The sequence below is a fragment of the Aegilops tauschii genome, chromosome 1 (genome assembly GCF_002575655.3).
Source record: "Aegilops tauschii subsp. strangulata cultivar AL8/78 chromosome 1, Aet v6.0, whole genome shotgun sequence".
Taxonomy (NCBI): Eukaryota; Viridiplantae; Streptophyta; class Magnoliopsida; order Poales; family Poaceae; genus Aegilops; species Aegilops tauschii.
The window spans coordinates 297,512,059-297,584,147 of NC_053035.3; positions in this window are offsets into that span (position 1 = coordinate 297,512,059).

Genomic DNA, 72,089 nt, shown 5'->3' on the forward strand with positions numbered 1-72,089 from the left:
TTTATCTTCAGTGGGAGAGGTGCTTTGTGATGGGTTCAATCTTGCGGTGCTCTATATCCTAGTGATAGAAGGGCACAAGACACGTATTGTATTGTTGTCATTAAGGATAAAACGACAAGGTTCATTCATATTGATTGGGTTTACTTTGTCTACATCATGTCATCTTGCTTAAGGCGTTACTCCATTTTTTATGAACTTAATACCATATATGCATGTTGGATAGCGGTCAACTGGTGGAGTAATAGTAGTAGATGCAGGCAGGAGTCGATCTACTAGTCTCGGACGTGATGCCTATATACATGATCATTGCCGTGAATAAGTCATAACTATGCGATTTTCTATCAATTGGCCAACAACAATTTGTTCACCCACTGTATGCTGTGCGTTTGAGAGAGAAACCTCTAGTTAAAATTATGGCCACCAGGTCTACCTTTGTCATTATAAAATCCAAAATACCTTTGCTGCAATTTTATTACTTTTATTTTACTTTGCAATTTATCCATCTACCTATACGCTTGCAAGTAATGAGTTCAAGGGGATTGACAACCCTCTTGCATGCGTTGGGTGCAAGTATTTGCTTTTGTGTGTGCATGTGTTATTCACGAGGCTTTACGTGATTCTCATATTGGTTCGATAAACCTTGATTCTCACAGAGGGAAATATTTATCTCTACTGTACTGCATCTCCCCTCCTCTTCGGGGAAAATCTCAACGCAACCCACAAGTAGCAGCTACTACTACAATACTAAGTGATTATAAGTTGCGGCCTAATGTAAGTATATCGATTGTGCATCAGATGCTACTACAACAGAGGCGTCAAAAATGCCTGATGTCCTCTCTTTGGCAAACTCTTTGGGTTTTAATCGGGTGGAGGTGGAATCTGACTGGCAAATTGTGGTTGATTTTTTGCATCGGACAATCAAGATGGTGGGATGAGGCTTCGATGATTCTTGCAGATTGTGTGGATGTTGCTTCAATGATTGAGAAGGTCAACTATAAACATTGTCTTCGCATGTGCTAGCTAATTTCTCTTATTGCAATAAGACTTTGTCTAGTTGCTTTGAGGGGTCCCCTGACCAGATTGTCAGCGAGCTTGTGAACAAAGTACTCCTTATTTCTTAATAAAACTAGCCATGATGGCCTTTCCTAAAAAATGACCATTGACTATTAACTTCTCTAAAAAATCACGGAGTTAAAAAATCATAAATTCAAATAAAATATTTACGTGTTTTAATAAATGTTCACTGAATTTAAAATGTGTTTTTGAATTCAAAAATTATTTATTTCAAAAGGTTCACGAATTTCTAAAAAGTTCATGAGTTTTTAAAATGTTTATATATTAGAAAAAATGTTCACGATTTAGAAAAGAGTTCAAGGATTAAAAACATGTTCACACATTTGAGAAAATATCAGGGATTATCCAAAAGTGCATGGATTTTGTGTATATTAAAAAATATGGATTTGAAAATAAAATCGTGAGTTTGAAAAAAGGTTCACCAATTTTTAAAAATTCCACATATTTGAAAAATATTCATTATTTTTTTAAATACTGATTTGGAAATGTTCCTGGATTAAGAATGTTTAAAAAATAAAAATCATAAAAATGCAATAAACTAGAAAAAGTTAACCTAAAAGAAAAATTAAATTGAGAAAAGAGTAAAAAAGAACAAAAAATGATAAAAACCCCCAGCAGGTAAACATAGAAAAGAGCAAACTGAAAACTTGTAGCATTCCAAAACCGGAAGTAGTAGAAGATCACATGGACCTGCCCAGTAGGAGATGCACGTGAGTGCTACTTATACTAGAAACAAAGGAGCTCCTGTCCGGCGCCTAAAGCGTCCGAAGAGGGTGCAAGCGCCCTCGCAATGGAAATTTGGGCTGGCCCATTATACACGAGCGCTTCGTTCGATCGCTGGATTTTTTTTGTCGGATCACTGGATGAAAAAAGTGGTTAGTTGACCTTTGACCATGACCATGCACCACTGTCCAGGTTGTTGACTGTTGACTTTTAAATAAAAGTTAACCAAAACTCATAAAAAATCATCAAGAAATAAAAAAATCGAATTTGAAAAGAGTTCTTCAAATTTGAAAAAAGTTCATCAAATTTGAAAAAAATTCATCCAATATGAAAAAAGCTCACCAAAATTGAAAAAAGTTCATCTAATTTAGAACAAAAGTTCATCGAATTTGAAAAAAAATGTTCATCAAATTTAAGAAAAGTTCATCCAATTGAAAAACTTCATCTAATTTAAAAAAAAATGTTAATCAAATTTGAAAAGAACTCATCGAATTTAGAAAAGAAGTTCATCGAATTTAGAAAAAAAGTTCATCGAATTTGAAAAAGTTAATCAAAATGGAAAAAGTTCATCAATTTTGATTTGTAAGAAAAACTTCATGAATTTAAGAAAAGAAAAAAAGAAAAAAGAAAAACATAGAGGGGCATTGTGTGTATGTAGAAACGAAATAAAGCAGTTATACATAAGTGTGAAGATGCTGTAGTGGCTAGGGCAGTTGGGTCAAGTAAGGAGATTGCGGGTTCGAACCCTGTCACTCTCATTCCCGAACCATTTTCGAGTTTTTAGAACAGAAAAAAACGTAAAAATGGGCCGACACGGAACTGAGGTGTAGTGTGCGTCCGTTTGCAGGTTGAAATGCAACCGGCGCCTGAAGCGCCAAATAGAAATAAAAGAAACAACGCCAAAGGTGCCTTATAGGAAATGCCGGGAGATCCTACCTCCCTTGACATCACGCGCCAATTGGACCCACCCAGTTGGGTTGTTTCTCGCCGGTTTTTGGAAGGATCTAAAACCTTCCTACAACATTTTTCTTTGTCTTTCTATGTTTTTTTTTGTTATCTTTTTTTCATTTTCTTCTATGTTTGTAATTTCAAAAATATTTTTCGATTTTTAAAAAATTTTGGAACATTTTTTTGAATCTGTGAATATTTTTTCAAAATTGTGAGCATTTTTTGAATATGCCAACATTTTCTAAAAATCATTAATATTCTTTGAATCCATGAATATTCTTTCAAAATCGTGAACATTTTAAAATTTTGCCAACATTTTGTCAAATTTAAGATTTTTTTAATACACAAACATTTTTTTAAAAGTCACAAAGTTGTTAACCAGGTTCTATTTTAATTTATTGCTTGAATGAAGAAGTTCCCCGCAGACGCCACAACAAACATGTACTCACTATTATACGACTATTTTTGTGCCTACTATCTAGTTCGAGTCAAAGCATAAAGCTTGTGACTAAATATAGTGCTTGCTTGCAAAAAAGAAATACTGAAGAAAGATAATAGATTTGAATCAATATGGCACCCGTGGACCCTTTTATTTATTAAACGAAAGCACAGTATCAGGTAGAAGTTGATTTTGCTTGTGGAAAAGAAAGCGACTTCTCCAACACTAGTACTTGCTTGAATAAGTGCTTGCCATGAAACCGGCATAAGCAAATTGGGCTAATTCTTTTTAAATAATACATATTTTTTAATTAAATTTCAGAAATATTACGCCGTAATTATATTTTTAAAAAATAATACCGAGTCGGCCTACTGCTGGCCGATTGGATCCAGTCAGCCTTCTGCTGGCCGATTGGCCCCCAGTCGGCCCACTGCAGGCCGATTGGATCCAGTCGGCCCACTGCTGGCCGATAGGCCCCAGTCAGCCCACTGCTGGCCGATTGGCGCCCAGTCTGCTTCCTTTAGGCCGACAGGTGCATGCACCCATTTATCTTTGGAATGAGTATTTGAAAAATGTTGAAGAAGTATTTTAAAAAAATGTTGATCATGCATATAAAAATGTTAGTCAAGCATTTGAAAAAAATGTTGAACAAGTATTTGAAAAATGTTGAAAAAATATTTGAAAACTGTTGGATAGGTATTTTAAAAATGTTAAAGAAGTATTTAAAAAAATGTTGAACATGTATATAAAAATGTTAAACAAGTATTTTAAAAAATATTGATCATGTATATAAAAATGTTAAAGAAGTATTTATAAAAATGTTGATCATGTATATAAAAATGTTGAACAAGTATTTGAGAAAATGTTAATCAAGTATTTAAAATTTTTGAACAAGTATTTGAAAAAATGTTTAACATGTGAATAATATACATGATCAATATTTTTATATTGATCAACATTTTTATATACATGATCAACATTTTTACAAATACTTGTTCAACATTTTTATATACATAATCAATATTTTTTCAAATACTTGTTTAGCCTTTTTTCAAACAATTGTTTAATATTTTTTGCAAATGCTAGATTAACATTTTTTTATACATGACAACATTTTTTAAATACTTCTTCAACATTTTTCAAATACCTATTCAACAATTTCAAATATTTTTTCAACATTTTTCAAATACTTGTTCAATATTGTTTTTTCAAATGCTTGATTAACATTTTTATATTCATGATCAATAGTTTTTTAAATACTTCTTCAACATTTTTCAAATATTCATTCCAAAGATAAATGGGTGCATGCATCTGTCGGCCTAGAGGAAGCAGACTGGGTGCCTATTGGCCAGCAGTGGGCCGACTGGATCCAATCGGCCTACAGTGGGTCGACTGGGGTCCAATCGGCCAGCAGCAGCCGACTGGATTCAATCGGCCAGCAGTAGGCTAACTGGGTATTATTTTTGAAAAATATAATTACGGCGTAATATTTCTGAAATTTAATAAAAAATATATTATTTAAAAAAATTTAGCAGCAAATTGCATGTTTGCTTCCCTTGTTGGGTCCATTTCTTTGTAGATCCCTAGTTGGGTCCAGTTGAACCCTTAGACAACACCCAAGCTTCCATAAGAGTGCGAAGTAGAAGTACCTAACAAAAGAATCTTTTTAATACCCGAACATTTCATGATTTTTTTATTTTTTTTCAAAATCATGAACAGTTTTTGAATTTACACGATCTTTTTAAATTCACAAATATTTTTTGAATATGCGAACATTTATTTCGAAATCATGGAGATATTTCCACAGTGCGCGAGGGTGGAGGCTATGAGTTTGCACGCTATCTCCGGACCTACCGCGGGAGCTATATCTCGCTCATAGCAAGATGTATGCTCCCCTCACCCAAGGCGCTGCGCAATAGGGCTGCCCAGAACAGTAGCTGTTTTGTGTGCTTCTTTTCTCTGTGGTTTTTCTTTCTTCGGTCTTTCATTGTTTGGGTCCCATTTTTCCTGTGTCATTTTCTTTGTCCAATTTCACTATTTAAATCAGGTTTTCTTGTTTTTTGTTTCTTATTTCTTTTGTTTTCTCTGGTTTTTATTTTTATTTTTATTTTTCTCTTTGTTTATTTCGGTTTAACAGATTTTCTTTGGTTTTCTTTCATTTTCATTTCCCTTTTTTCTTTTAATATACATGCTGCATTTTATATCATAAACATTGTACATTTTTGTACGCATCAAGAACATTTTCTAAACTTTAACATTTTTCGTACACACCAGCCACCTCCCAACCATAGGTATAGGAGCCACACATGTGTCCCTCTAAGCCCAGGGGCCCTCTGCCGCCGCGGCGGCGGCAAGCACGACAGCTAGCACCGGTGACGTCACGCCCGCTCACGAGGGAGCCGACAAAGCTGTAGGCAACAAGACGCCCACAGGCGTGGGACGCATCGCCTGCCCAACAACGTTGTGGCGCGGCGGCGACCAGGTCCGGCGCGCAGTCGACCTTGCGCCATGCCCACAAGGCGCGAATGGGCGGTGTCGCCCGGTCATGAAGGAGCTGTGGGGGAAATGTAGTAGAAAACAAAAAAAATCGCCATAAGATCACCCAGGAACACTATGAAGATGCGATGAACGGTTTGGATCAGATCGTTACCGACTCCGAGTTGCAACGGAAAAAGACGAGTTAGTGTAGATCGTACTTGGAGTCCCTCGAACTTTACATGAATGATCCCGCGAACCGCCCACGCACAGTCCCTCGAACGGAAGACCGAAAGCACGACCGCTCTACGAGTTGCAAGCTTACAGTCTTCATGATCCAGCAGCGCTTCGCCGTCCAAAGCTAATCATAGCCTGAGAATTAGAGGGAGGAGAATATAACCACATTGGGTTTCTAATTATGAGGATTAGAGAATCTAGGCCGGTCTCTAATTGATCAACTAGGAGCAACTAGAACTAGAGAACTAGAGGAGGCTTCAAAACTTGTGTAGATAGAAGGTGCAAAAGCCTCTAGTATATATAGGTTGAGGGGGAAGGAGGGGCGCCACACAAGGGGAAGGACTCCCCTCCCCTTGCATCGGCCCTAGGGGGAGGAGGAGTCCTCCCTGATGGAAATATGCCCTAAAGGCAATAATAAAATGGTTATTATTATATTTTCTAAATCATGATAAAGGTTTATTATTCATGCTGGAATTGTATTGATCGGAAGCTTAAATACATGCGTGAATACATAAACAAATACCGTGTCCCTAGAAACCTCTACTGGACTAGCTCGTTGATCAAAGATGGTTAAGATTTCCTAACCATAGACATGTGTTGTCATTTGATAACGGGATCACATCATTAGGAGACTGATGTGATGGACAAGACCCATCCTTTAGCTTAGCATAATGATCGTTCAGTTTATTGCTATTGCTTTCTTCATGTCAAATACTTATTCCTTCGACTATGAGATTATGCAACTCCCGGATACCGGAGGAATACCTTGCGTGCTATCAAATGTCACAACGTAACTAGGTATCATAAAGATGCTCTACAGGTATCTCCGAAGGTGTTTGTTGAGTTGGCATAGATCGAGATTAGGATTTGTCACTCCGAGTATCAAAGAGGTATCTCTAGGCCCTCTCGGCAATACAGATCGTAAGCTTGCAAGCAAATGACTATGGAGTTAGTCACGAGGTGATGTATTACGGAACGAGTAAAGAGACTTACCGGTAACGAGATTGAACTAGGTATGAAGATACCGACGATCAAATCTTGGCAAGTAACATACCGATGGACAAAGGGAATTACGTATGTTGTCATAACGGTTCGACCGATAAAGATCTTCGTAGAATATGTAGGAGCCAATATGGGCTTCCAGGTTCCGCTATTGGTTATTGACCGGAGAAGTGTCTCGGTCATGTCTACATAGTTCTCGAACCCGTAGGGTCCGCACACTTAACGTTCGATGACGATATAGTATTATATGAGTTATGTGATTTGGTGACCGAATGTTGTTCGGAGTCCCGGATGAGATCCCGGACATGACAAGGATTCTCGAAATGGTCGAGAGGTAAATATTGATATATAGGGCGATGGTATTCGGACACAGGAAGTGTTTCGGGGGGTACCGGGTACTTATCGGGTCACCGAAAGGGGTTCCGGGCACCCCCGACAAAAGATGTCGGTGTGGAACGACACCTATGGGATCACAAGAATCCCTACTACGGTTGCCGGGGCGCGGCGTTGCGAGAAGAGCAGGATTAGTAGTCAGCACAAGGATCATTTAACCAGGTTCGGGCCGCGAAGATGCGTAAAACCCTAGTCCTGCTGTGGTGGGTGTATTTCAGAGAGTTCTTGAGCTCTCGAGCTAGCTATGGTGGGGTGCATGGTTCCAAAGAGCCGAATCCTTCTCCAGTACACCATGGCCCTCCTTTTATAGTCGAAAGGGGCTGCCATAGTGGCATACAGAAGGTGGAAAGGCGTACAGTATTGCGAGCTTATCGCTCGTATTACACGACAAGTCGCATTTAATGCGCCGCTGAGGTGTCCCCTAGCTTTATCGGGGACGGGGGTGAGGCCCGTCCCGTCCGTCGCCGCTCCTCCTTGCTTCGACACGCGCCCCGGCCAGTGACGCGTGCGGCGCCATGTAGGCAGGCAGGCAGCTGAGGTGGCGCGGTGGCAAAGCCTCTACGAAGATCTGCATGCCGCCATGCAAGTGCTTGCTGAGTTGGCCTGGAAGCTGCATGTTGCCACGCAGGTGCCTGCCCAGCTGGTTGGGCTGGCAACTGCATGTGAACGGTGGTGGAAACTTGGTTGGTGCGGGCCTGGCAGTGGCCCTGCTGGTGCCCTTGGCGAGGGCCTTGCCGGGTGGCCCGGCAAGGGTCTTGCCGTGGTGTGCTGTCGTCCCCGGCAAGGATCTTGCCGGGGGTCTGGTGGCCTTCCTCGGCAAGGATCTTGCCGAGGATCGTCGTCTTCTAATCCTCATCTGATCTTGAGTGTTCCTTGTCTTCACAAAGATCTGCATGCCACCACAGAGGTGCCTCCCGAGCCCTGGCCCAACATGGTTGATGGTGTTGGGGACGTGGGCTCAAGGGTGGCTCGCTCTGTTGGTGTTTGGGCGTGCTGCCCCGGCAATGGTCTTGCCGAGGCTGCTAAGGCCGTCCCCGGCAAGGGTCTTGCCGGGGGAAACTGCTCCGCCCCTCTTCTTCTTTGCGTCCTTGGTCTTGGCGTTGCTCTGGCTGTCTTGGGCTTCGGTTTTACCTCGGTTCACCTCCCTTGTTCTGCTTGGTGTGACCGTGGGTGCGGCTCCGACTGCCCGTGCACAGGTAAAGGGGTACAAAGGTGCGCCCCTTCTTTTGTACACCGACAGGAGCCCCCGGGCCTGGGCCACACATAAGCGCGACACGTTGTTGGGCCAGGCCCAAAACGATGCGCGGGCAGGCGGGGCGGTTTCTACCGCTGTAAAACTTTTCACGCGCTGCGCTTCCCACGACCCGCGCGCGGCGTGGCGCGGCGTGGAGGGGTGTGCGTGACGTGGGCGGCATGCATGGGGCGGTTCCCGTACGCATGCATCACATCGCAGTAAATGGGCAGCGCGACCTGCACCTTCCCCATAAAAAGGGATAACCGTGGGCGCACTGTTCCTTTTACCCTTCGCACAATCCCAATCTCGGAAGCCTTTGCTCGTCTTCCTCTTCTTCCCCAAGCTTCGCTCTTGCTCGCCGCCGTTGCGTTCCCGCCGCCCTTTGCTTTGCCCTTCTCCCCCAGCCGCCATGGCGCCGAAATCCGTCAAGGGCAAGGGAGTGGCCAAGGATGTCGGAGCGGCGGAGCCGCCGGAGAGTGCGTTGGTGGTGCAGCGGACGCAGTCCGCCTTCTTCCCCTCGACGGTTGACGTTTTCGAGCTCCGGGAAGCCTTCAAGCCCCTGTGCGGGGTGAAGACGGGGGGAGAGAAGTCGAGGCATCCAGACACGCGCGTCATCCCCGCCAACTGCGCCGAGGCTGCCCCAAATCGGTAACCCTTCTTTGTTGACTATTTTTCCTGCGGGCTTTGTCCTCCCTTCTCCGATTTCTTCAGTGACATCATGCACACCTTTGGCTTCCGCCTCTTGGATTTTACCCCGAATGCGGTGGCGTGCATGGCCCTTTTCGCGCACCTCTGCGAGGGTTTCGCCGGGGTGCACCCCAACACGGCGCTCTTCCGCCATTACTTCTTCCCTCGGATCCAGATGGGAGGCACCATTTCGGGTTGCATCGCCTGGATCCCAAGATCCAAGGGAGCGTACCCGGATGGCGCCATGAAGGAGAGGTGAGAAGAATGGCGGGGCCGGTGGTGTTGGATCGAAGAGAAGGACCCGCCGACGTTCTGCGAAGTTCGCCGGGCGCCGCCGGTCCGCAGAGGCGATTGGAGCGACATCGACACCGATGACGAGAAGCTCACGGTCGCCACCACCAGGATTCTTTGGCTCACCGAGGCCGGGCTCACCCTTGAGATGATCGGGGCGGACTTCATCCGCCGCCGGATCGCCCCACTGCACAACAAGGGGAGGCCAGCCTGGCTCTTCACGAACCCCGCCGACATCATGCGGCTTCGCCCCGGCCTCGACCACAACTTCACGGTGATGGGGCATGCACATTTCTGCCAGCGGCTCTTCCAGCTCGATGTGGGCCGCGACGGCGAGGTCGAGCGGACCGGCAAGGTCGCGAGGGCCGCCGTGAAGGCTGGCAAGGTCTTCAAGGGGCCTTTGTTCAAGCTGCCGGCGGGAGTGGTCCCGCTGTGCAATAATTCACGCCGGACCGAGATCATCGCCATGATGCCGGACTACAATGCGCATGGCCCTGACCCGAGCTGGAAGGAGCCGGAGGACGTCGAGGTGCAGCAGTTCTTTGACACTCTGCACGAGAGGTACATAACCGCCGACGCCGAGCGGCTGCTCGTCCAGGACACCACCCAGGCGGAACTGGACTACATCGCCACCGGGGCGAGGGAGGCGCAGCTTGTCGAGGAGGCTGGCAACGCTGGTGGTGTGGAGGACAAGGCTGCGATGGCCGCGGAGGAGGAGGAGCTCGCCCGGTGGGCGGCGGCCGCTGGGGAAGCCAGTAGCGCCGGCACCGAGGCTCCTCTGGTTGAGGATGCGGCCGACGAGTCGTCGTCGGAGGAGGCCGGGGCTGTTGACCCTCCGGCCACGGGGAGAAGGCGAGTCCTGCGGCGGGCCACTTCCGGTGAGCCGGTGCGGCCCGTCAAGGCCACGCGGCGGCCAAAATCCCCGGAGGAGTCCGCGCGTCAGACGAGGGCCGCGACGGCGAAGAAGGTGGTGAAGGCCGCGACAATGAGGAAGAAGGCATATGCTTCTTCTCCGCCCAAGCGCACGCAGACTCTGCCCTCGTCCCCTCCTCCGGCAGATGCCGACGCGGGGGTCACTTTCGACTTCGGATCCCTCAGCCCGAGGAGGAAGAGGAAAACAACAGAGGAGGAGGTGGACGACGAGTGAGCACCCTGCTTCTTTTCGCCATTCCTGTTTCCTCAACCTGTGTCACTTGTATTGACTTGTATTCGTCTTTGTAGGGACGTGGAGACGCTGGCCCAGAGAGTGAAGAGGGCCAAGGTCTCGGCGGGTGGCCAACCCCCGGCTGGTACTTTGAGGGCGCCACTGGTGGTGTTGAGCAGCCCGGACAGCAGCCCCCGACACAACCCCCAGCGTAAGTTGATCACTCTCCCCTCGTCGACATGTGATACGTCTCCAACGTATCTATAATTTATGAAGTATTCATGCTATTATATTATCCATCTTGGATGTTTAGTGGGCTTTACTATGCACTTTTATATTATTTTTGGGACTAACTTATTAACCCAGAGCCCAGTGCCAGTTTCCGTTTTTTCCCTTGTCTCAGTGTTTCGCAGAAAAGGAATATCAAACGGAGTCCAAACGGAATGAAACCTTCGGGAAAGTTATTTTTGGAACGGAAGCAATCCAGGGGACTTGGAGTGCACGTCAGGGAATCAACAAGGAAGGCACGAGGCAGGGGGCGCGCCCTCCACCCTCATGGGCCCCTCGTGGCTCCCCTGACGTATTTCTTCCTCCTATATATACCAATATACCCTAAAACCTTCGGGGAACAGAATAGATCGGGAGTTCCGCCACCGCAAGCCTCTGTAGCCACAAAAAACCAATCAGGACCCTGTTCCGGCACCCTGCCGGAGGGGGGATCCCTCACCGGTGGCCATCTTCATCATCCCGGCGCTCTCCATGACGAGGAGGGAGTAGTTCACCCTCGGGGCTGAGGGTATGTACCAGTAGCTATGTGTTTGATCTCTCTCTCTCTCTCTCTCTCGTGTTCTTGAGGTGGTACGATCTTGATGTATCGCGAGCTTTGCTATTATAGTTGGATCTTATGACGTTTCTCCCCCTCTACTCTCTTGTAATGGATTGAGTTTTCCCTTGGAAGTTATCTTATCTGATTGAGTCTTTAAGGATTTGAGAACACTTGATGTATGTCTTGCGTGGGATACCCGTGGTGACAATGGGGTATTCTATTGATTCGCTTGATGTATGTTTTGGTGATCAACTTGCGGGTTCCGCCCATGAACCTATGCATAGGGGTTGGCACACGTTTTCGTCTTGACTCTCCGGTAGAAACTTTGGGGCACTCTTTGAGGTTCTATGTGTTGGTTGAATAGATGAATCTGAGATTGTGCGATGCATATCGTATAATCATACCCACGGATACTTGAGGTGACATTGGAGTATCTAGGTGACATTAGGGTTTTGGTTGATGTGTGTCTTAAGGTGTTATTTTACTACGAACTCTAGGGCTGTTTGTGACACTTATAGGAATAGCCCAATGGATTGATTGGAAAGAATAACTTTGAGGTGGTTTCGTACCCTACAATAATCTCTTCGTTTGTTCACCGCTATTAGTGACTTTGGAGTGACTCTTTGTTGCATGTTGAGGGATTATTATATGATCCAATTATGTTATTATTGTTGAGAGAACTTGCACTAGTGAAAGTATGAACCCTAGGCCTTGTTTCCTAGCATTGCAATACCGTTTACGCTCACTTTTACCACTTGTTACCTTGCTGTTTTTATATTTTCAGATTACAAAAACCTATATCTACCATCCATATTGCACTTGTATCACCATCTTTTCGCCAAACTAGTGCACCTATACAATTTACCATTGTATTGGGTGTGTTGGGGACACAAGAGACTCTTTGTTATTTGGTTGCAGGGTTGTTTGAGAGAGACCATCTTCATCCTACGCCTCCCACGGATTGATAAACCTTAGGTCATCCACTTGAGGGAAATTTGCTGCTATCCTACGAACCTCTGCACTTGGAGGCCCAACAACGTCTACAAGAAGAAGGTTGCGTAGTAGACATCAACATGTGTCAGGGGCACGACACTTTGGTGCTGACCTCGCCGGGTATGTAGGAGGAGAGCAGCAGCAGGAGGAGCCACAGAGGGCTACTCCCAACACGCCCCCCCATCGACCACGCCGCCCCGAGGGGCGTCCCCGGCAAGGGCGCCAAACACCGAGCCCACACACACGAAGGAGGAGGAGAACTTGGGTGCTGGTGGCTTCGCCTCGGCGCCAGATGTTGGCGGGGAGGGGACTTCTGCTTCCCAGTCTGGCACTGGTAAGTCGTCCGCCCTTCGTCTCTGCTTTTTCTCTTCTTCTTGAATCTTTGGTCTTGGCTCTACCCCACCCTCTTCTTGATATCTAGATCCTCTCTCGGTGGACCGGGAGGACCTAGACACCGTCATCGAGGACGTGGCCAAAGACGCCGTGGCGGAGGCCGAGAAGATCGCCGCCAAGGAAAGCACCAGTGGTGCTGCTGAGGACGCCGCCAAGGGGCCTGCGGGGGGGGGGGGCAAGGCCGCCGCTGAGGAGACCGGCAAGGGGCCTGCCGGGGAGGCCGGCAGGGCCGCTGCCGAGGAGGAGGAGGAGGTGGCTGATGACCAGCCTTCCCCTTCTGTTGCTTCCGGCTCCGGCAAGTACCTGAGGGTGAGTGACGACTTGTTCGTCCACCTTCCAGGCGCGTCGAGCACCAGGACGCCCGTCGAGGGAGAGGTGTTCGACGACGAAGTGTTTGCCGCCGCCGGGCTTGAGGTCGTCGACGAGCCGAGTGTTGGTGGCGACGACTCCCAGGAGGAGCGGCCACTCCAGGCCATGGGTGCCAACTTCCGGAGGCTCCAGGCGCTCCACCGTGCCCGCCTGGACAAAGTTAGGTCCAGGACAGCGGTGGTGGAGAAAGCGGAGGTGGACCTCCAGAAGCGCGTCGCCGAGACGCAGGACTGGTTCCGCCAGGCTCACAAGGAGCTGAGGGCCGCCCAGGGCGAGCTGGCCAAGCGCGACGTGGAGCTCACCATGAAACTGGCCGACGTCGAGAAGCCCCAAGAGACGATGAAGAACTTGGCCGCCGCCGCCGAAGCCGCTCGGACCCAGCACGAGGCTGCACTGAACTCCCAGGAGGAGGACCTTGCCGCGCGCGAGGGGAAGCTTGCCGCCATGCTTCGCGGCAAGGATGAAGAGGTAGGGAAGCTTGTCTTGCAGCAGACCAGTGAGCTGGAGCAGAGGCACAAAGAGGCGCTCGATGCCCAGGCCCAGGTTCACGTCGACAAGGTGAAGGAGCTGGAGGTGGAGCGGGACGAGCTGAAGGAGCAGGCCCTGAAGCTGTCCCAGGAGAAGGACACGCTCAACAGCGCCCTGACAAAGGCGCAGGGTGCGGCCGTCAGCAGGGCCGGGGAGCTCTCTGAGGCCAACAAGTCCATCAAGGACCTCACACTGAAGCTGGAGGGCCTCGAGGGGATGCTCACAGAGGCCAAATCCCGGGAGGGGACCCTGTCCAAGGAGCTGGAGACCGAGAAGCAGCTGCAGAAGAACGAGGCCGCCGAGCATAAGGATTTCAAGGAGGGCGTGAACCGCTGGATCGGCCGCCTCGAGGACGTCGCCGGCAGGATCAGCGCGCAGCTGGCTACCATGGGGATGCCAAGCATGAGGTACACCCCAGAGCGCAGCGGGACCACCAACGCCAAGCTGACCTTATTCTTTGAGTGTGTTTTCGGGGCCCTGGAGCAGCTTCACGCCAACCGGGCGGCCTCGCTGGCTGACGAGGCCCGGAGGCTTTGCCAGGGCGCCATGACCAAGGTTCTCACCAAGGTGGCATACTGGTACCCCGACCTCGACTTCGACGCCGCGCTGGAGAGCTTGCCGGAGGGTACTGACCTCGCGCCGCTCAGAGAACGCATCAAGCCCATCATCAGCCGTGTCGGCGGAATTCCGAGGGTGGAGGGCCAGCGCCGGGATTAGGCACCCCGTTTCTTATCGCCGCTGTAGGTTCACAACGAAGACAATTGCTATCTTTAGTTAGAACCGCGACAACAATTTGATGTAATATGACTCTGCAACACTTTCAATATTATGCATGTTATTTTCTTGTTTGATTTTCCTTTGTATGTCCACCCTACGTTAACTGGGTAGGTTTGCCGGCGCGTAAACCCAGGGCGGCGTCTTGGGGACGGATCCCCATTGGCCTGCCAGGTGTGCTTGCTGCCGGGCGAACCACCTTACCGCCCTTAGCGTGGCCGCCCGAACTGTCGAGCTTGACTCGAGTCAGAATCGAGAGCGTTGCCAAGTGCGGAAGGCTACCTCGCCACTCTCGACACGGCGCGCTTGAGCTGTTGAGCGGACTCAAAACAGAACAAAGGCGTTGCCAATCGCGGGAGGGCCCCTTTGCGTGCAGGTTTTTCATACATAGGCAAAATCTCCGAGGATGATAACCTTATATAAAAAAGGAAATAACTCAAGGCTTTGAATAACTTAGCTTTTCTGTTGCCGCGCTGGCGTCCTTCGCGTTCGCAGGCGGCACCGTTTTTCTCTTGACCGTCTCTTTCTTCGGAGCCATGGCGATGAAGAACTGCTAGGCCAACCACTAGACCAGATTCTCACAACTGCACCCCCTACCTGGCGCGCCAAAGATGTCGGTGTGGAACGACACCTATGGGATCACAAGAATCCCTACTACGGTTGCCGGGGCACGGGGTTGCGAGAAGAGCAGGATTAGTAGTTAGCACAAGGATCGTTTACCCAGGTTCGGGCCACGAAGATGCGTAAAACCCTAGTCCTGCTTTGGTGGGTGTATTTCAGAGAGTTCTTGAGCTCTCGAGCTAGCTATGGTGGGGTGCGTGGTTTCAAAGAGCCGAATCCTTCTCCAGCACACCATGGGCCTCCTTTTATAGTCGAAAGGGGCTGCCACAGTGGCATACAGGAGGTGGAAAGGCGTACAGTACTGCGAGCTTATCGCTCATATTACAGGACAAGTCGCATTTAATGCGCCGTTGAGGTGTGCCCTAGCTTTATCGGGGACGGGGGTGAGGCCCGTCCCGTCCGTCGCCGCTCCTCCTTGCTTCGACACGCGCCCCAGCCAGTGATGCGTGCGGCGCCATGTAGGCAGGCAGGCAGCTGAGGTGGCGCGGTGGCAAAGCCTCTACGAAGATCTGCATGCCGCCACGCAGGCGCTTGCCGAGTTGGCCTGGAAGCTGCATGTTGCCACACAGGTGCCTGCCCAGCTGGTTTGGCTGGCAGCTGCATGCGAACGGCGGTGGAAACTTGGTTGGTGCGGGCCTGGCAGTGGCCCTGCTGGCGCCCTTGGCGAGGGCCTTGCCGGGTGTCCCGGCAAGGGTCTTGCCGTGGCGCGTTGTCGTCTCCGGCAAGGATCTTGCCGGGGGTCTGGTGGCCTTCCTCGGCAAGGATCTTGCCGAGGATCGTCGTCTTCTAATCCCCATCTGATCTTGAGTGTTCCTTGTCTTCACAAAGATCTGCATGCCACCACAGAGGTGCCTCCCGAGCCCTGGCCCAACGTGGTTGATGGTGTTGGGGACGTGGGCTCAAGGGTGGCTCGCTCTATTGGTGTTTGGGCGTGCTGCCCCGGCAAGGGTCTTGCCGGGGGAAACTGCTCCGCCCCTCTGCTTCTTTGCGGCCTTGGTCTTGGCGTTGCTCTGACTGTCTTGGGCTTCGGTTTTACCTCGGTTCACCTCCCTTGTTCTGCTTGGTGTGACCGTGGGCGCGGCTCCGACTGCCTGTGCACAGGTAAAGGGGTACAAAGTTGCGCCCCTTCTTTTGTACACCGACAAAAGATATGGGCCTTATGGGCCAAGAGGGGAAACACACCAGCCATAAGGGGCTGGTGCGCCCCCCATATGGGTCGGACTAGGAGGAGAAGGAAAGGGGAGAAGGGAAAGTAAAGAGTGGATTAGGATTCCCACTTCCTTCCCTCTCCCCCTCTTTCCTTCCCCCTCCGACAAACATGGCAGGGGGGCGCGGCCAAGGGCAGAAGCCCAAGTAGGATTTAGACCTACTTAGGGTGCCCCTTGGCCTCTCCCCTCTCCCTCCCACCTATATATATATATATATATATATATATATATATATATATATATATATATATATATATATATATATATATATATATATATATATATATATATATATATATATATATATGAGGAGGGGGAGCCTAGCACACCCCAGACAATTGCCTAGCCGTGTGTGGCGCCCCCCTCCATCGTTTACACCCCCGGTCATATTTTCGTAGTGCTTAGGCGAAGCCCTGTGGAGATCACTTCACCATCATCGTGACCATGCCGTCGTGCTGACGGAACTCATCTACTATCTCGACGTCTTGCTGGATCAAGAAGGCGAGGAATGTCACCGAGCTGAACGTGTGCAGAACGCGGAGGTGCCGTGCGTTCGGTACTTGATCGGTTGAAGTGCGAAGAAGTTCGACTACATCAACCGCGTTGTGAAATGCTTCTGCTTACGGTCTACGAGGGTATGTAGACACACTCTCCCCCTCGTTGCTATGCATCTCCATGGATAGATCATTGGGTGTGCGTAGAATTTTTTTGTTTTCCATGCAACAATTCCCAACAGTGGCATCATGAGCCAGGTCTATGCGTAGATGATATGCACGAGTAGAACACAAAGAGTTGTGGGTGGTGATTGTCATACTGCTTAACACCAACGCCTTATTTTGATTCGGCGGTATTGTGGGATGAAGCGGCCCAGACCAACCTTACATGTCCATGCACATGGGACCGGTTCCAGCGTCTGACATGCAACTAGTTTTGCATAAAGGTGGCTGGCGGGTGTCTGTTTGTCCTACTTTAGTTGAATCGGATTTGACTATGGCCGGTCCTTGAAGAAGGTTAAAACAACAAACTTGACGAATCACCGTTGTGGTTTTTGCCATAGGTAAGAACGGTTCTTGCTAGAAACCCGTAGCAGCCATGTAAAACTTGCAACAACAAAGTAGAGGATTTCTAACTTGTTTTCGCAGGGTATGTTGTGATGTGATATGGTCAAGACATGATGTGATATACGTTATTGTATGAGATGATCATGTTTTGTAAGATATCAGGCATCCGGCAGGAGCCTTATGGTTGTCTCTTTATTGTATGAAATGCAAACGCCATGTAATTGCTTTAGTTTATCACTATGAGTTAGCAATAGTTGTAGAAGCAATAGTTGGTGAGATGACCATGACGCAAAGATGGAGATCAAGGTGTCGAGCCGGTGACGATGGAGATCATGACGATGCTTTGGAGAATGAGATCATAAGCACAAGATGATGGCCATATCATGTCACATATTTTGATTGTATGTGATGTTTATATTATATGCATCTTATTTTGCTTAGAACAACGGTAGCATTATAAGATGATCCCTTCACTAAATTTCAAGGTAAAAGTGTTCTCCCTGAGTATGCACCATTTCTACAGTTCGTCGTTTCGATACACCACGTGATGATCGGGTCTGATAGACTCTACGTTCACATACAATGGGTGTAACACAGTTTTACACATGCAGAATACTTGGGTTAAACTTGACGAGGCTAGTGTCGGTGTCAAAACTGGCAGATCTCGGGTAGGGGGTCCCAAACTATGCGTCTAAGGATCAAGGATAACAGGAGACAGGGACACGATGTTTACCCAGGTTCGGGCCCTCTTGATGGAGGTAATACCCTACTTCTTGCTTGATTATCTTGGATGAATATGGGATTTACAAGAGTTGTCTGTCTTGTCTTGTCATGCTTCAGCCTCGTCGCCTTACACCTTAGCGGAGCTGCTCCAACGACAGAACCGTCCATCACAGCGGAGCAGTACCCTCGGCGCCATTTCCAGAGGCCTCGGATCTTCTTCCCCGCCTCCGACAGTCACACCAGCATCATCACCATCCTCCACGTCCAACCCAATGATGCTGAGGTCCACAAGGCTATGCCAAAGAGGTTGTACACTCGTCGCATCACTTTATTTCTCCATTCCTTTGTTCTTCCAATTCATGTGAGCCAAACACCCAGGTTGACTAAAATCCTATGTTTCCAAATGCTCTGTTTTGCACGTGATTCCTATCCTATTCCTGTGTTTTTTCCGTCCCTGCGTTTATAGAATCCTCCAATTCTAAGGAGCCCAGATTTACTTCATTTTCAGATAGGCGTCAAAGAAAACTCTGTGTATTATGTCCTGCTCCTGCCGTGCCGTCATCCACCCCACCTGAGGTGCACCATCGACAGAAGCGTTCACTGCAGCAGAGATCCCCCTGCAGACTTCCTTTCGCCGCCTCAGATCATCTTCCCCGTTGCCGGCAGCCACGCCAACTGCATTACCATCATCGACTGAGCAGATGAACCTGAGGACTACACAGTTCCGGAAGAGAGGTCGCAGTCTTTCATGTTTGCTTACGTTATACATCGGTTATTATTACCTGCTACTTTATCGTTCAATCTTGAGTTTTGAATTGCCCATGGGTCTCATATCGAGCCAGCAACGAATAGTATCTGTATACTATCTGGTTCATCTGGGGTCTTCTATGTGGTTCATGTTGGGTGGGCAACAAACAATAGATGATCCATTGTCTATCTTTTTAAACTGAAGCTATAATCTACCTGCTATCATTAGTTTTGGATCCATCCACTAGTTTGCTACCATCAGTCTTGATTTTTACATGCACCCCTTAGGCCTTACAAAATCTAACTATTTTTTTTATTATGCATGTCAGATATTGTACACAATCGTACTGAACATGTAGAGAAAAAGAGAAGACCATTGCGTGCGAATATAATGTCATGCAGACGCCGCTCCATGGTGGGCGAAGTGGCCCCCCCTCCCGCATTTCCAGATTGTATTCCAGAGGAAGATAACTGTTCAGATGGAGATTCAGAAGGAGCCGACCACGCCTGTTTACCACCTGAGGTGTTTGCTCTAACCTGGCATGCTGATGTTGGTCATATCATGCATATGGCGCCTTGCTTTGCTTATATTATACATCTTATATGTCATCAGCTTAGTTTAGATTTGCTTTGTGTGAATGTCACCTGTTTGGTTTCTATATCATACTCCCACCATTCCTAAATATTTGTCTTTTTAGAGATTTCAACAAGTGACTACATACGGAACAAAATGAGTGAATCTACACTCTAAAATATGTCTATATACATCCGTATGTGGTAGTCCATTTGAAATCTCTAAAAAGACAAATATTTAGGAACGGAGGGAGTATATGGGAATTATGCAATGCCATCTCCTTTAGCCAGGCATCATATACGTGAATCATGCAATGCCATCCTGTTTAGCCAGTCATCGTTTATGTGAATTGTATTGTGCCATATTTTTTTCCATAATGTATTCCATTTGTCAACAATGTTTATACATTCATCTACTCTTCCTGTGCATCAGCCATTTGAGTCGGTCATGGGAAAATCTGGAGTGAAAACAAGGTCTTCTGAGCAGTCAGTGCTACCTGTCGATGCAGATTTCTTGCTGGTTACAGATAGCTCCTCAGAGGAGGATTCAGAGAGAGATGACCAGTCGTATTCCCCCCCGAGGTGCATGCTCTAACTTGGCTGGGTTATATTGCTCATATCATGCATATGGTGTCTTGCATTGCCGTGCCATCTGCTTAGATTAGACATGCTTTGTGTGAATGCCTCCTGTTTGCTTTCTATATCAGATATGTGAATTATGCAATGCCATGTTTTTCAGCGAGTTATCATATATGTGAATTATGCACCGCCATGGAGCCAGGCATCATATATGTGAATTATCTCATGCCATCTTTTTTTTCATTACGTATTCCATTTGTCGACAATCTGTGTATATTGAACTACTCTTCATGTGTATCAGCCATTTGAGCCGGTTATGGAAAAATCTGGAGTGAAAACAAGGTCTTTAGAGCAGGCAATGGTACCTGTTGAAGCATATATCTCGATGGTTACAGGGAGCTCCTCAGAGGAGGATTCAGAGACAGATGACCAGTCCTATATCCCACCTGAGGTGTATGCTCTAAGTTGCAATGTTTATATTTCTCATATGATGCATATGGTGTCTTGCATTGCTTAGTTTAGACATCATATGCACAATATTGAATTATATCTGCTTAGTTTAGAGATCATACATGCGAGTGCCAGCCGCTTAGTATATGAATCAATTATGTCAATTATATCATGCCATCCTGTATACTTAGACAACATGTATGTGAATTATTTCATCCCAACCTATTTTAGAAAGACATCATATAGTTTTGTCATGTCATCCTGTTTAGGTACTCATCATATGTTGAATTATGCCATTATATCTTGTTAAGTTATCCATCATATATCTGAAACTGTGTCATGCTATCCTGTTTAGTTAGGCATCATATATGTGAAATTGTGTCATGCTGTCCTGTTTGGTTAGACAACATATATGTGAATTACCACATCTGTCTATCATACAATGTCTGTACGTTCAATTTATTTTCTTGTTTATCTGCCATTTGAATTGGAGGGGGTGATGGCAGTATCTAAGGGAGCAAAAACCCGTTCTTCACAAAAGACAGTGCTACCCGTCGATGTAGATAGAACCATGGTTGTACTGGCCCACAAACTAGCCCCACCACACATAATCGAGGCTCTTCCAGATTGCACACTTACACCGTTGGGCAGAGAACTAGCTACAACCTATCTAACCGCAACCCCAGCGGATAGTAACCCACTTATAGTTGACAAAGCACCATGTCCACCACAGAGTACCCCCACACGAGCAGTTTGTAAAGCTACTGCAGTGCCCAAAGCATGAAGACCACCACAGCTAACCCAAACTCCACGTTTAAAGCAAAGAGCAACTGTTCTCAGGTCAGATTCCGTAGCTATGGTCCATACTCCTTTGCTGTTGCATCACTGTATTTACTCATACCAACTACTTTCGAATTTGAAGGATCCAATTGAAACTCCAATGGCACAACAGGTATGTTTTAAACCTATTTCTTTAACTGGATTGCTGTTCTAACTTCTTGCTCTATGTTGATTTCAGTTTAAGTTGTATAAACAGTTATGTTCTCATGTGATGCACATTACAAGTGCTGCCAATGCTGTGTAGTTTCTCACACTTATATTCTGTCTATGCTGCTGTGTCTTAAAAATATATGAGTTGAACTGTGTCTCTATCTTGATTAGGGAACATAAACTAGAATGATATGGACAATACAGTGACCATAGTACATAGATATATGTTTGTTTCATGCTGTTATCCTGTCCACCTTACTACTGAACCGGTTTACCAAAATGAGTTTCGTATACTACAAGCTAAACCTGTGATGTGTCTGCTTGTTTCTCTTGTAGTATGCAAACAGAATATTGGAGAAGAGCACCCCACTATGCAATGGTAGAGAAAGTAATGCAGATAAGGTTCAAGATAGTGAGACAACCCTGTTGGTCTCCAAGAAAGGTGATAAAAACGATCTTGTAGATAGTGAGAAAACCCCACAGTCCTGCGTTGATGTAGTGTTCGAGTTACTGGCCAATACCGCTGGCACAAGCTCTTCGAACTCGCTGCCTGAATCACTTTGGCTTCTTCAGTCTCAGCTACAAGATGAAAGGCATCAGTCAGCTGTGATGCGGCAAGAAGCCGAAGGACTGAGGAAGTCCCTGCAGAATTCAGATGCGTACTTTCTTGTGCAATAGCAAGCGCTGGAGGATTTAAGCGCCAAACAAGAGAAAGTTAATAAGCTTGCTAAGCATCTTGCCAGCATTATGGCTACCCAGGATATTGTTTCTTGAACTCTTCTAAAGTGGTTTCAGTTCTGGACTTGTTTTGCTGCGGCGTTTATATGCTGCTTTGTTCCCTATATTTGCACTGGTGGCGAACTTTGATGCCCAGTGGATGTAATATGTGTAATAGCCTTGATAGCCTAGCATAAGTTGCTTGCTTATTTATTTCCTTGTTGTCTTGTTTATTTGTTTGCTTGTAGTCAGTGTAGTTCTTTTTCCACGGTTTGCTAGTGGCTGCAATAACCTATTTTTTAAAACTAGGCCACAATAACCATGGGCTAATATTTACTGTAGTGACACTGGGCCTCCTACGGGCCGTACAAACAGTGGGCCTTCTACGGGCCGTAGAAACAGTAGGCCTTCTACGGGCCGTAGAAACAATGGGCCTTCTACGGGCCGTAGAAACAATGGGCCTTCTACGGGCCGTATCATCAATGGGCCTTATACGGGCCGTATGATCGATTGGCCAAACATGGGCCAATAACAGGCCGCATTATGGCCGTAAACGGGCTAGAGTTGGAATCGTCCGTTCATGGGCCAACCATAACGGGCCATCGTTAATAGGCCGTATTTGATGACGCTATGAAAACGACCCAACATATTAACGGACCACAAACGGGCCGACTGTAACCACGGGCTGAATTTGGCCCACAAGCAGAAAATGACAGTAACGGGCCGTAAGTAAACGAATGCTGGAAATGAGCCCAAGAATAAATGGGCTCTGAGAAGGCCGAAAGATAACATGGGCTGGAAACGGCCCAACGGAATAACGGGCCGTTAGTGGGTACAAAGTGATACACTATTCATTATGGGCCAGTTTCACCACGGGCCGTTAATGGGTGTAAAGTGATACACTGTTCATTACGGGCCAGTTTCACCACGGGCCGTTAATAGGCCAAGAGTTACATAGGGCCTCATATGGGCCGAAAGACGTCATGGGCCATACATGGGCCAGAAGTGAAAACGGGTTGGAATCATATTGGATGGCCCAGATGACGCTACTGGGCCTAATTCGGATAGGGTGTAACGGGCCTTGGGTTAGCGGGCTGTAAATGGGCTATATGCGAACAGGCCGTTAACAGGCTTTCCATGGGCTGGCCCGCCACCTTTTGACCAAGTCAAGCGGGCCGGCCTTTTCATAGGAATGGGCCTCTGTTGGGCCGTGCCACGTGTCGACGTATCATAGGCGCCTTCTGTCCAATGAGTGGATGACATCTGTCCCAACGATGAGCCGACACGTGTTTCCTCCAGCCAATGATGATTTTACACGTGGAAAATCCCCATTGGTCGGGGCTGTTAACGGGTTATCGGATCCAAAACCCGACCCGATAGCTTAACGGCGTTCCGTTAAGGTGGATGCCACGTGTCGGTCACCCTTGACGAAAGCACTTCTGTGACGCGCGATTTATCGTCATGGAAGTGCACACTTCCGTGATGATAATTTTGGTAATGTCATGGAACACTTCTACGACAGCACAGGTATGACTATCTTGATTCTGTCATAAAATCGTCATGGATGTACATGCATGACAAAAAATGCGACCTACTGTGACAAACACGTATCATCACGGAAGTGTATTTTTTTTTGTAGTGTATCAAGCAGGATTGTTTCATAAAAGTCTTGTTGTTCCTTGGTGTGAAACCTGTAGTCCACAGCAGTCCTCCTCCTGACAGCATATGGATCAGACTGTCTCCATAACCTCAGTCCTGCATCCTTCCTGATTTTCATGTTTTCTGCCACAGGGCATCATTGTGGTCAGGGATCTTGGGCTTCAGCTTCCTCAACACAACTGAGTCATCATCTTCTTCTTCAGCAGCTTCAGGCACTGGGGCCTTGTTTTTCTCCTCAGCAGGAATGTTTCTAGTGCTTCTCTTGGGTTTAGGCTTTGGAGCTGGAGCAACAGCCTTAGGAGTAGCTTTGGGCTTAGATGGAGCAGCCCCTGATCTGATTGCATTTCCCATGAGCTTTGGAGCTTTGGGTGCTGGTGCAGCATCCTCTTCCTCTTCCTCTTCTCCTTCAGAATCTTTCTTCATTGAGGCCTTGCCAAGAACTCTGGTAGTAGTGGTTCTTGCCCTCTTCTTCTTCTTACGATCTCCTGCTGCTTCACCATCATCTGATTCAATGGTGAACTTCATAGTTTCACCTGTGGCAACTTTCTTTGGCTTGGAAGCTTCAGCAGTTGAGGCTCTGGCTTTTGACATTGGAACTCTTCTTGCTGGAGCCTTTATTTCAGTCCAGGCTTTGTTGCAGCAGCAGTGCTATACTCCTTTTTCAGCACCTTTTTCGTTGAAGTGGCTTCATCCTCAATAGCCACATAATCTTCATCCTCTGAATCAGAAGTTCTCTTCTTCCTTGTCCTGGTAGCTACCTTTGGCAAGTTACTAGGTGTGCTCCTGCTGCCCTCATCATAGCTCCCTGAGGGACTAGTGCCCTCACTCAACTAAACCTGCTCTTCAGACTTGTTCTGGCTGTCACTTTGGTCAGACATCTTGCAGGCAAACTGTCAGCAGACCCCGTGAATAGATTATAGATGAGGTAGAGTAGATGAGCATCACAAAGTACAAGAGTTTTGCAAAACAGATGACTCAAAAAACTTAGTTTTATTTCTCCACAAAAAGCATTTCGGAGCTACCGATTTGTAAACTCGGTGATACCGAAGCAACACTTGGGGCCTGAACTAGTGAACTCGGTCAGACCGAGTCACAGTTCGGTGGCACCAAGACTGCTAGGGTTTCACAGAGAATCGAACTCGGTCACACCGATTTGCAATTCTCGGTCAGACCGAAAATCACATGTGCAATGGCCTAAGCCAAATCGGTGAGACCGATTTCTACAATTTGGTCGGTCCGAGATGAGTTCGGCGGAAACCTAACCCTAAATTTTCAAATCAAATCAAATCTACGGGATGTTTTCGTTGGACAGGATGATTTCATGTGTGGTAAGAGACATGGCAAAGCAATGTGCTAGGAATCGGAGTTAATGAATAGCACAAAGATCAAGTTCATACCCTATCTCGGCGGTGAACTTTCTACGGCGGCAACGGCGGGGCAGATTGCCGTTGACGGCGGCGGAGACCAGCGGCGGGAGGTCGCTGTCGGCGAGAGGACGATCCGGAGACCCGAGAAGGCAGAGCAGGTTACGCGCAGGCAAAGGGTTTCGGAAAAATTTCCAAAATTTGACCCGTCGGTATATATAACCTGACACTGTCGGTGTGACCGAGTGGAACAACTCGGTGGCACCGAGATGCAAAACTGCAAGCAGTTACTGCAACTCGGTGTGACCGAAATGTTATAATCGGTTGCACCGAGATTGAAAACCTAGATCAACTTAGTGATCTCGGTAGGACCGAAAAGGATGAATCGGTCAGACCGAAATGCACAAAGAGGTTTTGTGAGTTTAAGTCTATGACGAATCTGGAACTCCGAGTGCTCCTCACAGAGAGTGGTTCGAATATGACTTGATCAAACTTTGTGATGTAGCATGAATAGAGTTTGAGACGAGAAGAGCATAGATAGCTAGAGGGAGTTCTTGGCCATTCTTCTCCATCCATTTGGCAAAAGAGAAAAATCCAAACAATCAAAGCAGCAAATGGATGTCCTCGAATGAGAAAAATATGCATTCAACATGCTCACACAATAAAATGACAAATGAAATATGTGACAAAGCATGCACAAACACTCTAGCATCTATCAAACAATTGGCGATTACTAGGTCATCTATATATGAGTATATTGACTTAGGAGTCAAATGAGAACATTTGATCATAGGTCATACTCATCGTTTAAGCACAAGTGGGGTTACCACTTATACATAAAGCATTGTTGTGCTCACACCATTAGAGTTGCTTTAGCTTAATTGATTAGAGTAAAGCTCCCCCTAGATGTGATATCCCCCCTAAGAGGGATGAACTAACCTTGGGTTTTGTCGATGATGACTTCATGTAGGTGTTGAAGATGTGGATGCTCAAAGTTGATGTAGATCATTCGGAGCAATCCTTTGGAGTGAGTTGCACTTTCAATACCTACAGGGGTTAGTCCCACAAGGAACAAGCAAGGATATCCATAGACATAGAGTGATGTATACACAAGATGTTGTCCATGAAAGCATTAGGTTACCTTGTCCCTTGTCTTACCAACAAGAGGGTTTGTGACTCCTTGAACTAGTGAAAGATATGGAAGTTGTTTGCACTTGTCATTGCCAAAATGATAAGAGTGGAGTATGTTGGCGGAGTCACCCTCAGGAACTCTCTAGTTCTTCTTCTTCGGGATCCACACCATCTTGATGGGAATCCTTGGAGTTGTAGTCATACTTGATGAAGTAGAACTTGATGTAGTCTTGGGAACCCACTTGACTAAGGCCTTAGGTGCTTCTTCAAATGCATCAATTTCCTCTTGAAGCTTGTCCTTGCCTTTTTGCTTGTGGTCTTGTGGTGGAAGATCATCTTGAGCTTGTGTTCCTTTGAAGGAAGTAGGATCATACTTCTCTTGTTGAGGAACAAACTTCGTCTTGGGGTATTGATCTTCTTCCCACTCAACTCCATTGGCATTGAACTTTCGTTCAAAACCAACACCTTGATTCTTCCGCTGTCTTCCTTGCTTGCGTACAATTTCCTCAAATTGCTTACTTCCGACAAGGCTCTTGTAAACACCTTTCTCTATAATTTCCTTCAATAAGCTATTTTCTTGCTCAAGTGTAACTTGGCTAAGAGAATCATTAGTGGAATCAAGAGAATTACTAGAAGCAACAACATTGGATTTAGCATGATTGTTTTTACTACTAGATGAAGAATCTTTCTTGTTCCTGTTGTTAGATTTAACTTGTGGCATGTAAGTAGACAAGAGTAAACGCTTGGCAATGTAAGAAGAACTTTTCTTACGAAGATCATCATTGATTGCCTTTAAAAACTCATGTTCTTGCTCAAGGTTGAGCTTTTCAAAGCGTAGCTTATCATGAGTCTTTAAAAGTTCTCGATGATCTTCCAAGGTAGTTTCATGAGCTAACTTAAGAGTGTTTAGTTCTTTAGTTAGACGCTCAATCTCCTTCTTATCATCATCATTCGTTTTATCTTGATTAGCATGATTAATAGCAAGTTCATCATAGTTTTCGTAACTAGAGTTGTCAACAAGTAAATCATCATCTCCTAGCAAATCATCTTCATCACTATTGAAAAACATACTCGGGGTGTGTTACCTTTGGACCTTTAGCCATGAAGCATCTCCCAATTCCTTCATTTGGTGATTCAAATATGTCGTAGGAGTTGTTTGTCACAAGTGCTAGTCCGGCAACACCTTCATCTTGAGTATATTCGGAGTCGGAGTGATAACTTCTTTCGGAGTGATTGTCGGAGTCGGAGCCAGATACCCATTCACCAACATGAGCTTGATGTCTTCTTTTTGTGTAGCTTCTTGATGACTTATCCTTCCTTTCCGAATCCTTGCTTCTCCAAGAGGGTCTTCGTTCATAGCGATCATCTCTACTCCTTCTTTCTCTTGATGGTGATTCTTCTATTCTATTCCTTCTTCTGGGAGAATCTTCTCTTCTTTTGTAGGGAGCCGTACACTCATTGGAATAGTGTCCGGGTCTTCCACAATTGTAGCAATTATGCTCACGACTAGAAGATCTTTTGTCATTGTAGGACCTTGACTTGGAACTTCTTTCCTTGCTTCTACTCTTGTAGAACTTGTTGAAGTTCTTCACCATTAGACTCAATTCTTCATTGAAGGTTTGCTTCTCACTTGATGATGTGGTAGCTTCACATGAGGCTTTGTAAGCACCACTTGACTTGTTGTGAAGCTCTTCCTTATCCTTGAGGGACATCTCATGAGCAACAATTCTTCCAACGACTTCCGTTGGCTTGAGATCTTTGTAATTGGGCATCATTTGGATCAATGTGCACATGGTATCATATTTTCCATCCAAGGCTCTTAGGATTTTCTTGATGATGAATTTATCGGTCATCTCTTCACTTCCTAAGCCGGCAATCTCATTTGTGATGAGAGCAAGCCTAGAGTACATTTCAGCGACACCTTCACCATCCTTCATTTTGAACTTGTCAAGTTGACTTTGAAGCACATCCAATTTGGGTTCCTTGACGGAGTCGGTACCTTCGTGCATATCAATCAAAGTATCCCAAATTTCCTTTGCATTCTCAAGATGGCTGATTTTGTTGAATTCTTCGGGGCACAATCCGTTGATGAGAATATCACAAGCTTGAGCATTGTATTGGAGCATCTTCAACTCCTCCGTGGTAGCTTCACGGTTTGGTTCTCTTCCGTCGAAGAATTCACCTTGCAAGCCAATACACACAATAGCCAAAATGGCGGGGTTATGTCCAAGAATATGCATTTTCATCTTATGCTTCCAACTAGCAAAATTTGTACCATCAAAGTAAGGACCTCTACGGTGGTAATTTCCCTCGCTAGACGCCATACTCTCCTAGGTTGTGAAACCAAGGCTATGACCACCAAAAGCTATGGAAATCAAAGCAAATGGAGACCAAAGCTCTGATACCACTTGTAGGATCGAAAGTATGTCTAGAGGGGGGGGGGGGCGGTGATTAGACTACTTGACCAATTAAAAATCTAGCCTTTTCCCAATTTTAGTTCTTAGCAGATTTTAGCAACTTAGCACAAGTCAAGCAATCAACCTACACATGCAATTCTAAGAGTGTAGCAGCGAAAAGTAAAACAATTGCATATGAAGGTAAAGGGAGGAGTTTGAGGGAGCAAACGCAATGTTGACACGAAGATTTTTTATCCGTGGTTCCGATAGGTGGTGCTATCGTACATCCACGTTGATGGAGACTTCAACCCACGAAGGGTAACGGTTGCGCGAGTCCACGAAGGGCTCCACCCACGAAGGGTCCACGAAGAAGCAACCTTGTCTATCCCACCATGGCCGTCGCCCACGAAGGACTTGCCTCACTCGGGTAGATCTTCACGAAGTAGGCGATCTCCTTGCCCTTACAAACTCCTTGGTTCAACTCCACAATCTTGACGGAGGCTCCCAAGTGACACCTAGCCAATCTAGGAGACACCACTCTCCAAGAAGTAACAAATGGTGTGTTGATGATGAACTCCTTGCTCTTGTGCTTCAAATGATAGTCTCCCCAACACTCAACTCTCTCTCACAGGATTTGGATTTGGTAGAAAGATGATTTGAGTGGAAAGCAACTTGGGGAAGCCTAGAGATCAAGATTTATGTGGTTGGAATGGAATATCTTGACCTCAACACAAGTGTAGGTGGTTCTCTCTTAGAAAATGTATGTTGGAAGTGTAGGCATGTTCTGATGGCTCTCTCCACGAATGAAGAGTGGGTGGAGGGGTATATATAGCCTCCACACAAAATCTAACCGTTACACCCAATTTACCAAACTCGGTGGGACCGAATCGTTAAACTCGGTCAGACCGATTTAGTTCATAATGTGTCCGTTAGGATTTTCAGTGGGACCGACACGTCAACTCGGTGAGACCGATTTCGTTAGGGTTAGGGCATAACATAATCTCGGTGAGACCGATTACACATACTCGGTGAGACCGATTTTGGTAATAGACAAACAGAGAGTTGGTCAGGCAAACTCGGTGGGACCGATTCGCTCATGTCGGTTAGAACGAAACGTTACGAAAAGGAAACATAGTGTTTGCATTGCAATCTCGATGGAACTGATCACTCATCTCGGTTTGACCGAAACGTTACGAAGGGAAACAGAGAGATTACAATCCCATCTCGGTGAGACCGAGATCCCTATCGGTGAGACCGAAAAGACTAGGGTTTCTGGCAGTGGCTATGTCAATTGAACTCGGTGGCGCCGGATAGACAGTTTCGGTGGGCCGAGTTTGACTTTTGGTTTGGGACATATGTGGATGTGGGAAAGTAGTTGAGGGCTTTGGAGCATATCACTAAGCACTTTGAGCAAGCAGGCCATTAAGCAACACCTCATCCCCTCTTAATAGTATTGGCTTTTCCTATGGACTCAATGTGATCTTGGATCACTTAAAATAAAAAATGTAGAGTCCCGAGCTTTGAGCTTGAGCCAATCCTTTGTCCTTAGAATTTTGAGGGATCCACTTTTCTCATCCATGCCATGCCAATCCTTGAGCTTTCCTGAAATGTTTATCTTGAAATAGCATTAGCTCAGTGAGCTATATGTTGTTAGGAATTACCAAAACCACCCAGGGATAGTTGCACTTTCAGTCGCTCTCCCCGACCCAGTCCGAATGGGCCTTCCTGAATTTTCCAGCGCTCCATTGAGGAAACGCCATAGCTGGCGTCCTCGGAGCCTCGAGGAGGAAGATAGCGCGGAAGTCCAACAATTAATGGGCAAGATAAGGACACTTGCCCGGTCTGGATTATCAATAATCGAGGTAATGGAGACTGCCATAGCGCGAGGTGTTCAGCCACTCCAATTCAGAGGGCTCCCTATGTGGCACTACAATGGGGAAGATGATGCCTCACGCTGCAGACGAAAGGGTCCGGACACCCCCGCCGCCCTGGCCACAATATTGGCCGATCTGTATAAAGGGGAGAAAGAGGAGTTCGCTCATCTTAAGCGTCGAGAGGGATTTTCCATGTACAATACTCCTAACTGGGTGAGTTTTAATCCCACCACCTTATTCAATCCTCTCCTGAGTCATGTTTAATTGACATTAACCCGTCCCTTTTTAATAGGAATGGCGGAAGGACCATAACCGGGACCTCAATCCCGGATTCGAAGAGGATCCGGACATATTTGTAGAGCTCAAGGAGGGAGTCTTCTACCAGGCGAGCTATGCTGGCACAGAAGTGGCCATCATGGCCGATTACCCCGGCCTCCTTCCTACCTCATATGTAAGTAGTCAGGAGACATCTCCTCCAAAAGAGCTTCCTCATTATGCCTCACCCACTGCAATGTCTTGTGCTCCAAAGGGGAGGCGCTCGGCGTGCCATGCTGCACCAGAGGCGTCTCGTAAGAGAGCGGCGCCTGCGCCGGGCGGGTCTTAGAAGAGGAAGGCAAGTGACAACACAACCGAGCCTTCATCAAAGAGGTATGACTTTAAATATGCCCATGGCAGTCACATCGGACCGTGACATTGTCCGCTGTGTTTTATCAGGAAGAGCGTTCGCCGGACTATGTCTGGGGATCCTGCCGGTCGCGCCTCCACCAATCAGGTTCCAGACCCTGCCTCTAGGGCAGGGGCTGACACGGGAGTGACGCCGGATTGTCCTCGTTCAGAGGATTCGGATGATGTATCCGTCACGAACTCTGAAGTAGAGAGCGCCATGAATCATCGGTGCTGGAGAGCCACTCTTCGCGACCCCAGCTTTACTAAAGAGGCGTTCAATGCCTTCAGCTCGGCTGATGCGTACATCCGAGCTGCTCGGGATGGGCTTGCCAGAGCCACTGACCAGCATTTGAAAGATATGCGGGTAAGTACGCATTGTATAGATCTGGTAATCATATACCAGTAGCCCCCGAGATTTGAAGCAGTTGAAACAACTGATTTAAGGATCATTGTATAATTAGGCACTCACGAAGAAGAACAACATGCTGTCTCATGAGCTGGAAAAGTGTCTGACCCAGCTAGCTGTTGTTACCACCGAACTGGAGAAATCCAAGGAGGCACCGCCTGGTAATGTTCTCTTCCATCAGAAAAATATAATCGTATACCAGTAGTGTTAATACTGTTGTATTTCCCATGGTAGGATCATTAGATCAACTGAAAGAGGAACTGAAGGTCGCGCAGGCGGGTAAACATCAGGACGAAAAGCAACTGGCCGCTGGCGAACGTGTGTTGACACGGACCAGGGATGATAAGAACAAGCTGCAGGATTCCAACACCCTGCTGGGCGAAGAGCTAAAAGACGTGCGAGCCTAGCTAGTGGACGCCGTAAAGGAGAACAGGAGGCTACGGGGCGGCATATTCAGTATGCTTTTGAACTTACCTTACGTGTAGTGCGATAAAGAAATGAGTTAACAGATTTATGTCTGCAGGTATGCTGACTGGCCGTCCCGAAGAGGAAATGTCCGGATCTCAAGGCGATCTGCTGCAAGAGCTGTCCCAAGTGCACGATCGAGCTCGGAAAGCAATGCGGAGCGTTGCCAAGGCTTTATGGCCATCCGCATCCCCTCCAGGAAGTATGGAGGAGCTTGTGAAGCTATTCAAGGGAGCTCAGTGCCGCTTTCGATTATGGAAGATATCGGCTTGCCGGGAAGGTGCACGAGAGGCCCGAGCCATGGTGAAAACGCAGTACACCGGACTTGATCCGAATCATATGGCCTGGGTCGGGCCTCGGGGGTCAGATGGACAAGAAATTCCAGTGAGCTTGGTATATGACTAAGTAAAGATAGCCGCCAAGTTTTCACAACAGGATTGTAAGCTAGACAGCCTGTTAGACGGTATAGAGGAAGAAGTTTTTGAGTCCAAGTGACTATGTACTTCAATTGACAAATTTGTCCCTAGCCGAATTGTAAAATTATTGTCATGGCAGACCTTTTCGCTTCGACCTCCGGACCCAAATGTGCGGATTGTTTCCGAATACCGGACCGGTGATAAATACCGGGGCACGCGTGGAAACCAGGCGTAGGGGTCATAGTTTCTTGAACAGACAAGTTGCATTCGACTAGCTATGTTATATTACTTATTGATTGTAAGAAACATCTTCGAGAGAGAATAATTCCGTTAAGGGTTCCTTTCCCTGGGTGAACATGCGTTAATATGCATGCCCAAACTATGATTCAAAAAATCGCAGCAAACATAATATCTGGGGGTTCATAGTGCAACGTGGGTAAAACGTCTTTAGTCCGCCGACCGATTATTCCCTTAAGAACACTAGCTTCCGGCTTCACCCAGTGTGAGGTACAAGTCCGGATGACCCGGCTGTAACAATCGGAGAGGTGTTCCCTTTATGCCCTAGCTGAACAAACGGGAACGTAGGGCATAAGCACAGGAGCCAGGCAACCCAGCTTGGCAAAAACTTAAGTCATAAAGGTGCGTATAATGGCGAAAAAAGGTACATATGAGAAAAGGACGCATATGTTGTGAGCTTGATGCTCGGAAAATGATAATAAGCTTCTGTAAAAGAAGCCCCCAGGTATTATGGGCGTATACATTTAAGGATGTGTACCTCATAAGTGTGCGCAGTCTAGCTGCACAAGAGCTATAAAGCTAAAGAAAAAATTTAAAGAGAGAAAAAATGGAAAAAGGACAAAAAGAAAATGAACAATGAGTCCGGCTCTAGGCGTAGAATCTTCGGAGTCTGGCGGCATTCCACGGGTTCGGCTCTAAGCGATTATCCGATGCACCACGCAGGCGGTACGCACCTCCAGTGAGAACTTCATCTATAATGAAGGGACCCTCCCATTTGGGCTTGAGTTTGTCCTTTTTCTTTTCTGGCAAGCGTAGAACGAGTTCACCAACATTATAAGTCTTGGCCCGCACTTCTCTACTTTGGAATCTGCGAGCTTGTTGTTGATAGATTGCGGAACGGGCTTTTGCAATGTCGCGCTCCTCCTCCAGGGCATCTAGACTGTCCTGCCGATCAAGCTCGGCTTCTCTCTCTTCGTACATGCGCACTCAAGGTGAGTCATGAATGATGTCGCAGGGCAAAACAGCCTCTGCGCCGTACACCATGAAGAATGGTGTGTAACCGGTAGTGCGATTGGGCGTGGTCCGCAGCCCCCAGAGTACGGAGTCGAGTTCCTCGACCCAATGTTTGTCTGACTCTTTCAAAGTCTGCACTAGTCTAGGCTTAATGCCGCTCATGATAAGACCATTAGCTCGTTTGACTTGACCGTTTGTTTGTGGGTGATAGACGCAGGCATAATCGAGCTTGATGCCCAGGTTAGCACACCAGGTTTTCACTTTGTCGGCTGTAAAATTGGAGCCGTTATCGGTGATGATGCTGTGTGGGACACCATAACGGTGTACGACACCGTATATAAAGTCTATCACTGGTCCGGCTTCGGCCGTTTTAACTGGTTTGGCCTCTATCCACTTAGTGAATTTATCTACCATAACCAGCAGATATTTTTTCTTATGGCTTCCCCCTTTAAGGGGTCCGACCATATCAAGCCCCCAGACCGCAAAAGGCCAAGTAATGGGGATTGTTTGTAGAGTGGTATGCGGCATATGGCTTTGATTGGCGAAAAGCTGGCATCCTACACAACATTGGACAAGGTCCTATGCATCTTCTCGGGCCGTCGGCCAGAAGAAACCGGTACGGAAGGCTTTACTTACAAGAGCCCGAGCAGCGGCGTGGTGACCGCCGAGACCAGCATGGATTTCGGCCAGGAGCTGCCATCCTTCTTCCTTGGAGATACATCTTTGAAGGACTCTGGTAGCGCTCTTCTTGTAGAGCTCTCCTTCATGAACCTTGTAGGCTTTTGAACGCCGAACGTTGCATCGAGCCTCATTCTGATCCTCAGGGAGCTCTCGCCTATTGAGGTAGGCCAAGAAGAGTTCGGTCCATGGGTCAATTACCGCCATTATTAGATGGGCCGATGGTGTTATTTCGGTGGCTGAGCCCCCGATGATATCGGTATTGTGTTCGGAATCTGGGGGTATAATCGGATCCGGACTAGTGTTGCCGCTCTCATCCTGCCACACAATGGATGGCTTGAAGAGCCTTTCCAAAAAATATGTTAGGCGGGACGGGGTCACGCTTGGCACCCATGCGAGCAAGGACATCCGCCACTTGATTACTTTCTCGAGCCACATGATGAAACTCGAGTCCCTCGAACCGAGCTGATATTTTGAGTACGGCATTACGATAGGCTGCCATCTTCGGATCTTTGGCGTCGAAGTCTCCGTTTATTTGGGATATTGCGAGATTTGAATCCCCGCGCACCTCTAGGCATTGTATGCCCATAGAGACAGCCATCCGAAGACCGTGCAATAAGGCCTCGTATCCGGCTGCGTTATTGGAGTCTGTGTATAATATTTGGAGTACGTACTGGATTGTTTCTCTTGTAGGGGATGTTAAGACAACGCCTGCTCCTAAACCGGCCAACATTTTAGAGCCATCTAAGTGCATGACCCAGGTTGAATATGTACCGTACTCTTTAGGGAGTTCAGCCTTTGTCCATTCAGCGACGAAGTCAACCAATACTTGGGATTTAATGGCTCGGCGTGGTTTGTATGTTATATCAAATGGAAAGAGCTCAATGGCCCACTTGGCAATCCGGCCTGTAGCGTCGCGGTTGTTTATGATGTCATTGAGTGGTACTTCGGAAGCCACCGTGATTGAGCACTCTTGGAAGTAGTGCCGTAGCTTCCGGGATGCCATGAAGACCGCATATGCTATTTTTTGGTAATGAGGGTACCGGGATTTGCATGGTGTGAGGACAGTGGATACATAGTATACTGGTTTCTGAAGTGGGAATTTATGTCCGTCCTCCTCTCGTTCAACGACGAGCACCACACTCACCACCTGGTGTGTTGCAGAGATGTATAATAACATGGGTTCGCCGATGTTCGACGCGGCCAGGATTGGGTTGCTTGCTAAAGGAGCTTTTATTTCTTCCAGTCCGACCGTTGCCGCGTCCGTCCACTCGAAGTGGTCGGTGCGTCGGAGCAGGCGATATAGTGGCAATGTCTTTTCTCCTAACCTGGAGACAACGCGGCTTAAAGCTGCCACGCATCCGGCTAATTTTTGGACCTGTTTGAGGTCTGTTGGTGTAGCCAATTGTGACAAAGCTCGGATTTTGGCTGGGTTTGCCTCAATTCCTCTATTGGAAATGATGAAGCCCAGCAGTTTTCCGGCGGGGACGCCGAAAACACACTTTTCCGGATTGAGGTTGATGTCATATGTACGGAGGTTGTCGAATGTGAGACGCAGGTTGTCTACTAGTGACTCGACGTGCTTAGTTTTGATGACGATGTTATCCATGTATGCTTCGACCGTCTTGCCGATTTGTTTCTCCAGGCATGTTTGAATCATGCGTTGGTAGGTGGCGCCGATGTTTTTCAGCCCGAAGGGCATAGTGTTGAAGCAGAAAGGCCCGTATGGGGTAATGAATGCCGTTGCGGTTTGATCAGACTCCTTCATTTTGATTTGATGGTATCCGGAGTATGCGTCGAGGAAACACAGTGAGTCGTGTCCTGCAGTAGCATCAATGATCTGATCAATGCGGGGGAGGGGGAAGGGATCCTTAGGGCAGGCCTTGTTGAGGTCGTTGAAATCGACGCACAGGCGCCAGGATTTATCCTTCTTTGGTACCATCACCAGGTTTGCTAGCCAGTCCGGGTGTTTTATTTCTCTGATGAACCCGGCCTTAATTAACTTGGCTAGCTCCTCCCCCATAGCTTGTCGTTTGGGTTCGGAAAAGCGCAACAATGTTTGCTTGACCGGCTTGTATCCCTTTAATATATTGAGGCTGTGTTTGGCCAACCTGCGTGGGATTCCTGGCATATCAGAAGGGTGCCAGGCGAATATGTCCCAGTTCTCGCGCAGGAACGCGCGTAATGCGGCGTCGACCGTCGGGTCCAGCTGTGCCCCGATGGAAGCTGTCTTCTTGGGGTCCGTCGGGTGGACTTGAAATTTGACTATTTCATCTGCTGGTTTGAAGGAGGTGGATTTGGGCCTCTTATCGAGGATTACGTCATCCCTATCCACCGTGGAGCGTAGTGCGGTTAATTCTTCGGCTGCGAGGGCCTCGGATAGTGCCTCCAGGTCCAGGGATGCAGTTTTGTTTTCGGCGCGGAGTGCTATGTCCGGACCGCTGGTGAGAGTGATAATACCGTTGGGCCCGGGCATCTTGAGCTTCATATACCCGTAATGAGGTGTGGCTTGAAAGCGCGTGAATGCATCTCACCCTAACAGGGCATGATATCCACTGTTGAAAGGGGCCACTTGGAAGGTTATCTCTTCGGACCGATAGTTCTCCGGTGTGCTGAATACCACTTTGAGTTTAATTTTTCCCGCGCATCTTGCTTCCCGACTGGGAATGATTCCTCGAAAGGTCGTATTACTTTGTTCGATGCGGCTCCTATCTATTTTCATTTTATCGAGTGTGTCCTTGTAGATGAGGTTCAGTCCGCTGCCGCCGTCCATGAGCACTTTAGTGAGCTGAAAGCCATCCACAATTGGATTGAGGACCAAGGCGGCTGGTGCCCGGACTGACCGGAATTTTAGTTCGTCATCGACATTAAAAGTTATGGCCGTGTCTGTAACGCCCACGATGCGGCTATATCTCCCACGTGTCGGGGCACGACTTAGAGGCATAACCACATAGTGGTTTTGTCGCAAGAAGGGTCATCTTCACACAATCCCATGTAATGAACAAGAATGAGATAAAGAGTTGGCTTACAATCGCCACTTCACACAATACATAAATATAATTCATACATCATCCAAAATACACACATAGACCGACTACGGTCAAAATCCAGATGAAAATAAGACAACCCCAAATGCTAGGTCCCCGATCGTCCCAACTGGGCTCTACTACTGATCATCAGGAAAAGACACATAGTAACGACCATGTTCCTCGTCGAACTCCCACTTGAGATCGACCCCATCATCTGCACTAGCATCGTCGGCACCTGCAACTGTTTTGGTAGAATCTGTGAGTCACGAGGAATCAGCAATCTCACACCCGCGAGATCAAGACTATTTAAGCTTATAGGAAAAGGTGGTGCAATGAGGTGGAGCTGCAGCAGGCAATAAGCATATATGGTGTCTAACATACGCAAAAGAGAGTGAGAAGAGAAGCAACGGAGCGGTCGTCATCTAGCAATGACCAAGAAGTGATCCTGAACTCCTACCTACGTCATGCATAACTCAGACCGTGTTCACTTCCCGGACTCCGCCGAGAAGAGACCATCACGGCTACACACACAGTTGATGTATTTTAATTGGGTCGAGTGACAAGTTCTCTACAACCGGACATTAACAAATTCCCATCTGCCTCATAACCGCGGGCACGGCTTTCGAAAGATAATACCCTGCAGGGGTGTCCCAACTTAGCCCATCATAAGCTCTCACGGTCAACGAAGGATAAACCTTCTCCCGGAAAGACCCGATCAGTCTCGGAATCCCGGTTTACAAGACATTTCGACAATGGTAAAACAAGACCAGCAAAGCCCCCGAATGTGCCGACAAATCCCGATAGGAGCTGCACATATCTCGTTCTCAGGGCACAACGGATGAGCCAGACGTCGGGTTGGCATAGACCCTGGTTGCCCAGGGGGCACCGGACATCGCTCGGTTTGGGCCAGCACTCGAAGGAGCACTGGTCCGGGGGTTTAAAATAAAGATGACCCTCGGGCTCGCGAAAACCCGGGGGAAAAGGCTTAGGTGGCAAATGGTAAAACCAAGGTTGGGCCTTACTGGAGGAGTTTTATTCAAGGCGAACTGTCAAGGGGGTCCCATAAATCACCCAACCGCGTAAGGAACGCAAACTCAAGGAACATAATCCCGGTATAACAGAAACTAGGGCGGCAAGAGTGGAACAAAAACACCAGGCATAAGGCCGAGCCTTCCACCCTTTACCAAAATATATAGATGCATTAATTAAATAAGAGATATTGTGATATCCCAACATATCCATGTTCCAACATGGAACCAACTTCAACTTCACCTGCAACTAGCAACGCTATAAGAAGGGCTGAGCAAAAGCGGTAACTTAGCCAAACAACGGTTTGCTAGGAAAGGATGGTTAGGGGCTGACATGGAAAAATGGGAGACATGATATAGAAAGTGATAGGTAGCGCAGTATGGCAATAGAACGAACAACTAGCAAAGCAAAGATAGAAGTGATTTCGAGGGGTGGTCATCTTGCCTGCAAGGTTCTCAGAGTTGTCGAAAGCTTGATCCTTGTAAGCGTACTCAATAGGTTCCTCGTTCACAAACTCGTCTCCCGGCTCTACCCAAGACAAGAACACAAACAAACGGAACCACAATCAACCAGGAGAAATGCACAAGCAACATGATGCAAAACATGTATGATATGCAAGATATGATATGCGATGCATATGCGTGCTCCGGAGGGAAAATGATGAACAAGGCAGTAACTTGGCAAACCAAGCATGCCACTGGAAAGATGAGATGATTTCGGTCGAAATCGATATAAAGATCACCGGAAACGGATGCACGGTTTGCAAATGGCAAGCAAAACAAGAATGACACGAATATGCGATTAACAGCACGATAGCACTTAAAATGCAACAAGCAACAATGCTACAGCATTCCAACATAGCAACAAAGCATATGGCAGTAATCTACAGGATATGCTTGACAAAATATGAACACTGAGCTACGGCTAGTTCACAACACAACAAACTCAAACAAGCATGGCAAAAGTGCAAAAGATAACAGGTTCACAGACTAGGTGAAATTACTGGACATGGCAGAAAACAGCATCAGGTAGCAATGTTCAGAGCACGACATCAACATGCTACAGGAACTTAACATAGCAAAACAAGGCATGGCAGTGTTCTACTAATTGCATATGACAAAAGTCCCTTACTGACCATAAGCCAAAAAGGACCAGAAGATATGATGGCAATCATGTAAACATAGCAAGTTTTGTTATCAGGTTTCAGACTTAGCAGAAAACAGAGCATGGCAGAAACAATAATATGAAGGCATGTTTGTGAGCTTGATGCACTCACCACATAGAAATACATGACAAAACTAGCATACCTACAGCAAGATGGCATGTCTATGAAGCTATCCATGGCAAGAACAAAAGCATAGCATGTATGGATCAACTACAACAAGCTTGGCAAAAATGAATATCATGTTAAGACTCTGCCAGTAATATTTTATAGCAAAAGTAGAGCAAGATTGATTCATGCTATGGCACTTCATAATTGAAAACAAGGACAGGAATGGATCAATTACAACTATAGCTACAAAACATCCTTACTGGACATCTCCAAAATGTGCATGGATATCTCTGTAGCATCAAGTTTACATGACAACAAAATAACAACAGACAAAGACTTAGTTCTCTAAGTCCCTGAAATCAGAAACATTACAGAGCCTACTTTGCATGCTTGTGCTAGTCACCACAGAGATCACAAAACTACATGGCATACACCACTGGAAATATGGAATGGCATACAACAAAACACATGTAAAGCTCATGCCCATAAGATGCACGGATTAAATGATACAAAAATGACAAATCTCCAAGTTCTGATAAGAACCAGAAGATAACAGCAACTAGCCCTCTTGCAACAGAGTTTTGGGCATCAAAATGACCTCTAATGAACATGGTGCAATTGAACAGAATGTAGAGCATCACGAGACGAACAATTTGACGTATTACACGCACGAAACGGAGCTATGCACAGTGAGTTATGCAATGTTGAACAGGGCAATATGCTGTAAAATTGCAAGGACTTAGAAAAAACCGGGGGAAGGAAAGTCAACGCGACCTACCAGATCTGGATCGAGGTGGAGCTCCCGAGCGGCGGCGCGGCTCACCGGAGGAAGACCGGAGGGAGGGCCGGCGAGGGGGCACGGCGGCCGGAGGGGCGGCGCCAGGCGGGGCGACGGCGCGGCGAGGCGGCAGGCGACGGCGGCGGCGCGGCGAGGCCACGACGGCGACGCGGCGAGGAGAAGGCGGCGGGGCACGGCGGAGCAACGGGCGGCGGCTCAGGGCCCGGTCGCGCGCGGGCGGGTCGGCCTCGGGCCCGGCGGGCCGCGGTGGCGCGGGGACGGCAGCGGTGACGTGTCACGCCGTGGTTGGTCGGGGCGGCGGAGCGGACATGTCCGTCGGTGGCAGTTTTGTCCGGCGGCACGTGGTGGAGAATTTTAGGGTTGGACTGCGAATGTATACGGGAGGGGATGCACTTATATAGCTAGAGGGAGCTAGGAGAGTCCAAATGAGGTGCGGTTTTCACCCACACGATCGTGATCGAACGACCTAGAGCATGGAAGAGAGTTTGGTGGGTTTTGGGCTGGTTTTTAGGGGTTTTTTTGCTGCACACTCAAATGGCCTTTGCGGATGCTCGGTTAACCGTTGGAGTACCAAACGACCTCCAAATGGAACGAAACTTGACCGGTGGTCTCCGGGTGGTATACTAAGGCCACTTGACAAGCCTCGGTCCATTCCGAGAATGTTTGACACCCGCACACGAAAGAAAACAAGAGGGGTGCACCGGAGGAGATGGGAGCGCCGGATTGCAAAACGGACAACGGGGAAAATGTTCGGATGCATGAGACGAACACATATGCAAATGCAATGCACATGATGAAATGATATGAAATGCATGACATGAACAAAATACAAAACGAAAGACAAAACCCGACCACGGAGGGAATATCATAGCACATAGCCGAAAAATGGCAAGAGTCGGAGTTACAAATATGGAAAGTTACATCCGGGGTGTTACAGTGTCGTTCCAGGGGTTTATTGCTGCGACTTGGCAGACTTTGGCGAGGTCGCGGAGTGCCCTCTTGCGCCGATTGTTTGAAGCGAAATTCTCGAAGACCGTCAATACTCTGAGGACGTTGTCTTTCGGAGAGTACTGCTCTGAGGATTTTTTGGTGAAGATATCCTCACCGCTCTTGGCCACTTGCCGAAGTATCCAACATGGTCTGAGGCTGTGGGTTGGTTCGGTATCCGGTGTCGTGTGTATTTTGCATGGCTTATCGAGCCATGCCTCAAGAACGGTTCCACGTCCTATAATGGGTTTAATTTTCTTGCCTACGGGGTTGGGTGCCCCGCGAGGGTGCATCGTTTTTGCCCGCCAGAGAGGTGGCGTGAAGGCCGGTGGTTCCTAGCGAGCTGTCTGAGTTTTCCAGGTGCTTTCCATTGCGCAGTACTTTTGTACTATGGTTGCCAAGTCAGCAAAGTGTAATACGCGACGGCGGTTGAGGGTGTTGAGGATTCCTTCGTCCGTGCAATTATTGCAGAATACTGAAATCACGTCCTCGTCGCGACAATCTTTAATCTTGTCTTTGACAAGGAGGAATCTGGCCCAGAAGTGATGGAATGTTTCCTGAGACTGCTGCCGTATGCACATGAGGTAGCATATATCTGGGGAACTGGAATTGCTTGGCGAATATTGCTTGTGGTGGGTGGGTGGCGCTAAATCCGAACCCTGACCCGATGTGGAGTCCAGAGTTTGAAAGACTTCCGAGTTTATTAGTTTGGGCTCCAGGATGTCCAATGATTCTTTAGGCTCAACGCCTGATTTTAAGTTTGGAGGACTGGGAGTATCACCCCGTGGACGGGTATCTGGCTCTCGGAGGTCGGAAATCTGAACATAGCTTGTTTTCAACATAGGGGAAGAGTTGTTGTTGTTTTGCTCCTGTACAACCGATATCTGATGGGTGATCGGCGGAGATTTGATTTCTCTCTGATCGGGTTTAAGCCCAATCTGATCATAGTCTGTAGCGACCCCCAGGGCGGCGATGCGATCCAGGAGTTTGTTTAAAGACGACAAATCTGCCGGATCCATCCGTTTGGAGTATTTGGGGCCAACATGGAGACGATTTTTGATGACTTGGGAAGTCATCATCGGCTTAACGGCCGGACGGGCGGCCATGGTAAAGCTGCCCAGCCGGAGGGTTTGGCTTGAGGCTAGGGCTCCTCCGGAAGTGATATTGTCCTTGATAACAAGGCGAGCCATCAATCCTGTCGTCGACGCTGATGACCCACAAGTGTAGGGGATCTATCGTAGTCCTTTCGATAAGTAAGAGTGTCGAACCCAACGAGGAGCAGAAGGAAATGATAAGCGGTTTTCAGCAAGGTATTCTCTGCAAGCACTGAAATAATAGGTAACAGATAGTTTTGTGATAGGATAATTTGTAACGGGCATAAAGTAAAAAAAGTAAATAAAGTGCAGCAAGGTGGCCCAATCCTTTTTGTAGCAAAGGACAAGCCTGGACAAACTCTTATATAGAGAAAAGCGCTCCTGTCGTGGAATTGTCACGGCAGATGTCCTCAAGCTAGGACTTAGTCGTGGAGCCATCGCCGCTAGGAAGCTTGAAGGGGTTAGGCGGGACAAGGAACACGAGGGTTTATACTGGTTCGGCCCCTTACGGTGAAGGTAAAAGCCTACGTCCAGTTGAGGTGGTATTGATTAGCGTTTTGATGACCAGGGAGCTTAACTGCTATGCCTGGCTCTCGACGCGATCTTTCTTGCCCCTAAATCGCTGCCGGGTCGTCCCTTTATATAGAGAGGTTGACGCCCAGCAGCTTCTGAGAGTCCCGGCCGGCTCATAAGAGTGTCCGGCTCGGACTCTCAACTGTTCTTGCCTTATACTACAAGTTCTATCTTAACAACGGTTGTAACTACGGGCCTTAAGCCACCTCCGGGTCTTAAGCCCATCTTTGGCCCACCGTCTTCAAGCTTGGCGCTGGGCTTCCGGCGATGACCATTATGAGTAACCCGGCCCCTCCTGGCGGGTGACTCTAAGGTTTATATCCTCAACATTAGGCCCCAGATTGATTTGAGCCGGCTCATGTCAATCTTCAACTCCTTCGACAGAGAAGCTCCGGCTTACAATTGTGTGAAAACCATAACCCGGCGTGTCCTCGGGACTCCGGATAATCCGCCGTGACGTCATCTTCCATTAAGTCCATTTTTTACTCCACCATATCCGCAACGGATCTTATCTTTATTGCCATCCCGAGAATCGAGGCGTTTTATGTTGAGATAACCGCGCCGCGGCCTCCTCATTTCTCGCGCCTACTTATGAGCTTGCCCTTATAAATAGTCCGGCCCGATGAGCCTTCAGCCACCCGTCTTTCTCCTCGTGCCACTGTCCTTCCACTCGAGCTCTGTTGCCGTCGCCGCCGCGGGTCTCCTCCTCCTCACCAACTCCGGCCGCTGCATCAACCTGTTGTGTCCAGAGAGAACGACGGCGACCTCCGCGACTCACCAGCACCTGTAAGTCCTTGCTGCCCCGTAGAACAGATCCGCAGTAGGATTCTTCCTGTTCTTCCCGTGTTCTTCACCGTTCTTCGTGGGTTCTCAGTAGATTTGATTTTTACCACCCTTTTTGATCTTTAGACTGGTATAGAACCACTGCGGTAGCTGTTGTACTTCCATTCTCAATGTATATAGGCTCCTTTTACTGCATAGTAGCTCCGTTCAAACCCGCGAACTTCTTCTGCGTCTGTTTTAGGTCTAGAAATTTTCCTCTTAAGTTGACCATTTTGATCCAAATTAGTTACTGCTATGTGTGAAACCTGTTTTCACCACACTTAGTAAAAAACTGCCCCGCTGAGTCCTGGCGGTTTACATTTCCGGCTTAAAGAAGCCACTCGCCGTAAAGCCTTCCGGCTCAAAAGAAGTCATGTGCCGTAGAAATTTCCGGTTTATCAGCGACAAGGTCGTAGAAAATCGAATTACTCTTAATACCTTTCAGCGGCTTAGATAACCCGATGTACTTAGATATATGTCATTAGGCCCCTCCATAAGCCGCCACCTTAAACCTTGACTTGTAAATTTCCTCCGGCTCATTATTAAACCGGACATTTTTCCCTGTATCATAGGCTTCCAACGTTCACCATGCCTCCCAAAGCTCCCAAAGCACCCATCACTTGCAACTGGATGAAGTCCAACGTCACCGACGAGACCTTAACGGATTTTATGAAGTCGGGTTACCTGCCCAAGAAGGACGTCATGTCCTACCGTGCCCCCGACCCATCAGAGGAGAGACCACAACCAAGGGACGGGGAGGTGGTAATTTTTGCAGATCACATGAGCCGGGGCTTCGCACCTCCCGGTTCAAAGTTCTTTAGAGATGTGCTGAATTTCTTTGACCTGCGGCCACAAGATATAGGTCCCAACTCGGTGTCGAACATATGCAATTTCCAAGTATTCTCCGAGGTCTACCTTGGAGAGGAGCCCAGCCTGCTGCTTTTCAGAGAGCTCTTTTACTTGAACCGCCAGAACGAGTGTGCCAACGGGCCAAGCTTGGAACTCGGTGGAATCTCCATTCAACGACGGAGAGACTGCCTTTTCCCTTACGCCGAGCCGCCAAGCCACCCAAAGGACTGGAACCAGACGTGGTTCTATTGCCAATACACGTCGCCGACTGATGAGAGCCCGCTGCCCGGCTTTCGCCCCTCACGTCTGGAACCAACACACCCTCTGTCAGACAAGCTAACTCAAGCGGAGCGCCAACCGCTGCTCCCCACCATCAACAAGATCAAGGCTCTCCTGGGCAATGGTCTCAACGGAATTGATCTGGTCCGGGTCTGGATCTCGTGGCGGGTGATTCCCTTGAGCCGCCGCCCCGGCTTAATGTGTGAATACGAAGGCCGGAAAGATGACCCCCTGCGACACAGCCGCAACGATCTTCCTGAAGACGTTGCTGAAGAGATGACCAAGGCTCTCTTGAACGAGAGCTTGGCAGACTGCGGGAGGACCGACTTAAGCCCCTTCTGCAAGACCAACCCGGCCCCAGCGGTAAGCCGCTGATCCGAACATCTTATTTTCTTCTGTAGATAGCTTTCATCTGAACCTTAAGAAATCGTCATTGTATTTTTCAGGCTGATGACAAATTCTGGAAGGTCAAATATGACCATGAGGCGGCCAAGAAGGCCAGGAAGGCTAAGAAAGCCGCCAAGAGAGCCGCCCCCCGCAAGAAGGGAAGTAGACCTACTGCTTCACAGCTGATGCAACTAAGCGACAGCTCCGAGTCAGAGGTAACCCCTGGACCTGTAAGCTCTTGCTATATTCGTTGTTTTATTTCTGTCCACCTTATCAATACTTGTTCATCAACAGGATGACACCGGAGCAAGTAACCCGGTGGTTGAAGAGGTAATGATACTTTCCTCCGACTCGGAGCCCTTGCCAAGGCTGAAAGTCCGGAGGGTAACCCGGAAAGTAAGATTTTCACATCCTTTAGCTTATCAAGATCCTCAATTTATTTTGAAGCGACAGATTCATGAAAGCCGGCGGCACACCCGGACCAACAAGGACGCTGACCTCTCCTCCGGTTTACCTGACGCGTCGACGAAACGCCGGACCGAGGTTATCTCAAACTTGTACCCTTTTCATCCTTTGGCGGGTGTTATACGTCAACCGCTCAACTCTTCTGATTCAAACTATCAGGAAACCTCACCCTCCTCGGGTAATTCGATGCAATCAAACCTGCCGGCCTTCAAGACCGTTCCCGGGTAATGATGATCATCTTTTGTTGTGCTTATCTTTACTCACACTTTTGTACTAACCTTTTTGCCCTTTCAGTGCCCAGGCAAAGCTCAGCAAGAGGGCAAAAAGGAACAAGCTGGTCGAAGAGCCGGATTTGCCTGAGCCGGAGGCCGCGGCTCAAGAACCGCTAGTCGCCTCTGCTCCTGAAACCACTGCTCCAACTGGCAAGCCAATCGCAGAAACTTCTGCTAATCCGGAGGCCTCCAGCTCAGCTCAGCCGGCCGATGACCCGGATGTGGTAATCACCCGGACGGAATTTGTTGAGCCGGGGAGACCTACTGCGCTGGCCAAGTGCTCCGCTAAGGAGTAGTTGCTAGAGCACCGCCGGGCCAATCTGGACCTCACCGACTATGCCAATCTGAGCATCGGAGAGATCATCTCCGGCTATGTCAGTCAGGTGCACAAGAGCCGGGATTTAGAGATCGGCATGGTGAACCAGATTCAGCAGAAGTCTGAGGTACCACTCTCCTTACTTACTGCATAGTTACCTTGTTATCTTTACCATACTCTAGCCCCCAAGTCTGCTACTTATGATAGAATATGTTGTAGACTTATCTTCCGGCTTACTCACCTGAACCGGTAATTTGTAAGTAGAAACGTTCAACATGCATTAGCCCCCAAGTGCCAAGTATCTTTGCTTCGAAAGTGCTTGGGACTTTAAAATTGCATAATAACTGTCCATACTATAACCCGGAAATTATGCAGGCTGCTTGCAAGAAGTTGGAGGCTGACCTCTCTGATCTGAAGACCCGCCCGAGGACGCAAGAAACTGAGACCCGGAAGGCCAACGCCAAATTTGTGTCCAGTATTGCTGCTCAGGAGAAGCTGAAAAAGGACTTTGAAGCTGAACGGAAAGCGTGGGCCGAAGAGAAGGCTGCCCTGGTAAGACGGGCCGAACAGGTGGAGAAGGCTCTGACGGAGAAAACCACCGAACTCTCCGGCTTAAAGCGCCACGTGTCACAGATGGTCGCCGCCATCTTCGGTAAGTATCCCACCGGCTTTCATCAAGTTTACAATCTTTATGTCTCGTAACTCCCATCATTGCCAGCGGCTTACCCTACTCTGCTAAACAGGTCCAAGAAGCGCCAATCTCAACCAAAGCTTGCTGACCAAGTTGAAGGCCGTGTATACCTTGGTGGAGCAACTCTACACCGGGTCACAGCGCGCCTTGGCCGTGGTGGCCCTATCCAATGAGGTGCCGACTCACCTGGCGGAAGTTCTTCGCCGGCTTGCCGTTCTTCCTCAGCGGGTCCAAGAGCTGCGACGGGCCGCTGCAAGAGCCGGAGCCATAGCTGCTCTGAGCCGGGCGAAGGCGTTCCTTCCAGAACTAGACCCGTCGGACATTGCCCTTGGCTACCCCAGCTTTGAAGGAAGACGGCACCCCCTTCGACCAAAGGGACTTTGCAGCCTGCGTGAAGATCGTATGCCCGGTGGCCACTCTGATAGGAAACGACACGGATCTGACCAAGTATCAGCCGGGTTACGATGCAGAAAATCAGAGGATCCCCACTCCGCGTTATGAAGCCATCAGCTTAGTTCCGCCGACTCGTAAGCACACCTTTGCACCAGAGATTCACCCGGCCGGGTTAATTGACGAGGAAGCTCAATTTGAAGCTCTGAGCGGCATTGACTGGAAATCGTCAACTTTCCAGGTCTTGGGAACAACCGGAGGAGCGGAGAGGGATGAGCCGGAAACTTCAACCCAGCAAGCATCGTAACTCTGCAGGCGGCTTATTTAAACAATGCTTCACCCTTTTGGACTCGATGAGTCTTGTAATAGAATAGGGCCAACATTTTAACTTTGTCGTGCCATCATGCACGTGCTGAATGCTTAATTCCATTGGAGTTTCTTTATATTCCTCCGGGTCATAAATGATCCTTCATGTTCCTTAAGCTCAAAGAGTTGTTTTTAACTATCCTGCATAGAAGAATAAATCACAAGTCTCTAGGCGGCTTACCACACTGAGAATCATAGTTTTATACATATAACCCAGAATATGAATCAAAAAGACTGGTCCTCAATTACGTCCTTGATGTACCCGTGTTAACACACTTACCGGCCTGCAAGCACACTTCCGGCTTATATAACCCGGGTAATAAGGTTGGTACCTCAATTCCGGTTTACCAGTCTTAATAACGCCGATTGTATTCGACTAGTACTGTAAATCAAAGTTAAGCCGGCAAAGTGAGACCCGCCGTGCACACTTGAAATAATTTGAAGAACTCGCTATAAGCAGAAAAACTTAGGGGCTTCCAGTTCGAATACGACCAGAGACCCGTCCCAAAGGGGTTATGCTAGGATAAGAATGCGATCATACAGCCCCCAGTGGGTGTGGCGATGCCAATTAAGAGGGTACCGACAGCTATGTTCTCTTTGGTTCGAATACGACCCATGTTTGAACAGGAAGCCCCCAAATGACCTTAAGAATTGTTTAACGACGCTGATTCGAATACGATCCATGTCGGTTCCCAAAGGGGGTTGAACTGTGATTTAGATATGATCAAAGAAAACTCCCCAATGAGCTCGGCACTTTGCCAATCAAATGGGTATCGACAGCTATGTTCTCTTTGGTTCGAATACGACCTATGTTTGAACAGGAAGCCCCCAAGTGACTATATTGTGTATGGCTAGATTTGAATACGATCATAAGCCGGATCCTCCTTCAAATTATCATGTGATCTTGCACTGAAAACAACACGTTCACCTTTGGAGGAGAAAAAAGGGCAGATGTCCTGCTTTATTGCTTATCATAATATATACATGGTTTAGAGAAATATGTACATTATGAGAGCCGGTGGCTCAAGTGTAATAAGGCCGAAGCTGAGCTATGTTCCACGGCCGACGGGTTTCTTCCTCCGACTTACGTGAATCTTTGTGCTCCCGAATGTCAATGAGGTAATATGACCCGTTGTGCAAATTCTTGCTGACCACAAAGGGCCCTTCCCAAGGCGGGGATAGCTTATGCGCATCTGTTTGATCTTGGATGAGCCGGAGCACCAGATCGCCTTCCTGGAAGACCCGGGATTTAACCCGGCGACTATGATAACGGCGCAGGTCTTGTTGGTAAATCGCTGAGCGAGCTGCTGCCACATCACGCTGTTCGTCCAAAAAGTCAAGAGCATCTTGGCGCGCCTGTTCATTATCCACCTCCACATAAGCCGCCACTCGAGGTGAGTCATGACGGATGTCACTGGGGAGAACTGCTTCCGCTCCATAAACCATGAAGAAAGGCGTGAAACCTGTAGACCAGTTAAGAGTAGTGTTGATGCTCCACAACACGGAGGGTAACTCCTCCACCCAACAACCCGGTGTCCGTTGTAAAGGGACCAAAAGCCGGGGTTTGATGCCTTTCAGAATTTCCTGATTAGCCCTCTCAGCTTGACCATTGGATTGAGGGTGAGCCACCGACGAAACGTCATGTCGAATATGCTCTCGTTGACAAAACTCCTCCATGGCGCCTTTGGATAGATTGGTACCATTGTCAGTTATAATGCTGTGTGGAAAGCCAAAGCGAAAGATCACCTTTTTCATAAACTGAACTGCCGTGGCTGCATCACACTTGCTAACTGGCTCCGCTTCAACCCACTTGGTAAATTTGTCAACTGCCACCAAGAGGTGGGTCTTCTTATCCTTGGACCTTTTGAAAGGCCCAACCATATCAAGCCCCCAGACCGCAAAGGGCCAAGTAATTGGGATCATCCTCAGCTCCTGAGCCGGCACATGAGCCCGTCACGAGAACCTTTGGCAACCATCACATTTACTGACCAAGTCCTCCGCATCAGCATGAGCCGTCAGCCAATAAAAACCATGACGAAAAGCCTTGGCCACAAGAGACTTTGAGCCGGCATGATGGCCACAATCCCCTTCATGAATCTCACGCAAGATCTCTTGGCCTTCCTCAGGGGAGACACAATGCTGGAACGCCCCCGTAACACTACGGCGATGCAACTCACCGTTGATAACAACCATTGACTTAGACCGCCGGGTTATTTGTCTGGCCAAAGTTTCATCCTCAGGCAAATCTCCCCGGGTCATGTAAGCCAGATAGGGCACTGTCCAGTCCGGGATGATGTGGAGAGCCGCCACCAGTCGTGCCTCCGGGTCAGGGACAGCCAAGTCTTCCTCTGTAGGCAACTTAACAGAAGGGTTATGCAAGACGTCCAGGAAGGTATTAGGCGGCACCATTTTTCGCTGAGAGCCCAGCCGGCTTAAAGCATCAGCCGCCTCGTTCTTCCTGCGATCGATGTGCTCTACTTGGTAACCCTGAAAGTGCCCAGCAATGGCATCAACTTCACGGCGATAAGCCGCCATGAGAGGGTCCTTGGAGTCCCACTTTCCGGATACTTGTTGAGCCACCAAGTCTGAGTCGCCGAAGCACCTTACCCGGCTCAAGCTCATCTCCTTAGCCATCCGAAGACCGTGGAGCAAGGCCTCGTACTCAGCTGCGTTGTTAGTGCAAGGAAACATCAATTGTAGCACATAATGAAACTTGTCACCCTTAGGGGAAGCCAATACGACTCCAGCCCCCGAGCCCTCCAATTGCCTGGACCCGTCGAAGTGAATAGTCCAATATGTGTTATCCAGCTTTTGTTCAGGCACTTGTAGCTCTGTCCAATCATTGATGAAATCCACCAAGGCCTGAGATTTAACAGCAGTGCGTGGCACGTACTTCAGACCATGAGGTCCGAGCTCTATAGCCCACTTAGCCACTCTCCCTGTGGCCTCTCTGTTTTGAATGATATCTCCAAGGGGGGCAGAACTGACCACAGTGATGGGGTGACCCTGGAAATAATGCTTAAGCTTCCGGCTTGCCATGAACACACCATAAACAAGCTTCTGCCAATGCAGATACCGCTGCTTGGACTCAATGAGTACTTTGCTGACATAATAAACCGGCCGCTGAACCGGATGCTCCTTACCCTCTTCCTTGTGCTCCACCACCACAGCCACACTGACGGCTCGTGTGTTAGCAGCCACATACAGCAATAAAGGCTCCTTGTCAACCGGAGCAGCAAGGACTGGGGGCTCGGCCAGCTGCCTCTTCAAATCCTCGAAAGCAGTATTAGCTGCATCATTCCAGACAAAGCCATCAGTTTTCTTCATCAACTGATATAACGGCATGGTCTTCTCCCCCAAACGGCTTATAAAACGGCTTAAAGCAGCAATACGACCCGCCAGGCGCTGGACGTCGTTTATACACGCCGGCTTAGCCAGGGAGGTGATGGCCTTGATCTTCTCCGGGTTAGCTTCAATGCCTCTGTTAGAAACCAGAAACCCAAGAGCTTGCCTGCAGGAACACCAAAAACACATTTGGCCGGGTTAAGCATCATCTTGTAGACCCGGAGATTATCAAAGGTTTCCCTCAGATCATCTATCAAGGTTTCCTCCTTCCTGGATTTAACCACAATATCATCCACATAAGCATGAACATTGCGCCCAATCTGGTTATGAAGACAGTTCTGCACGCAACGCTGATAAGTCGCCTGTGCACTCTTGAGTCCAAAGGGCATAGACACATAGCACAAGGCTCCAAAGGGAGTGATGAACGCCGTCTTCTCCTGGTCCTTAACTGCCATTTTAATCTGATGATATCCAGAATAAGCATCCAAGAAACTTAGGCGCTCACAACCCGCCGTAGCATCAATGATTTGATCAATGCGGGGAAGGGCGAAAGGATCAGCCGGACACGCCTTGTTCAAGTCCGTGTAGTCCACACACATCCGCCAGGTGCCGTTCTTCTTGAGTACGAGCACCGGGTTAGCTAACCACTCTGGGTGAAAGACTTCAACAATAAACCCGGCCGCCAAGAGCCGGGCCACCTCTTCACCAATGGCTTTCCGCCTCTCTTCATTAAACCGCCGAAGGAATTGCCTAACCGGCTTAAATTTCGGATCAACATTGAGAGTGTGCTCAGCGAGTTCTCTAGGTACACCTGGCATGTCAGACGGTTTCCATGCAAAAATGTCCCTATTCTCACGGATGAACTCGATGAGCGCGCTTTCCTATTTTGGATCCAGATTGGCACTGATGCTAAACTGCTGAGATGAATCATCTGGAACAAAATCAACAAGTTTAGTCTCATCAGCCGACTTAAACTTCATTGCCGGCTCCTGCTCCGTAGTCGGCTTTTTCAGAGAGGTCATATCTTTTGGGTCAACATTGTCTTTGTAAAACTTCAACTCCTCTGTTGCGCAAACGGATTCTGCATAAGCCGCATCGCCTTCTTCACACTCCAAGGCTACCTTCCGGCTGCCGTGAACCGTAATGGTCCCATTATGACCCGGCATCTTGAGTTGCAAATACACGTAACATGGCCGTGCCATGAACTTGGCGTAAGCCGGCCGCCCAAAAATGCATGGTACGGACTTCTTATCTTGACCACCTCGAAGGTCAATTTTTCCACCCTGTAGTTGTGCTCGTCTCCAAAGGCCACTTCCAACTCGATCTTGCCGACTGGATAAGCCGACTTACCAGGTACCACACCATGGAAAATAGTGTTTGACTGGCTGAGGTTCTTATCAACCAACCCCATACGACGGAAAGTCTCACAATAGAGGATGTTGATGCTGCTGCCTCCATCCATGAGCACCTTAGTGAACTTATATCCTCCCACCTGAGGAGCCACCACCAAGGCCAAGTGACCCGGATTATCCACCCGGGGAGGGTGATCCTCCCTACTCCACACTATAGGCTGCTCAGACCATTGTAAAAAGCGTGGAACCGCCGGCTCAACAGCATTCACAGCCCTCTTATGAAGCTTCTGATCTCACTTACACAGACTGGTGGTAAACACATGATACTGTCCACCGCTAAGCTGTCTTGGATTGGTCTGATAACCCCCCTGCTGCTGTTGATGACCCTGGCCAGACTGCTGATTAAAGCCCCCTTGACCGTTCTGAGGATTAGAATTTGAGCCGCCGCCCGGGCCATGAAAGCCGCCGGCGCCCGAGCCACCGCCCGGGCCATTGTTGCCGTTAAAGGCGTTGGAATTCTTAAAGGCCTTCATGATTGCAAAATCCTTCGACAGATGAGTAGCTGGCTTCTCTCTAGAGACATGCCTTGGACAAGGCTCATTCAACAGTTGCTCCAGCGTCGGGCCTGACCCGCCGGCTCGGGGAGGGGGCCTCCCCTTGCGTCTCTGGCTATTACCCTGTGAACTGGCGTTGGCCACGAACTCTAGGCTGCCGTCAGCCTTGCGCTTGCCACCTCCTTGGTTCCCCGGGTTATGCTGAGGACCCTTGCCATTGTCGTTCTTCTTTCCCTTCCCTGTCCTTTCATCATCTGAAGCGGGGTCCTTGGTACTATCAGAATCGGCGTACTTGACGAGAGCCGCCATCAGCGTACCCATGTCATTGCAGTCGCGTTTAAGCCGCCCGAGTTTCATCTTCAGGGGGAGGAAACGACAATTTTGCTCCAACATTAAGACTGCAGAGCCGGCATCCATCTTATCCGATGAGTGTATGATCTCTTTGACCCGGCGAACCCAATGTGTCGTAGAATCACCCTCCTGTTGTTTATAGTTAGTCAAATCCACTATTGACATAGACTGTCTACAGGTGTCTTTGAAGTTTTGTATGAACCGGGCCTTCAGCTCAGCCCAAGACCCAATGGAATTCGGCGGTAGCCCTTTCAACCAAGTGCGGGCAGTCCCATCTAGCATCATGGTGAAGTACTTGGCCATCGCCGCTTCACTGACCTCCAGCAGTTCCATGGCCATCTCGTAACTTTCGATCCAGGCTGCGGGTTGTAAGTAAGCCGTGTAATTAGGCACCTTCCTAGGGCCTTTGAAATCCTTGGGTAGACGCTCATTGCGGAGAGCTGGCACTAAACAAGGGACACCTCCAGTCCTGGTCGGGATACCCATGTCGACGGAAGTCGTCGGATAAGCCGGGGGAGTCTGGTAAGCCGTCAACTGAGGCACCTGCTCCGCCTCTTGCCGCGCTCTGTCTTGGTCTGCCACGTGAAAGGCTCCGTTATGAGCCGAGCCATGGCCAGGGGGCGGGTCATGGCGTCGGACATTACTTGAGCCGGTCTCTGAGACCATGTGTCTGCTGTAACTCGGGCTCCAGCCTGGACGAGGGGTCGAGTGGATCCTGTCCCGGCTGTAAGAGTACGCCTCTTGCTGCGCCTGTGCTGTCTGAAGGAGTTCCCTGACCCGGCGGGTTTCAATAGCCGTCGAAGAGTCGCCGTCAATTGGGAGGGCCGCCAGCCGTGCCGCTGCGGCGACCATGTTCTCCAGCGGGTTAGCATAATGACCCGGTGGTATTGGCACATACTGAGGTGGGGCAGGGTTCACCCGGGGAGGCCCCATCACTTGTGGCTGAACAGGGGTCCCAGACCCGGGCACTATGATCCCTGGCGGGTTACTGGACCCTGCACCTGGCGTGTTGAAGAGGTTTCGAGGATCGTAAACCAGAGGGAGTCGAGATTGGGCCTTTTGATGCCTCCTTCTCATGACCTCATTGGACGCGTTCTGATCTATCGTGAGCCGGAAGGACTGCGCCTGAATCAACTGGGTTTGGGCGTCGAGAGCTGCCCTCTCCGCAGCCATCCTGATCCCTTCTGCTGCCAGATCCTCTTTGGCTTTCACTAGATCTACCCTTAACTGCGCCACCTCCGCGTCATGCTGAGCTTGATCCACCGGGTCAACCGCGGCGGTCAACAGGGCCGTCATCTTGTCCGTGAGATCCATCAGCACCTGAGCCGGCGAGGGCACCGGGTTTCCTGCCCCAGCAGCAGGGTTCTGAACAGGCTGCGCACCGGCCAAGAAGATTCCAACCCGGCTCGATGGCTCGAACGGGTCCGGAATACTGTCACCATCGGAACAACCCATTAGCCTGCCATCTTGAAGTTGATACAACGAGTTTGACTCATCTGTGGATGATTCGCCATCAGAGCCGGCGGCCGTCTCATCACCAGATCCAGATCCACCAGAGAGCCCTCCATGGATACATCCCACAAAAGCATGCTTCAAGGCAGGCAGGGCCCGGGCGGGTCGTGCGCGCTGAGCCGTCTCGATGAGATCGGCGCAGAGATCCGGCTCAGGGCCCGGCTCACCGATCTTACCAATTAAAACATGAATTCCGCCAAAGGGGACCCGGTATCCGTACTCAATTGAGCCGGCGTCGGGGCCCCAGCTTGCATCGTCGATGTAGAGCTTGCCGCGAAGACTCTTGGTCATCCGGCCCACAGCGTATACCTTGAGCCCTTCGAAGCTGCCCTTCAAGAACTCAAATCCACCGTGCGCTGGCCCCACGGTGGGCGCCAACTGTCGTGGAATTGTCACGGCAGATGTCCTCAAGCTAGGACTTAGTCGTGGAGCCATCGCCGCTAGGAAGCTTGAAGGGGTTAGGCGGGACAAGGAACACGAGAGTTTATACTGGTTCGGCCCCTTACGGTGAAGGTAAAAGCCTACGTCCAGTTGAGGTGGTATTGATTAGGGTTTTGATGACCAGGGAGCTTAACTGCTATGCCTGCCTCTCGACGCGATCTTTCTTGCCCCTAAACCGCTGTCGGGTCGTCCCTTTATATAGAGAGGTTGACGCCCAGCAGCTTCTGAGAGTCTCGGCCGTCTCATAAGGGTGTCCGGCTCGGACTCTCAACTGTTCTTGCCTTATACTACAAGTTCTATCTTAACAACGGTTGTAACTACGGGCCTTAAGCCACCTCCGGGTCTTAAGCCCATCTTTGGCCCACCGTCTTCAAGCTTGGCGCTGGGCTTCCGGCGATGACCATTATGAGTAACCCGGCCCCTCCTAGCGGGTGACTCTAAGGTTTATATCCTCAACAGCTCCCGAGGACACATGGGAATTATCGTCAAGCTAGTTTTCATCATGTTCATATGATTCGCGTTCGGTACTTTGATAATTTGATATGTGGGTGGACCAGTGCTTGGGTGCTGCCCTTACTTGGACAAGCATCCCACTTATGATTAACCTCTATTGCAAGCATCCGCAACTACAACAAAAGTATTAAGGTAAACCTAACCATGGCATGAAACATATGGATCCAAATCAGCCCCTTACGAAGCAACGCATAAACTAGGGTTTAAGCTTCTGTCACTCTAGCAACCCATCATCTACTTATTACTTCCCAATGCCTTCCTCTAGGCCCAAATAATGGTGAAGTGTTATGTAGTCGACGTTCACATAACACCACTGGAGGAGAGACACCATACATCTCATCACAATATCGAACGAATACCAAATTCACATGACTACTAATAGCAAGACTTCTCCCATGTCCTCATGAACAAACATAACTACTCACAAAGCATATTCATGTGCATAATCAGAGGAGTATTAATATGCATATAGGATCTGAACATATGATCTTTCACCAAGTAAACCAACTAGCATCAACTACAAGGAGTAATCAACACTACTAGCAACCTACAGGTACCAATCTCAGACTTGGAGACAAGAATTGGATACAAGAGATGAACTAGGGTTTGAGAGGAGATGGTGCTGGTGAAGATGTTGATGGAGATTGCCCTCTCCCGATGAGAGGAGCGTTGGTGATGACGATGGCGATGATTTCCCCCTCCCGGAGGCAAGTGTCCCCGGCAGAACAGCTCTGCCGGAGCCCTAGAATGGTTCCGCCTCGTGGAGGCGGAGTCTCGTCCGGAAACCTTGCTTATGATTTTTCTTCGGACGAAAGACTTCATATAGCAGAAGATGGGCACCGGAGGGCCAACAGGGGGCCCACGAGGCAGGGGGCGCGCCCAGGGGGGTAGGGCGCGCCCCCACCGTTGTGGACAGGTGGAGGCCCCCCTGACGTATTTCTTCCGCTCAATATTTTTTATTATTTCCAAAAATAACTTTCGTGGAGTTTCAGGACTTTTGGAGTTGTGCAGAATAGGTCTCTAATATTTGCTCCTTTTCCAGCCCAGAATTCCAGCTGCCGGCATTCTCCCTCCTTATGTAAACCTTATAAAATAAGAGAGAATAGGCATAAGTATTGTGACATAATGTGTAATAACAGCCCATAATGCAATAAATATCGATATAAAAGCAACGGGATACAATGGACAGGACTTACCCATTGACTATCAGCAACGGGATAAATTATACCTGCCTCAAGAAGCTTTAGTATTTCCTTTCTTACCACTTCTTTCATCTTAGGATTCAGCCTTCGTTGATGATCACGAACTGGTTTGGCATCTTTCTCCAAATTTATTTTGTGTTGACATAGAGTGGGACTAATGCCCTTAAGATCATCAAGAGTATATCCAATAGAAGCACGGTGCTTCTTCAGAGTTTTCAATAATCTCTCTTCTTCATGCTCTGAAAGGTTAGCACTAATAATAACAGGATATATCTTCTTTTCATCAAGATAAGCATATTTAAGAGTATCAGGTAACGGTTTAAGCTCAAACACGGGATCACCCTTGGGTGGAGGAGGATCCCCTAGGATTTCAACAGGCAAATTGTGTTTCAGGATAGGTTCCTGTTTAAAGAATACTTCATCTATTTCCCTTCTTTCATTCATAAACATATCATTTTCATGGTCTAGCAAATATTGTTCTAAAGGATCACTAGGAGGTACGGCAATAGAAGCAAGATCAATTATTTCATCCTTACTAGGCAATTCCTCTTCACGGTGTTGTCTACTAAATTTAGAGAAATTAAACTCATGAGACATATCACCCAAGCCAATAGTAATGACATCCTTTTCGCAGTCTATCCTAGCATTAACAGTGTTCAAGAAGGGTCTACCAAATATAATGGGACAAAAGCTATCTTGTGGGGAACCAAGAACAAGAAAATCAGCAGGATATTTAGTTTTCCCACACAAGACTTCAACATCTCTAACAATTCCCATGGGTGAAATAGTATCTCTATTGGCAGGTTTAATTGTGGCATCAATATCTTCTAACTTAGTGGGTGCAATATCATGCATAGTTTCTTTGTATAAGTCAATAGGTATTGCACTAGCACTAGCACCCATGTCACATAAGCCATGATAACAATGATATCCTATTTTAACATAAATAACAGGCATGCCTACCACAGGTCTATGTTTATCTTTAGCACAAGGTTTGGCAATTCTGGCAGTTTCATCACGGAAATGAATAACATGCCCATCGATATTATCAGACAAGAGATCTTTAACAATAGCAATATTAGGTTCAACTTTAACTTGCTCAGGAGGTGTATAATTTCTAATATTGCTTTTACGAACCACAGTTGAAGCTTTAGCATGATCCTTTATTCTAACAGGGAAAGGTGGTTTCTCAACATAAGTAGTAGGAACAATAGGATCATTATAAGTGATAATCTTTTCTTCAACTTTAATAGGTGCAGCTACTTTTACTTCTATGGGAGGATGATATTTAAACCACTTCTCCTTAGGGAGATCAACATGAGCAGCAAAAGATTCACAGAAAGAAGCTACTATCTCAGAGTCAAGTCCATATTTAGTGCTAAATTTACGGAAAACATCGGTATCCATAAAAGATTTAACACAATCAAACTTAGGTGTCATACCTGACTCCTTACCGTCGTCGAGATCCCAATCTTCAAAGTTGCGTTTAATTCTTTCCAATAAGTTCCATTTGGATTCAATAGTCTTCATCATAAAAGAGCCAGCACAAGAAGTATCGAGCATGGTGCGATTGTTATCAGAAAGCCGAGCATAAAAACTTTGAATAATTATTTCTCTTAGGAGCTCATGATCGGGGCATGAATATAACATTGATTTAAGCCTCCCCCAATCTTGAGCGACGCTTTCTCCTTCGCAAGGCCAGAAATTATATATATAATTGCGATTACGATGAACAAGACGCATAGGATAAAATTTCTGATAAAATTCCTATTTCAATCGTTTGTAGTTCCATGATCCCGTATCATCACATAGCCTATACCATGTCAATGCATCTCCCTTCAGAGATAAAGGGAAGACCTTCTTCTTAATAACATCACCGGGTATACCTGCAAGCTTAAATAATCCACAAACTTCATCCACATATATTAGGTGCTCATCAGGATGCTTTGTTCCGTCTCTTGCAAAAGGATTAGCTAGCAGTTTTTCTAACATACCCGAAGGAATTTCAAAGTAGACATTTTCATTTTCAGTAGGTTCAGTAGGTTGAGGAGCAACTCTTTGCTCTATTGGTCGGGGTGAAGATACCCCGAACAAGCCCCTCAGAGGATTACTTTCCATAGTAACAAGTGACAGTAAATTTCAGCACACTATATAAATATTTCCTTACCAAATTCCACCTACCAAAGGCGCTTCACTCCTCGGCAACGGCGCCAGAAAAGAGTCTTGATGACCCACAAGTGTAGGGGATCTATCGTAGTCCTTTCGATAAGTAAGAGTGTCGAACCCAACGAGGAGCAGAAGGAAATGATAAGCGGTTTTCAGCAAGGTATTCTCTGCAAGCACTGAAATAATAGGTAACATATAGTTTTGTGATAGGATAATTTGTAACGGGCAACAAGTAACAAAAGTAAATAAAGTGCAACAAGGTGGCCCAATCCTTTTTGTAGCAAAGGACAAGCCTGGACAAACTCTTATATAGAGAAAAGCGCTCCCGAGGACACATGGGAATTATCGTCAAGCTAGTTTTCATCATGTTCATATGATTCGCGTTCGATACTTTGATAATTTGATATGTGGGTGGACCGGTGCTTGGGTGCTGCCCTTACTTGGACAAGCATCCCACTTATGATTAACCTCTATTGCAAGCATCCGCAACTACAACAAAAGTATTAAGGTAAACCTAACCATAGCATGAAACATATGGATCCAAATCAGCCCCTTAGGAAGCAACACATAAACTAGGGTTTAAACTTCTGTCACTCTAGCAACCCATCATCTACTTATTACTTCCCAATGCCTTCCTCTAGGCCCAAATAATGGTGAAGTGTTATGTAGTCGACGTTCACATAACACCACTAGAGGAGAGACAACATACATCTCATCACAATATCGAACGAATACCAAATTCACATGACTACTAATAGCAAGACTTCTCCCATGTCCTCAGGAACAAACGTAACTACTCACAAAGCATATTCATGTTCATAATTAGAGGAGTATTAATATGCATATAGGATCTGAAAATATGATCTTTCACCAAGTAAACCAACTTGCATCAACTACAAGGCGCAATCAACACTACTAGCAACCTACAGGTACCAATCTGAGACTTGGAGACAAGAATTGGATACAAGAGATGAACTAGGGTTTGAGAGGAGATGGTGCTGGTGAAGATGTTGATGGAGATTGCCCTCTCCCGATGAGAGGAGCGTTGGTGATGACGATGGCGATGATTTCCCCCTCTCAGAGGGAAGTGTCCCCGGCAGAACAGCTCTGCCGGAGCCCTAGATTGGTTCTGCCAAGGTTCCGCCTCGTGGCGGCGGAGTCTCGTCCCGAAAGCTTGCTTATGATTTTTCTTCGGACGAAAGACTTCATATAGCAGAAGATGGGCACCGGAGGGCCAACAGGGGGCCCACGAGGCAGGGGGCGCGCCCCCACCCTCGTGGACAGGTGGAGGCCCCCCTGACGTATTTCTTCCGCTCAATATTTTTTATTATTTCCAAAAATAACTTTCGTGGAGTTTCCGGACTTTTGGAGTTGTGCAGAATAGGTCTCTAATATTTGCTCCTTTTCCAGCCCAGAATTCCAGCTGCCGGCATTCTCCCTCCTTATGTAAACCTTGTAAAATAAGAGAGAATAGGCATAAGTATTGTGACATAATGTGTAATAATAGCCCATAATGCAATAAATATCGATATAAAAGCATGATGCAAAATGGACGTATCAGACGCCACAGAGGAACTCTCAATGAAAGCACCAATGTCGGTGTTAAAACCGGCAGATCTCGGGTAGGGGGTCCCAAACTGTGCGTGTGAGGATCGAGGATAACAGGAGACAGGGACACGATGTTTACCCAGGTTCGGGCCCTCTTGATGGAGGTAATACCCTACTTCCTGCTTGATTATCTTGGATGAATATGGGATTTACAAGAGGTGATCTACCTCGAGATCTTAATGGCTAAACCCTAGATGTCTAGCCTGTATGATTATGATCACCTCTACGGACCAAACCCTCCGGTTTATATAGACACCGGAGGGGCCTAGGATTGTACGGAGTAGGTTTATAGAGAAAGGAATCTTCATATCCGAACGCTAAGCTTGCCATCCACGCAAAGGAGAGTCCCATCCGGACACGGGAGGAAGTCTTCTGTCTTGTATCCTCACGACCCATTAGTCCGGCCCATGTTACATAGCCCGGACGCCCGAGGACCCCTTAATCCAGGACTCCCTCACCTAGCATGTACAGACATGGCCTCAGAACACTTGAGACCGAAAGGTTAAACGTGAGTCATATAGTAGATATGATCAACATAGAGATGTTCACCATTGATGACTACCCCATCTCACGTGCTGATCGGACATGGGTTAGTTGATTTGGATCATGTATCACTTAGATGACTTGAGGGATGTCTATTTGGGAGTTCATTAGTAATTTGATTAATTGAACTTAATTTATCATGAACTTAGTCCTGATAGTATTTGCATATCTATGTTATAGATCAATAGCTCACGATATAGCTCCCTTATTTTTTATATGTTCCTAGAGAAAAATAAGTTGAAAGATGATAGTAACAATGATGCGGACTGGGTCCGTGATTTGAGGATTATCCTCATTGCTGCATAGAAGAATTATGTCCTTGATGCACCGCTAGGTGACAGATCTATTGCAGGAGCAGATGCAGACATTATGAACGTTTGGCAAGCTCGATATGACGACTATGTAATAGTTTAGTGCGCCATGCTTTACGGCTTAGTACCGGGACTTCAAAAACATTTTGAAAGCGACGGAGCATATGAGATGTTCCAAGAGCTGAAATTGGTATTTCAGACTCATGCCCGTGTCGAGAGGTATGGAACCTCTGACAAGAACTTTGCCTACAAGATGGAGGAGAATAGCTCAACCAGTGAGAATGTGCTCAGAATGTCTGGGTACTACAATTGCTTGAATCAAGTGCGAGTTAATCTTCCAGATAATATAGTGATTGACAAAGGTCTCTAGTCAGTATCAGCAAGCTACTAGAACTTTGTGATGAACTATAATATGCAAGGGATGACGAAAATGATTCCCGAGCTCTTTGCGATGCTAAAATCGGCGAAGGTAGAAATCAAGAAAGAGCATCAAGTGTTGATGATTAACAAGACCACCAGTTTCAAGAAAAGGGGCAAGGGAAAGAAAGGAAACTTCAAGAAGAATGGCAAGCAAGTTGCCGCTCCCATGAAGAAGCCCAAAGCTGGACCCAAGCCTGAAATTGAGTGCCTCTACTACAAAGGAAATGGTCACTGGAAGCGGAACTGCCCCAAATACTTGGCGGATAAGAAGGATGGCAAAGTGAACAAAGGTATATTTGATATACATGTTATTGATGTGTACCTTACTAATGCTCGTAGTAGCGCCTGGGTATTTGATACTGGTTCAGTTGCTAAGATTAGTAACTCGAAACAGGAGTTGCCGAGACTAGTTAAAAGCAAGGTGACGATTTGTGTTGGAAATTATTCCAAGGTTGATATGATCACCATCGCACACTCCCTCTACCTTCGGGATTAGTGTTGAACCTAAATAATGTTATTTGGTGTTTGCGTTGAGCGTGAATATGATTAGATCATGTTTATTGCAATACGTTTATTGATTTAAGTTAGAGAATAATTGGTGTTCTGTTTACATGAATAAAACCTTCTATGGTCATACACCAAATGTGGATGGTTTATTGAATCTCGATCGTAGTGATACACATATTCATAATATTGATGCCAAAAGATGCAAAGTTGATAATGATAGTGCAAAATACTTGTCGCACTACCATTTAGGTCATATTGGTGTAAAGCGCATGAAGAAACTCCATGCAGATGGACTTTTGGAATCACTTGATTATGAATCATTTGATACTAGCGAACCATGCCTCATGGGCAAGATGACTAAAACTCCGTTCTCTGGAACAATGGAGCGAGCTAATGACTTATTGGAAATAATACATACCGATGTATGTGGTCTGATGAGTGTTCAAGCACGCGGCGGGTATCGTTATTTTCTGACCTTCATAGATGATTTGAGTAGGTTTGGGTATATCTACTTGATGAAACACATGTCTGAAACATTTGAAAGGTTCAAAGAATTTTAGAGTGAAGTGGAGAATCATCATAACAAGAAAATAAAGTTTCTATGATCTGATCGCGGAGGCGAATATTTGAGTTACGAGTTTGGCCTTCATTTAAAACAATGTGGAATTGTTTCACAACTCACGCCACCTGGAACACCATAGCATAATGGTGTGTCCGAACATCGTAATCGCACTTTATTAGATTTGGTGCGATCTATGATGTCTCTTACCGATTTAGCACTATCATTTTGGGGTTATGCATTAGAGACAACCACATTCACGTTAAATAGGGCACCATCTAAATCCGTTGAGACGACACTGTATAAACTATGGTTTGGCAAGAAACCTAAGCTGTCATTTCTTAAAGTTTGGGGTTGTGACACTTATGTCAAAAGGCTTTAGCCTGATAAGCTCGAACCCAAATCGGAGAAGTGCGTCTTCATAGGATACCCTAAAGAAACAATTGGGTACACCTTCTACCACATATTCGAAGGCAAGATCTTTGTTGCCAAGAATGAAACCTTTCTAGACAAGGAGTTTCTCTCGAAAGAAGTGAGTGGGAGGAAAGTAGAACTTGATGAGGTAATCGTACGTTCTCTCGAATTGGAAAGTAGCACATCAGAGAAATTCGTTCCCATGATGCCTACACCAACTAGAGAGGAAGCAAATGATAATGATCATGAAACTTCATATCAAATTGCTACTGAACCTCGTAGGTCAACCAGAGCATGATCCGCACCAGATTGGTACGGTAATCCTGTTCTGGAAGTCATGTTACTAGACCAAGGCAAACCTACGAACTATGAAGAAGCTATGATGAGCTCAGATTCCGATAAATGGCTTGAATCCATGAAATCTGAGATAGGATCCATGTATGAGAACAAAGTGTGGACTTTGGTGGACTTGCCCGATGATCGGCAAGACATTGAGAACAAATGGATCTTCAAGAAGAAGACAGACGATGATGGTAATGTCACCGTCTTCAAAGCTCGACTTGTCGTGAAAGGTTTTCGACAAGTTCAAGGGGTTGACTACGATGAGACCTTCTCACCCGTAGTGATGCTTAAGTCAGTCCGAATTATGTTAGCAATTGCCGCATTTTATGATTATGAAATTTGGCAAATGGACGTTAAAACTGCATTCCTTAATGGATTTCTTAAAGAAGAATTGTATATGATGCAACCAGAAGGTTTTGTCGATCCTAAAGGTGCTAACAAAGTGTGCAAGCTCCATCGATCCATCTATGGACTGGTGCAAGCATCTCGGAGTTGGAATATACGCTTTGATGAGGTGATCAAAGCATATGGTTTTATACAGACTTATGGTGAAGCCTGTATTTACAAGAAGGTGAGTGGGAGCTCTGTAGCATTTCTAATATTATATGTGGATGACATATTGTTGATCCGAAATGATATAGAATTTCTAGATATCATAAAAGGATACTTGAATAAGAATCTTTCAATGAAAGGCATCGGTGAAGCTGCTTATATATTGGGCATCAAGATCTATAGAGATAGATCAAGACGCTTGATATAACTTTCACAAAGCAAATACCTTGATAAAGTTTTGAAGAAGTTCAAAATGGATCAGTCAAAGAAAGGGTTCTTGCCTGTGTTATAAGGTGTGAAGTTGAGTAAGACTCAAAACCCGACCACGGCATAATATAGAGAGAGAATGAAAGTCATTCCCTATGCCTCAGTCATAGGTTCTATAAAGTATGCCATGTTGTGTACCAGACCTATTGTGTGCCTTGCCATGAGTTTGGCAAGGGGGTACAATAGTGATCCAGGAGTAGATCACTGGAAAACGATCAAAATTATCCTTAGGTACCTAAAGAGGACTAAGGAAATGTTTATCGGTTATGGAGGTGATAAAGAGTTCATCGTAAAGAGTTACGTCGATGCAAGCTTTGGCACCAATCTGGATGACTCTGAGTCTCGATCTGGATACATATTGAAAGGGGGAGCAATTAGCTAGAGTAGCTCCATGCAGAGCATTGTAGACACAGAAATTTGCAAAATACATATGGATCTGAATGTGACAGACCCGTTGACTAAAAATCTCTCACAAGCAAAACATGATCACACCTTAGTACTCTTTGGGTGTTAATCACGTGGCGATGTGAACTAGATTATTGACTCTATTAAGCTCTTTGGGTGTTGGTCACATGGCGATGTGAACTATGGATGTTAAATCACATGGTGATGTCAACTAGATTATTGACTCTAGTGCAAGTGGGAGACTGATGGAAATATGCCCTAGAGGCAATAATAAACTGGTTATTATTATAGTTCCTAAATCATGATAAAGGTTTATTATTCATGCTAGAATTGTATTGATCGGAAACTTAAATACATGTGTGAATACATAAACAAATACAGTGTCCCTAGAAAGCCTCTACTAGACTAGCTCGTTGATCAAAGATGGTTAAGGTTTCCTAACCATAGACATGTATTGTCATTTGACAACGGGATCACATCATTAGGGGACTGATGTGATGGACAAGACCCATCCGTTAGCTTAGCATAATGATCGTTCAGTTTATTGCTATTGCTTTCTTCATGTCAAATAATTATTCCTTCGACTACGAGATTATGCAACTCTCGGATACCGGAGGAATACCTTGTGTGCTATCAAACGTCACAACGTAACTTGGTGATCATAAAGATGCTCTACAGGTATCTCCGAAGGTGTTTGTTGAGTTGGCATAGATCAAGATTAGGATTTTTCACTCCGAGTATCGGAGAGGTATCTCTGGGCCCTCTCGGTAATACACATCATAAGCTTGCAAGCAAATGAATAAGGAGTTAGTCACGAGGTGATGTATTACGGAACGAGTAAAGAGACTTTCCAGTAACGAGATTGAACTAGGTATGAAGATACCAACGATCGAATCTCGGGCAAGTAACATACCGATGGACAAAGAGAATTACGTATGTTGTCATAACGGTTCGACCGATAAAGATCTTCGTAGAATATGTAGGAGCCAATATGGACATCCAGGTTTCTCTATTGGTTATTGACCGGAGAGGTGTCTCGGTCATGTCTACATAGTTCTCGAACCTGTAGGGTCCGCACACTTAACATTCGATGACGATATAGTATTACATGAGTTATGTGATTTGGTAACCGAATGTTGTTCGGAGTCTCGGATGAGATCACAGACATGACGGGGAGTCTCGAAATGGTCGAGAGGTAAATATTGATATATAGGACGAGGGTATTCGGACACCGGAAGTGTTTCGGGGGGTAGCGGGTACTTATCGGGTCACCGGATGGGGCTCCGGGCACCCCCGACAAAAGATATGGGCCTTATGGGCCAAGAGGGGAAACACGCCGGCCACAAGGGGCTGATGCGCCCCCCATATGGGCTGGCCTAGGAGGAGAAGGAAAGGGGAGAAGGGAAATGAAAGAGTGGATTAGGATTCCCACTTCCTTCCCTCTCCCCCCTCTTTCCTTCCCCCTCCGACAAACATGGCAGGGGCGCGGCCAAGGGCAGGGGCCCAAGTAGGATTCAAACCTACTTGGGGCGCCCCTTGGCCTCTCACCTCTCCCTCCCACTTATATATATGAGGAGGGGGGGGGCGCCTAGTGTCGGTGTCAAAACCGGCGGATCTCGGGTAGGGGGTCCCGAACCGTGCGTCTAAGGTCGATGGTAACAGGAGACGGGGGACACGATGTGTACCCAGGTTCGGGCCCTCTCTATGGAGGTAATAACCTACTTCCTGCTTGATTGATCTTGATGAATGTGAGAATTACAAGAGTTGATCTACCACGAGATCGTAATGGCTAAAACCCTAGAAGTCTAGCTTGTATGATTGTGATTGCCTCTACAGACTAAACCCTCCGGTTTATATAGACACCGGAGGGGACTAGGGTTGTACAAAGTCGGGTACAGAGAAAGAAATCTTCATATGCGAACACCAAGCTTGCCATCCACGCCAAGGAGAGTCCCATCTGGACACGAGAGAGAGAGTCTTCTGTCTTGTATCTTCACGGCCCATCAGTCCGGCCCACGTTACATAGTCCAGACACCCGAGGACCCCTTAATCCAGGACTCCCTCAGTAGCCCCTGAACCAGGCTTCAATGACGACGTGTCCGGCGTGCAAATTGTCTTTGGCATTGCAAGGCGGGTTCCTCCTCCGAATACTCCAAAGCAGCCTTCAAACACAGTAAACGTGTCCAGCTCTGCAAAACAAATACCACACACAACCACAGAGAGTGTAATATTTCATGAGTCCAATCTGCTGACAACTTTTTGTAGCGTGACATCACATCACTGCCCGGTTATTATTTCGAACTGTTTTAGCCTGCCACTCCATGCATCAAGATGCGGTTTCCATTGGCATGTCTTGTCGCAACAGAGATCGTGTCCCTTTATTACGGGATTCTCATCAATACGGGTGTGGGTAATCCAACCGTGCTGTCTGCACGGCCCTTGGGAATAGGCGAGTTTTAAGGCGAGTTGGGAGGCGCTTGATATTCACTACCTTTATAAGGAGATAAGGATTCCTTTCTTTCACCCACGCCTTCTCTCTCTCCGCCCCTCCCATTCTCGAGCTCCAGCGCCCAAGTTCTCATCTTTTCCGCTTAAAAAAAGCACTCTGACCATGTCCGGATCTGGAGCGCAAGGCAAGTGGATGGCCTCCTCCGTCAAGGAGGACATCACGAAGCTCCGAGAGGCAGGGTATTTGGCCAAGGAAATCGCCCACCGGCTTCCGGCCAAGGGACAGATCATCCCCACCCTGAAGCCCCATGAGAGGGTGGTGTTCATCCTCCACTTCATCCGCGAGCTAGGGTTTCCTCTCCACCCTTTCATCCTCGGACTCATGTTCTACTACGGGCTAGATTTCCATGATCTAGCCCCAAATTCTTTCCTCAACATCTCGGCATTTATTGTCGTGTGCGAGGCCTTCTTTCGCATCCCACCCCACTTCGGACTGTGGCTCAAGATTTTCATTGTGAAGCCGAAGGTGGTGGATGGTCAACACGCAGAGTGCGGAGACGCCATGGTGAGCAAGAAGCCCAACGTCACATGGCCCAAAGGTACCTTTGTGGAGACCGTCAAAGGGTGGCAACAACTGTGGTTCGATATCACAGAGCCCCGCAAAGCCACCTGGGCCGCGGCTCCCGAATTCAAGTCCGGCGCCCCAATGCAGCTCACCTCCTGGCTAGAGAAGGGCCTGAATTGGGCTTCGTCGGACGAGCTGACAGCGCTGCAGACGCGCATCCAGAGCATAGTGGACAAGAACATCAAACTCGTCAACGTGATCCAGGTGATGCTAGTTCGCCGGATCCTTCCATGCCAGAGCCGGGCTTGCCATCTATGGGAGTTCAATCCGGCCGAGCACCAGACCTAGTAATGGTTCTTCGAAACTACGCACGAAGATATCTGGAAGGTGCTCTTCAAGGCCAATGAGACTTGGCCGAAGACGACCGAGGACCGTGGGCACGACCTGGCCCATCCCGCCAGTCCGGAAAGTCTTTCACATTTCAAGGTGTATCCTTTACTTGCTTTTCAGGGAAGGTGCCTAAGCCTCCCTATTTATTTTTTCAGGTTGGACAAAGAAGGCGGAGCGGATTCAGTGTCCGGCTCTGCTGCCCGAGGAACCAACCATCCCGCTTCTGACGAAGATGCTGGTTCCGGCGCCCTACCAGGCGCCGGACAAGAAGGCCAAGAATAAGGCCAAGGAGACCAGAAGTGGTCTCCGCTGCAAGGGCGCTTCGGACGCGACATTCGAAGACGTCGAGACTCACTCCTCCGCCGCCGAGGACGATGAGGAGGAGGAGGAAAGCAACTCTCCCCCTGAGGGGGAAAGGAAGAAGAGGGCGGCCTCCACAAATCTCGAGGCAGAGGCGTCCAAGAAGGGGAAGGTCTCCCTCGCAGATAACTCCGCGTGGGACATCGATAGCAGCCCAGAGCGGCGCCCCCGAGATAAGCCCCTGGCCGAATCGTGAGTACTCAAAGACCCTGACGCATTCATATATCAGCCTCTTTACTTCGTAGTTTTAACATGTTGAATCATGCACTTGCAGTCCGGCTCGTTCTGACCTCGAGCGGTCCTCATCTTCGGGGAATTCACTGGACCCGAAGGTGATGGACAGCGGGTCCCTTCCGGCGGCCTCCTCTCCCAGGGCCATGGATGATACTGAGGTGTTGTCCCGAAGGATCCCAGGCCAGGGAGAGACGTAGGAGGCCGTCAGGGTGGCGCCAGAGGGTGAAACCTCGGCCGCCGGACACATGGGGGAGCAAATCCCCATGGAGACTAGCGATGGGGGCCATATCCAATTCGGCCCCCAGCCGAATACAGTCCCGGAGACCTATACGGCTCCGGAATTTGGCAAGCAGCCTCCTTCGAAATAAGGAGGTGTGCCCATTCCGCGGGTGACCTCTGTCCAACCAGAGGCATCGGATATTCTACTGGAAGCGCTGCGAAGTGCTTCCATTGTTGAGGAACACCGTACCCTCATGGGTACGGTGATTGAGAAGATTCAGTCTGCGAAGAGCAGACTGACCGAAGCCTGCACAAGCCTTCTAACATGCTTTGAGGTAAGCAACGCAATTATGTGAAAAGAATGTCACAGTATAGACAATAGCCCCTGAGACTCTGTCTAGTGTTCGGAAAAACCAGACAGAGGATCAAATAATTTTCGCAAGAGACTAACCATACATGTCTATGTGAATAAGCAGGCGTCGTTGCTGGCTGCGACCTCCCACGCTGCCGAAGTCTCCGGACTGAAGCAGAGTCTAGAGCGGACCGAGGAAGAGCTCGGCCGTGTAAAAAAGAAGCTAGAGGACAAGCAAGGTATGCAATGGCCTATTCAAACCTAGAAAGATATGAATTGTTTCATGTTGATCACAGTATCATGATATGTCATAGGAGCTGCGACCGAGGTGGAGACCCTCAAGGCCGCGCTGGCAAAAGCCCAGGAGAGAGTGGCGGAAGAACAATCCGCCCGCGAAAAGCACGAGGCCAGGGTCGGGGAGATCCAGCAAGAACTGCAGGACGTCGTGAAGAAATACGAGTCCCTGGAGCGCAAGATTGCAGATCAAGAGTCCGAGCTTGCAAAGGCCCACCAAAGCGCACAAGAGGCCCAGGTTGAAGCCCAGGGCGCCCTCCAGGAAATCCAAGAGGCCAAGAAAATCGCGGCGGGTAAGGCTTTTATTATGCAAAGCAAGTATGTGAAGAAGAGGCATCTCTTACTAACCCAGATTTGGAGTTCTCCAGGGGCGTTTGCGGATCTGCCGCGCAGTGTTTCTGACGCTGCAGAATTCTTCCGAGCCGAAGAGGGGAGCTCAATGGAAAAGCTGTTCTGGTCGCAATACTTTGCGCCAGAACATCCGGTGCCCTTTAGCGATCAGCTAAAACAACTGGTCGAACTGCATAGGGTGGCCGAACTGGCCATGAAGGACTTGACAATCTAGCTGTGGCCTGCTGAAGCCATACCCAGCAGCTACTTTGGGCTCGTGAAGCAGCTGGTCAATGCCTGCCCCCGGCTTGACGCCATCAAGCGGTCGGTCTGTATCGAAGGTGCGTGGATGGCCTTCGCCCGTGTCAAGGTGCAGTGGGCGAAGATGAATGCCGTCAAGCTCGTGACCGAGGTACTGCCCGAGGGCAAGGAGAACCACACGCCCGAGCATTATTTTGATGATGTCCTGGAGGGATCCTGCATTGTAGCGGAGCAATGTGCTAAGGACATTATTTTTGAATGAATACATTCATGTTTATCCTGTCCTGTAGTATGAAACAGAGCTGATATGTAATATAATGCTTGTTATTTTTTGAAATTTTACCTCCTGTGCGGCCGTTTTTATTAAATCTGAGAGTTGGCCAGTCGTCGGCTTCAGCCCCCACATAGGTAGTATGGGGGTGTTCGGGATGAAATCTAAACACTCTTGATCCAAAGGTTTGGTCCTTAAAGGAGGTGTTTAGCGCAACGAACCAGACAATTGGACTATGTGGCTTTATCACCCTCACTTAGCCATAGGAGTTTGACAATAGAAATTTAAGCACAGCCCCTAGTATTCGTGAGTCCGAACTAGGGTGCTGTAAACACCTGATCGGGTATAGACCGATTTGTCGCATAATGCGGAAAAAATTGCAAAAGATTTGTAACTCCGAACAGCTGACCGGCTCACGCCTCATCATGACAGTCAGTTTTCAGATTTCTCTACTGAGGTGCTCATCCGGATAAACCAGGACACAATCGCAGTAGTTCTCCCTTTACTACCATAGCCGATATAGCGGAACGTAAGGTTGTAAGCAAAGGAGCCGGGTAACCCAACTATTGACCAAACACATGATTCGGAGCCAATGCATATAATGCTAAATTCGGGGTGCCAAACTATACTGTAAAAAGTGTTCGGACTTTGCTGTCATAGTATGGGGCGCAATGAAGCCCCTAGCGAATTAAAGCGTACCAAAGTGTACGGGTGCAATTGATAAGATAATCAAAAGAAATGAAGTAGTAAGCTAGTGCCGCAGAAGTTGGGCCGCAAACTGTTTCCATTATAGTTTGATTAATACATCAATGCGTATTTGTACAAGTAGTGCGATAAGAAAGAGGGCTATTTAGCATGCCACGACCAAGGGAGAG